General features: G+C 49.0%; 1 protein-coding gene across 1 annotated transcript; it reads right to left on the bottom strand.

Annotated features, from left to right (window-relative positions):
• Nucleotides 1-23,177: 23,177 nt before the first annotated feature.
• Nucleotides 23,178-58,638, bottom strand: YWHAH (tyrosine 3-monooxygenase/tryptophan 5-monooxygenase activation protein eta). Its single transcript, XM_086942806.1, has 2 exons — nucleotides 58,010-58,638; nucleotides 23,178-24,642 (listed from the first exon to the last, which is right to left on the bottom strand). The coding sequence occupies exons 1-2, from the start codon at nucleotides 58,094-58,096 to the stop codon at nucleotides 23,986-23,988; spliced, it is 744 nt and encodes a 247-aa protein (XP_086798932.1). The 5' UTR covers nucleotides 58,097-58,638; the 3' UTR covers nucleotides 23,178-23,985.
• Between the last annotated feature and the right edge of the window lie 13,451 nt (nucleotides 58,639-72,089).

Raw genomic sequence — 72,089 nt, forward strand, 5'->3', positions numbered from 1 at the left:
ATCCACCGAGAAATTCCAGATGGAGAAATTGGAAGAGTACAGCCATCGTGAGTTGAAGCAATTCTGCATTGAACTAGGTATCGCTACCACCGGTCTGAGTACTAAGGACGATTTCAAGCACGCCATTGAGTCATGGGCAGAAACCGGGGCCGACAGAACCCCGGACCAAAATATCACATCAGCCGAGAAAAACGCCACGGCTCCCGAGGAGCGAAGAACGGGTCTTTCGCAAAACGAAATCCAAGAGCGAGAGAAAAGCAGACTACATGAACTAGAAATGGCCCGGCTCAAAATGGAGGGCGAACTCAAATTAGCCGAACAAAAACTGAACCTAGAACATCTACGGCTCCGAGAAAAAAGGGAAGAAAAACAGAGACAAAGAGAGCTCGAAGAGAAGAGACTGGCGTATGAACACGAACGCAACCTAGCAGAGATCGAATTACGTAAGCAGAACAAAGAATTAGGAGAGCCCGAGCAACCGCGCACCCCGGGAGCAACAGAAAAGAAAGTACACATCCCCAAGGATGTCGTGCGAGAATATTTCCGAGATGACGACATACAGCAGTGGTTCAAGGCCTACGAGATCGCTATGACCTCCCACCGGATCGACCGAAGCGACTGGGGAGCCGGCCTATGGGGGAGGTCCGTCAATGAGGGCCGCGATGCCCTGTTACAGCTCCCCGACCATCTAATGACCTCCTATGACCACATGAAAGCTACCCTCCTCACCCGCTATGGGCTCACACCCGAAATGTACCGCCAGAGGTTCCGAGACTGCACCGGATCCCGGGTACAACTTGGGTGGAGTACGTGAACTATTTCAGCCGAGCCTTTGAGGGTTGGATCAAGGGGAGCAATGTAACGACCTATGAGCAACTCTTCAATCTCATGGTATGGGAGCATCTATCTAACAACTGCTTCGTCGAGCTCAGGCAGCACCTCCTCGACAGTAAATTAACCGATCCACGACAGCTCGCCGCCGAGGCTGACCGGTGGGAAATCACCCGAGTGGGCCGAAATGGGTCACATGAACAGCACCGGAACCACCCAGGTCAGCACCGTCCCCGAGGGGGAGGAGGAGGCCAGGGACGAGGAAGAGACAACGCCCCGGCCGCTCCCGCTGCCAACACTCCACCCCCGGCCAACCGGGGCAACACCCCGGCGCGCCCAGGGGTACAGAGCCAATGTCACGTGTCACCGATGCCAGCGAGTCGGCCACTACGCCAATGACCCGAACTGTCCACAGAACCAGAGCCCGAGACCCCGCCAGATGGCTGCCGCCGCCCTGGGGGAAGAACAAATCTCCGAAGAACACGAGGAACATGAGCAAGAACACCCAGAATGGGAACCGGCCGCCATGGTTCTAGCATGCCTAGGGGGAAAAGACATGGTCCCGCGGGCCCCCCTACCCGCCAACACCCGGAAGTACAGTCAGTGGGTGAGCATTAATGGGCGCCGGGCCGAAGCCCTACGTGACACCGGGGCCAGTGTGACAGCCGTCCGCTGTCACCTGGTGACCCCAGAACAGATCCTGCCGAACGTTCTCTGCCCTGTCCGCCCAGCCGACAACTCGGAGAGTCTCTGTCGGATGGCCTGCGTCCCCTTCGAGTGGGGAGGAGTCTCCGGCATGTTGAAGGTGACGGTCCGAGATGATGCCCCCGTAGACTGCCTCCTGGGAAATGATCTGGAGAGTTCCCCGTGGGCCGCCGTAGAGAGAAGAGAGCACCTGGGGATGTTGGGTCTCCCGGACTGGGCGTGCGTAACCACCCGGTCCATGGCCGCCCGTGCCATCCCCAGACCCGAAGAACCCGAATGGCCGGCACCTCCCCCCCGGTCGCTCCAGTCGAAGACACCGTCCGTGCCGACCTTCCAGGGCAAACCCCCGAAGGGCTCGCCCAGCTCCAGGACCTTCCCGACCTGGCTCAGTGGCGTCAGGAAGGGGGGCCCACCCAAGAACAGTTTCGTCAAGAGCAGAAGACCTGTCCCTCCCTCGAGGGACTCCGCCAACAAGCCCTCGCCCAAAGCGCCGGGGATACCGCTGGAACCCATTGGGTCTATTGGGACAATGACCTGCTGTACAGTGAACAGAGAATCGCGGAGTTAGGGGCCAGTCGAGTGCTAGTGGTGCCCCTCCGCTTTAGAGACTTTTTGCTAAACCTGGCCCACGATGTCCCCCTGGCTGGTCACCTGGGTCAGGACAAAACCTACAGTCGCCTGGTGACCCACTTTTTTTGGCCAAAGATGAGGAACGACGTACTCCAGCACTGCCGGTCTTGCCCCACGTGCCAGGCAAGCGGGAAGAGCGGCCGCAAGCTGAAAGCCCCTCTGCAACCTTTTCCAGTGGTCACCACCCCGTTCGAGAGGGTGGGAATAGACATTGTGGGGCCCCTGGACCCCCGTACAGCACAAGGACATCGGTTCATCATGGTACTGGTGGACCACGCCACCCGCTACCCCGAGGCTGTTCCCCTGCGAACTGTGACAGCCCCGGTGGTTGGCCGGGCCTTGATGGGAATCTTCTCCCGGGTGGGCTTCCCCCGAGAAGTCGTCAGCGACAGAGGCACGAACTTTATCTCAAAATACATGAAATCCCTCTGGCAACAGTGTGGGGTCACCTACCGATTCACGACCCCCTATCACCCTCAAGGAAACGGCCTAGTTAAGCTTCAACCGCACGCTCAAAGGGATGATTGGGGGGTTGGAAGAGCCCCTCCGTCGCCAGTGGGATGTGCTACTGCCGTGCCTCCTCTTTGCCTATCGAGAAGTTCCCCAGAAGTCCCTCGGCTTCAGCCCGTTCGAACTCTTATATGGACACCCGGTGCGAGGGCCGCTCAGCCTAGTCAAAGAAGGTTGGGAAATGCCCCCTCTGAAGAACCCTCCAGATGTTTTCAAGTACCTCCTGACCCTACGCAACCAGACCAGAAGGTTCAGAGAAATGGCTAAAGCAAACTTGGAGGCCAGCCAGGAAGACATGAAAAGGTGGTACGATCAAAATGCCTCCTCCATCGAATTTGAACCCGGCCAACAGGTATGGGTGATGTCTCCCACCGAACCATGCGCCCTGCAAGACAAATGGACAGGGCCCTTCAAAGTGGTCGAGCGCAAGAGCCCTGTCACCTATCTCATCGATATGGAATCTTCACGGAACCCCCTCCGGGTCCTCCACGCCAATAGACTAAAACCCCACTTTGTGCGCTCGGAGCTCAGCCTCCTGATGGCAACAGACAGCGGAACCGAAGAGGATTCCGAGCCACTCCCTGATCTCCTACGGACTCGAGAGAAGGACGGCTCCGTGGATGGGGTCCGACTCTCGGAGGCCCTCACCCAGGAGCAACGTCAAGGCTGCCGAGACCTCCTACTGCAGTTTGCCGGTCTGTTCTCCCTCACCCCAGGGGTCACCCCCTGGTGCTCCCACGATGTAGACACAGGAGACAGTCCCCCTGTCCGACACCGGGCCTACCGCGTACCAGATCGGGTACGGGCCTGCATCCAAGAGGAGGTGTCCAAGATGCTCACGCTCAGGGTCATCGAGCCCTCAGACAGCCCTTGGGCCAGCCCAGTGGTACTGGTCCCCAAAGCCGCCGCCCCCGGCACCACTCCGGAGCTCCGGTTCTGCGTTGACTACCGGGGCCTCAATGCGGTCACCAGAACCGACGCACATCCCATTCCCCGAGCAGATGAACTCATCACCGTATGGGAGCTGCCCGCTACCTCAGCATTTTCGACCTGACAGCGGGCTACTGGCAGATCGGTCTCACACCCCGAGCCCAAGAACGATCTGCCTTCTCCACCCCTGATGGCCACTACCACTTCAAGGTCATGCCATTCGGCATGAAGAATGCTCCAGCAACATTCCAGCGGCTAGTAAATCAGGTCCTGGCGGGACTCGAAGAATTCAGAGCCGCCTATCTGGACGATATCGCTGTGTACAGCCGCCACTGGTCCGACCACCTCAACCACCTCCGAGAGGTCCTGCAGGCCCTCCAACGCGCCGGCCTCACGATTAAGGCCAGCAAGTGTCAGATTGGCCAAGGGTCCGTGACCTACCTCGGGCACCAGGTGGGAAGCGGTCTGGTGGCCCCGCTGCAACTCAAAATCGCTGCCATCCAGTCTTGGCAGCCATCACCCAGACCGAGGTCCGCGCCTTCTTGGGGCTCACAGGCTACTACAGGCGGTTCGTGAGGGACTATGGCAGCATTGTGGGGCCCCTCACGGAGCTCACCTCCAAAAACCACCCAAAGAAGGTCAACTGGACCCCAGACTGTCAAGCGGCCTTCGAGAAACTGAAGGCCGCCATGTGCACTGCCCCTGTGCTCCAGGCCCCCGACTACAGTCGGGAATTCATCGTCCAAACGGAAGCCTCCGACCATGGCATTGGGGCAGTCCTCTCCCAGTTGAACCCCGAAGGACTTGACCAACCAGTGGCCTTCATCAGCAGACGGCTCCTGCCCCGAGAACAACGCTGGAGCACCATCGAGAGGGAGGCCTTCGCAGTGGTGTGGGCTCTCAAAAAGCTCCGACCCTATCTCTTCGGCACCCACTTCCGGGTGCAAACAGATCATCGGCCCCTGCAGTGGCTAATGCAGATGCGGGGGGAAAACCCAAAACTGTTGCGTTGGTCCATCTCCCTGCAGGGGATGGACTTCACCGTGGAACATCGACCCGGCCAAGACCACGCCAACGCAGATGGCCGGTCAAGATTTTTCCGCCTCGACGAGGAGAGTCCCCAAGAGGATGGGTGACTCTCCCCGCCTTCAGCTGGGGGGGGACGCATGTTGGACAGGCCACGTGAGGGGCTTGCCTCCTCCCCACATGACAGGACCCGGGCCCCGGTCCTCCAGATGTTACCCACAAAGGCAACCCGCACCCCGTCCCATGCGGGACTCCTGCCGCGGACATCTCTGTATCATGGGGCCGAATTCCTTCCCGCTCCCTCGGCCGGCCCGGCCGCAATCTTGGACACTGCACCACGAGGCCGCGTGGCCTCAGATCGACCCTAACCCTGGGCCTGGCCAGGCCCCGACATCCCGGCACCACCATCCACCCAGGAGGTGAACGGCCCACTTGGCAGGTTGATGGGAGAAAGAAGTATCGATGGCTCTCCCCCGCCAGGTGCCGATCGCACCCAGCTCCCCCGGGCGCTGGCTCCACCCCCCTGCTGGGTGTCTGGACTCCCTCATCCCGGACCTCCCGACCTCCAAGTGCGAGGGTCCGGACATCAAAGGGCACCAGACCTATAACTGGGGCAGCTCCAGAGCAGGAAGGCAGTTGTATCCTGGAGTCGAGAGACGCAGTGAAGAACTCATCCTTGACGGACTACTGGCACTGCCGTAGTCCTGCCTTGCGAACTATCGTCCTGCCTGCTGGCGCTGCCGCAACCTTCTGAAACCTTCATCGTCGTCGGGACCTGCTGGCGTGGCCGCGGACCGTTTGTAACCACCACCTTCATCGGGACCTGCTGGCTCCGCCGCGGACCGTCGCTACCTTCAACCATCCCGGGACCTGCTGGCTCCGCCGCGGCCCGATCATCTAGAACGCAGAGCTCGAGGATTGTGAGCTATTCCATCTACCAGATTGGTAACAAGACTGTCCCGCTACCCTTTTCCCAAACGAGAGACTAGAACCGAGGGGACCCCCGAGTCCAGACCTCCTTGTACCATTTCACCGTACTTAAAGAAGTGCTTATAAAGAACGTTAAACCTTATCCTTGTGTGGTGTACATCTGTGGGGGGGGAAGTTACTCGTCTGTACGATCGCTGGAGACGGCTCTCCCCGGAGACCTCTCCCCTTATTCTCGGCCGACCCTCCTGGTCCGTTTAACAGTGATGTACCTCAATTTAAGCCATTGCCATGATTTGAACCTCAACACAATAACAAGTATACCTAGAATTATGACATTTTACTGTATTAACCAAAGTTTACAAAATAGATCAATATTTTTATATTTTAAATGGGCAGATTTGGAGCTTTTTGAAATGCGGTTTTATTTCCAATAGAGAAAATGTTAGTGCATATCAGTGCTTCTATTAAGACCACCTATTGTCCATATTAGATTCCAATTGTTGAACTTTGCCTGGTCCTGAAAATCAAGCTATGGACACAAACTTCATTTTTTAACCCCTGCAATGTGCTGGTATGCATGGAATTCTACTTGCAAGAAGTGAACATCTTGGTAAAATGAACCTTTGGGTAAGCTGTAGAGGGTGTATCCGGCATTAAAAAAAAAAATACTTCGATTTTGACTGACATTTATGTAAAAAGAAATAACATTTCTTCTATTCAGAAAGGCTTGTACTGGTGGTACTTCATTCTCAATGCAGACCGCAAAGCTCTGGAACCCATCCAAATAAGCTACAAAACAACCTCAAGTTCTGAATATCTGAAAGGACTTTGCCATTTCCAAACACCCAATGCACGATTCAGCCAGGTCAGTAAAGATGAAAATGGCACACATGCACAACCTTCACTATGTGTCTCGCATCTTTCTATCTCACTTCATGTCCAAGAGTATTACGTTAATATTCATATAGGCCAGGCAGTTTCCAACAGAGATGAGCACAAGTTTTTCAAACAAGGGGGTGCTACGGTTATGCACGATAACGGCTAGCAACTTCAGAAGCAATTAAAAAAAGTTTTAAACAGCCTGAACTAGACCCGAAGGTTTGAGAGAGCACTTTACATGAGTGCCAGTTACGTTACAGACTGACACATTCATTTTTATTAGGCACAGGGAGATTAAGCGATTTGCCCAGAATCACAGAATGTTGAGCGTCCCTGCAGACGCAATCCCGGCTCCCCAGCTCAGAGGTCGACCGCCCTAGCCGTTAGGCCACATTCTCTCCCAATGTGCATGGCTTAAAAATAGAACAATGCTTCCTAATACAAATGAAGTATGAAAAGGCAATAACTTTTATTTGTAAACCTAATTTATCATGCTGAGCTTTGAAGATAAAACACATCCAATTATGCCAGCTCATGTTCATGATCGTGGAGCACTTTACCTGACCTAAATTTACCACCCTATTTGAAGGCTATAATTTGCTCATTTCATTTTCAAACTATTAACAATTAATTGTATACATTTAACTTCTTTGGTTCTATGGACATCGCCTCTACAATAGCACTCAACTAGGCACTATGGGCATGGAGGTCACACTTAAGAGTCTGGCAGGGAAGCATCAGCTATTATGTGCTGATCCTGCAGATTACAGAACCTCCCCTTCTCAGAAATGTGAGGAAAATGTGTGGTTTTAGCCAAAGTTTGAGTTCTGAAACAGCGTATGGGTTAATAAAGAAAAAAATCTTGTGTGACAATTCACACCACCACCAGAGTGTCTAGTTTTCAGAACTAGCTGGGTTTGGTAGGTTGTCCTGGGTGGGAGCAGCAGAGTTATGGCTTGCATGTTAAGATGTTTTGTGTTGCAGGAGCCAGGCACAGCCATAAAAGTAGTGCACTGGATGTTTGTCAAGAGTCATTATTATTAAAAAAAAAAAAATACAAGTATGGCTAAGTCAGTGTGAAAAAAAGGCATTTTGCAAAATGCCCTCAGAATCACCAGATCGTATGGGTAACCACAATTTAGAGGTATACACAAATAACCACTGGTTTTAAATCCGCATCTTGTATACATTTTAGAAATCTATAAGTTAACTTTATACTAGGGGTGGGCGGAATTTGCATAGAAGCGCTACTCAAAGCTCAGCGAAACGGTAAAAAGTCTCCACAAGCGTGCAAAAGTTCCGCAAACATGCAAAATTGCTTGTTCCGTTTGCGATGCTTTTTTCCTGTTTGCGTTGCCGTGGAGAAATATCTCACGAACACGCACGGTAAGCTGCGGAATTTTTGGCTATTCCGCATTCTCCGCAGAACGTCAAATTAGCCAAATTCCACGAGCAGAACGGAAGTTACCACCCAGGCCTACTTTATACACATTTTTCATTCACTATATTTTTACTTATAAAACTGCTATGTAGTCTGCACACAATGAAAAATAAGTAAAGCTCAGTTGTTGACTCTGGGAATGGTGTATTTTTTGAGACTGCAAGCCAAAAGTATTCCTGTGAACAGATGGTTCTATCAAAAGCTGGTAAATTGCTCATGTCAGTCTGCCATCTTGACAAAAAAAATACAGCTTAAAAATCACAAATGGCTATTATTTCCTATCCTTTTTCATTTCTTTATCTCAACAATTAGTTTGGGAAAACCTTGAGGAATCTACACAGACACCTTACTAAATTCAGAATTTTGTCCACTTTTCAGAGATTTGTGATTTCCTACGATCACTCATTGTTTTCGCATTATCACCAAAACCGCACGTAGGCTGAAACCACAAAATTTAAGAACAAGCCAAAGTCGCAGCTTACTTATCTTATGCAACTAACAACTATTGAAAGAGCCAATAGTCCTGACTTCTTGTAGGTAGGATGTTACTTGTTGTATCATATCTGGAAGCAATGACAAAAACAGCAAAATTCAAATTGAGCGGCACACTATGCTTAGCACAGATTTTTAGTTAAAGTGTTTTAAGCCACGCCCTTAATTACACTAGCCACGCCCCTTTAAAAGACCCCCTCCCCCCCCCCAGTTTGTTCATCCCACTTATATCACGAACACATGATAGTGTATATGGTAAAACTGAATAACAAATATTTTAAAATAGCACATGCGGAAGTCACATTCGGTGCTTAAAATAAAGAACTGTCAATGAATGCGCAGATGCTCAGAGTCCCTGCTTCCACTCAGAAGTGTTGATACTACCTTATTAAAAGTTCCGAATTCCACTTCGAAGTACTGGCACGCTCCCTTTCAAATTGTATACGTGCAGGTATTCAGTATCTGCCCATGTAAAACATTAGTTCCAGCATTTCAAGAACCGTTAAATGAAAAGTCAGAATTACATCACGTGGGGGCATAGTAGTAGTGGGGATTATCATATGTCCTTTTATGTGCAAAAAAACTGATGTAGCTAGGACAGGAATCTTCTTTACATTCTGGCATTTGTAGTCCTAGTTTTATAATTGGATAAGCTGTACTATGAATCCCATAATGCAATGAAAACAATGTAGAGCAATGCCGAGCTACGCAAGTACGGAAATGTGAAGCTTGGAGGGCCTGCAGACTTGCACATATTTTTCGTCACCATACCAATAGTATACCCCACTCCTGAGTAAAAAAAGAAAAGAAAAAAGCTCTTCGGTTTATTTAGTGTTCTTGTGCACTTATGCCTTTAACAACTTCAAAAGCTCAAGGACTTTTCGGTGAAGTGTGTGTTGTATTACTTTTCAAGCAGCTGTGGTAGACTCCTCCAGTTGGCCTCCTGTTTACTTACTATCACCAAGCACCGACTTGCTACCGAGAAGTGCTGGCACTCTCCCTGTCGAATGAACGAAGTGTGGGTAGTCAGTACCTAACAGAACTTGCCGATGTAAAGCACTGACGGTAACTGTTCACAGAGCAAGAGATCTTTCCCCTGCACAGCATGGTCTAAAATAACAAGAAAACAATAACCAGGATACGGGGGTTACTGTATCCCAGGCACCCGGGTTAGAGCATTTTATCCCAGCAGCCATGCAACGTTTCTGTAGCAAACTACTTCCCTAGCAGGAAATGAGGAGCACCCTACTAAAGTGAAAACTACACCTATGCGATTTGATAGCACCTTTTCAGACCTCAGTCGCGAACACCCCTTGGGATCACGCCTGGTGTATGCCGAGCTCTCCGCCAAACCATCCCAGTCACCAGCGAGAGCGCCTCTGGAGACCACACGTGCGCCATTGCGCCTCATTACGTCCTGAGCACTACAGGTTTAAGGGAACTGCGCATGCAACCAAAGAACAAAGCACACAGTAAAATGCAAAACAAGGGACTAAACTCCCAACAGACGCTATTATGGAGGAAAATTACAAAGATTAGGAATACAGCCTCGAATGGAGCCGAAAAGCAACAAGGGAAAGTGAAAGAGCATGTGCGTGTTTTAGGCACGGCGTGAGCGTGCACATCGGCGCCGCCCGTGACCAGTGGCAGCGCCTGACTAAGTTCTGCACGACTGGTGCGGCCCAGGGAGGGGGCCACAAAAGCACCTAAAGCCAAAAAACCAGGACACGTACGAAGCAGGCACTGCTGGAGTTCAGCAGGTGAGAGCGGGCAGAGTCGGAGAGCGTGGGCTAAAACGCCGGAGGGAGGGAAAGCGAAAGCACACCATGCTCGCGTTGAGGGAGTTTAGTAGCATGCACGGGCTGGGGGCGTCTGGAGTGTGTATGTCTCTGTTGTATAGGGAGACAAGTACAGGTGCACTGGCTGGGGGCAGCTGGTGCGTGTGTGTGTGTGTGTTTCTTGCCGCACTTACTGCATGCAGCTGCCTTGCCTGGACAGAAGGGGGACAGGAGATGTGCACACCGCGTGGCTGTACGTGCGTGTGCACCAGATCCAATCGCCCTGCGCGCCCATCTCCTGTCCCACTTCCGAGGCAGGTGAGCAACAATAGATCTCGCTGGCGACAGCGCTTTCGCGATGTGTTCGCCAGGCTCGACCTAAAAAGGACTAACCCTCTCAAAAATAGTAAAAATTGAATTAAAAAAATAAAAAGTTCTAGCTGGAATATGCTGGGATGCCTGGATGAGATTAAGAGGGGGGCAATACTACGACAGGCAAAGAGGGCAGGCGCAGATCTGCTGCTGCTCCAAGAAACACACCTGCTGGGGACAAAGGCGCCCTGCTTACAGCAGTACGGTTACCATCAGGTGCGGCGGGACAGCTCCTTCTAGCGCAACAATCGTATGCATCCATGCTGATGGATGAAGCCAAGCAGATCTGATTAGCTACACGCAGCCGGATTTATCAATGGGGGGGACAAGTCGGGGACGATGCTCCACCGGCTCGGTCAGGGTACGTTTCAGGCCCAGACGCTGCCTCGGATATCGGACAGGAGGGTTCGCTGGTCACAGACCCCACGGCATTGGCGGAGGGGTTTGCCACCTATTACGCCGGATTATATGCCCCAAACAAATGTCTCCCCGCTGATGTGGTGGACAAATTCCTGGCAGATATGCCACCGCACGCTGTCTCAGACGAAGTACGGGACCGACTGGACCTCCCCTTAACTCCTTGGACGCTCACGACGAGCTGAGCTCGTCATGAGCCACAGCGCTCATGACGAGCTCCGCTCGTCATAGCCCGTGGAATGCTCAGGTGCGGGGAGAATTCCCCCTGTGGTGCTGAGCGTTCCACGGGAGACAATACACCTGTGACGAGCTGAGCTCATCATGAGCACAGGAGCGCATGACGAGCTCAGCTCGTCATGAGCATGGGGGCGCTGTGCGCGCGCCCCTCCCCCCAGCACAGCGGGGGATTAACCACCGCAGCAAAGGGGTTAACGGAGGAGGAACTAGGCACAGCTCTGAACAAGCTTAATACAGGTAAGGCGCCCGGGCCCAACGGGTTTCCCAGTGAATTCTTCAAGAAATACCACCTACAGTTGGGAGTACTTTATAGAAGAGTAGTGGAGGACACAAGGGAGCGAGGCTGCCTTCCACCAGACTGGAGACACGCGGAGGTGGTAGTCTTCCACAAACCTGGCCATCCCCCTGAGCAGCATGCCTCAAACCGCCCGATCTCCTTGTTGAATGTGAAGGTAAAGATTCTGGCTAAAGCACTGGCCAATCGCCTCCTACCTCATGTGGCCGATCTGGTCCAGCCAGACCAGGCCGGCATTATGCCCCAGAGGGCGACCAGACATAACATACGAAGGGCGCATGTGGTGGCGATGAGGAACACCGGAGTGCCTGTGGCGCTCCTGCTGGCTGACATGGACAGGGCATTCGATTCCCTGAGCTGGGTTTACCTATTCACCCTCTTGCCCCGTTTGAATCTGGGTCCCTGTTTTTTGTCGTATATATGGCTTCTGTACACCGACCCGACAGCCTCAGTCCGGATAGCAGGGGTCCCCATCTCTATTCAACATCGGGAGGGGCACCCGACAGGGATGTCCTCTTTCGCCCAATCTTTTTGCCATGGAGCCGCTGGCTGTGTGGGTCCGCATGGACGCGCAACTACGGGGATTTGAATGGAATCAGAAGTTATCTGACAGAATCGCGCTATATGCGGATGATGTCCTATTTTTTCCTAACATACATTTAACAGGTCAGGGTAGCGTATTATGGAAATCATGCAGATCTTTGGCGAGACCCGGGGCTCTATCTGAACCCTAGCAAATCCACCTTATGGGAGCGGGGTGGGGTGGGGGCGTGGGACACGTGCGCGAGCAGGTGCTTGGGCCTCTGCGTTACAAGTTGAGACTTAAATACTTGGGCATCATCTCTGAGGTTCCCACGATTGCATGGGAGCGGAATGTTGTGCCAGTGTGGGAGCGGGCAAGAGCCGATATTAAAATGTGGTCCTGCATACCGCTGACCATCTATGGCAGGTCTGCGATCTTTAAAATGGTGGCCCTCCCCAGATTACTATATCAAATGCAAAATCATCCGTATCCAATCCCCTCCTCATGGTTTCAGCAGATCAATGCAGTACTGGGGAAGTTCCTCTGGGCCGGGGGTTCTGTACGTGTCGCAGTGCGCACATGCTTTCTCTCCTCCTACTGTGGGGGCCTGGCGACGTCTGACATCCTCTCCTACTACCAGGCTTCTCATCTCCTCGTCCTCAATGACTGGTGGTACGGGGATAGGAGAGACCCAGCATATGCACTGGAACGCCTCTTAATGGGAGCTCACTCGCTTCAAACCATCCTCTACGCGGCGAGGATACGGAAGACACTACCGCCTGGCACGCAGTTAGTGTTTCAGATCTGGACATAGGCCCTGCGGCGTATGGGATGGAGGAATACTCAGACGGGCGAAACGCCCCTCTGGCATAATGGTAGACTCCCCGGTTTGGCTGCACTTCAGGGCTTTGGGGGGTGGGATAGCATTGGAATTTCCACACTTGGGATGTACTGGCGAGGGTGACCCTCAAGTCCTTTCAGGATGTAAGCCGGGAGTTTGATATGCCCCGAACCCAGTTCTTCAAATACCTTCAATTCCGGCATGCTCTCTCCCCAGGTCTGGTGGGATTGGAATCACTCCCAGAGTTTAATCCCCTAGAAGCTAAGGTCTTTATGGGAGATTTGGGGCCTAAACAGTTATCCCGTATATCGATCCCTGGACACGCACTGTTCCCCCTCGCTGCAGAAGTTACGGGAATCCTGGGAGGCAGATGTGGGTGCCTTGGAAGAAGAGGACTGGAGGGAGGCGTTGGCCGGGCCCCGGGGTGCCGCCATATCCATACGCCTTCGGCTTATACAATTGAAATACCTCCATAGGGTGTATTTAACTAGGCAACAATTGTGGCGGGCGGGTCTGATAGGATCCCCAGACTGTCTGCGATGTGGGCGGGAGGTTGGGATGTTTTTACATACGGTATGGAGCGGTCCTACACTGGCCAGATTTTGGAAAGGGGTATGGGACTGTCTTTCTGAAGTGCTTGGGTGGGAACTACAACTAGGCCTCCTTCATGTACTGGACGGGATGGGAGGGAACATCTACAAAAGACATCTGCTATTGTTGGGCCTCATCCTAGCTAAGCGGGATGTGGCTAAGCATGGAAGGATATTCGAGCCCCTACGGCCGTAGCATGGAAGAGGGGGCTTGACTTTTGCATGGGTCTGGAGGAGCAGATATTTGTTGCCCGGGGCTGCCCACGGAAACATTTCAAAATTTGGAAAAGGTGGGCTGATTTTAGGGGCCTATGGCTCGAGCCTCCAGTAGATCAAGATCCCCTGGTAGATGTGGGCTGAGACACTACAGATAGATGCACACCTTGGGGTTGGATTGTACTGTACAGAAGCGAACACAAAGAATGTTGACCATGCGACGGGTGGGGGGGGGGGGGGGGGGGGGGGGGGAGGGTGACGGTGGATGGGGGAGGGAGGAGTTGGTTAATGTGTGGGTTCGGGGGGGGCAAAGTCTATTTCCTGCTCCTGTAATTGTTGATTGACCATCTCGTTAAAAATTAGATTGTGTTTTACTGCTTGAAGCTCAAACGTCCTGCAGTTATCTCTGGGGTACAGAGACCTGCATGTTGTGTCCAATCTTCAATAATACAAGTTTAAAAACATAAAAAAGTTTGACACCTTTGCTTTCCTGAAAGCAGAAAAGATGGTAATCCTAGTCAGGGGTGGCTCCTCCCCCAAGGCAGAGGATCATCACCTCATTCCTCTGCTAGCAGTTGAAAAAGGAAAAATAAAACTGATTTTATTTTTCCGTTTGTCTCAGCTGGTTAGGGGCAGGGCGGGGCTGGAAGTCACTGTAACAGTGGTGGCACTCTTAAGTGCGGCCATCTCAGGCCGGCCAAACAGTCATGCACACTTAGGATGTTCTCCCCCTAGGCTCCATTACAGCCTAGTTAGAGAAAATGCCCAAGCCCCCCCCGTCAGTCAGTGCGCCGACCACAGCGCTCAAACCAATCACAAAGTTTCTTTCTGTAAGGCAGCATTGTGATTGGCTGGGAGAAACTGGGAGCTTCCTGGTGTCTGCTCCTGGAGTAACTAAGAGGACCGAGATGTGGCGGCCGGCGTTTAGGCAAGTGCTATATTTTTCATTTAACTCCCCCCCACACTACCTCCCCTCCCCCTCTGCCTCACCACCCCCATTAAGTAGTGGCCTAATCCAAACATGGCAGACCTTTGGTTGATACCATTAAAAAATTATATTCTTTCTTGCACTGAACTCTCAAACCCCCATCCCCCCAAACATATACTCCTTCACTAAACCCCCCTCGCCAAAAAATGTATCTATATTTCGCTGTTTTCTCTGTTCATTCCAGAGATATACAAATTGTGGATACCTTTTGCATACCCAGAATGTTGTGAAAATAAAGTTAATGGTTTTAGAGTGAACTACTCCAAGCATCCAAAAGAGGGCTTAGCAGCAATGAGGGAAAGGCTTAGCAGCCAAGGCAAAACGAAGAATTGATAGTACACAGGAGCACCTGACCTTGGCTTGGCCAAATCAACATTTTGGAAAGTCTTGAGAAACTGGCTTAAGATCACTAGTCAAGCTACCTTTCCCTTCCCAACTACTCAATGCAGTTCTGTGCTAACAAAGGCCCTTAGCAAAGATAAGTCTGCCACCCTTTAGTAGTCTAGCAAAACGGCTTTACACTGCATATTATGCACTTCTGCGAAGGCTAAAACACCAACTTAATAAAAGGCCAAGTGCACTACTCCTGGACACCAGACCAAGCTTAAAGTACACTGCCTCAGAAGGAGGCAACTGCATGAGATTGTTGTGGTATAGCAATCAAGTTCTCTCCTAATGGTGATATATAAATCATCAACTGTTTGCTTCAATTACAGAAAACACAACAGGGGTATCCACTTAGACCACCGAGAAGATATGGTGGCCTTATAAAAGCTAATCATTTGTCTAGCATCTTGATAGCCTTCACCGTTCCAGGTCATTGTTTGATCAACTAATAACCCCAAATAGTTATAGCTTTTGGCATGTTATGTAATTTAGTACCACTAATAACCCAATTACGCCTTTAGTTCATGGCACTAAAGCACAGCTTGCATATTGTCCGACTCCTTCCTTCTGGACAGCCACGCTACCATGGAACACACAGGTCAGTAATCACTAGCCCCCACTTTTCTGGCGAGTTCTGCTGGCTGGTAGGCGTCCAGCCATCCATTTAGTTATCAAAGGCCACCAGCATCTAGGCCTCCATATTCATCAAGAGGAGAGGAGTTGGCCTAACGGCTAGGGCGGTCGTCATCGAATCTGGGGAACTTGTTTAGTCTCGGCAAAGACGCTGAACCTTCTGTGATTCTTGGCAAATCAATTAATCTCCCCGTGCCTAACAAAAAAAAATGTATGTGTCCTCATGTAACTGCAACTGGTGCTATGTAAGGCACTCGGATATCCGATCTATATAAAGCTCTGTAAAATAAAAATAAAATCACATTTCTTTTATTCACATCAATGCTGGTGTTAAATCGGAGACAATAAGGACCTCAGAATAACTTTTGGTTCAAGAATGGAGTCTAGCCAACTATCAGCTTGCCATCACTGCTGCAAACCGCAGGTAGTTTGATCATAAGAACTACTCGTTAACTTTTCTACAGTTAACTCGAAAATACCGGGGTGGGCTACACAGGCCCAGCTTCAGGAATTTTTATTTGGGTGGGCCAAGAGTGCATCCGGGTGGGCCACTGAAGCGGTCACGACTCGCAGGAGGGAGGGAATCGTGGGTTGGGGGAGAGGAATCGTGGGTTGGGGGGAGGTCGTGCGCAGAGGTCTGGTGGGGAGGTGTTCAATTTTAAAATATCCAGGAAAAAAAAGAAAAACAAAAAAAAACACAGGAAGCAGGCAGCCAGGCTCCCTCCTCTAAGCCAATCACAATGTTGCAAGCAGCGCTGTGATTGATCAGTACACCACCCAGCCAGGGGCCTATGTGGCCCCTGGCCACATAGGCCCCTGGCTATGTGCTCGCATGTACAAACGCTATTGTGCAAGATGGTATTAGGAAGGGGAGTCTCTTCCTAATAGCGAGCCGCATTTGTATGCATCATTGTTTTGCAACCACAATTAAAGTCACTAAACACTTGCAGTTTACCACCTACTCCAAGTAGGTGGTAAGCCACTTGAAAGAGAAAGGGGTCGCCAGGGGAGCCCTTCCCCTTTGTGAAAGGATGAGAAAATATTTTTAAAGAGCAAGCAGTGGTCCCACCGACCGCTGCCTGCTCTTAAAAAATGAAAGACATTTCATTTTTCTTTTTAAAATGCATCCCTTTTAAGGTCCCTTTGATGAGAAAAGGAGGTGTCTGAGGTGGGAGTATCAGGCAAGTAACACTACTCGGCCTTCCTCGTTGCCAGCCTTCAGAGACAATCTCTTCATTACTAACGCCACCTGACCCCGGCCTCTGCAGCACCCTCCCTTCCAGACATGATTATCCATTTTCTACCATCCATCTCTTGTGCACCTTATCTCAGGGCGGACCTTGGGGCCCAGCCCCATATCAGCCACCATTATATCCTTTTTCATTATACCTGGTAAAAAAATATGTAAAATCACCCTCAAACTTAAAACATTAAATATACCAGTAAATATAATTAGCAAATCATTTTAAAATATGTTCCACAGTGTCTCTAATGACCCGACCGCCAATTAAATGAGCAAAAACAGAAAGCCAGGACAGGGCCGGCTTTAGCGCTTGTGTTAGAGGCTAGTGGTGGGGCACCAATAAAGACTTTTTCTCGATATCTTTACAACCGCCCTCCACCAGTGCCTGTCATCTCTCCATAGCCTCTCCCCCTCAGGACCTCCTCCTCAGACTCTCACACTACCACCCTCCACCAGTGCCCTTCCTCTCTGTAGCCCCCAGTCCACCGCAGGATGTCCTTCTCGGATTCTCTCATTGCCACCCTCCGCCGGTGTCCCATACCTCCATAGCCCCTCCCCCAAGACCACCTCCTCGGATTCCCTCACTACCACCCACCAGTGCCCTTCATCTCTCCTTAGCCTCTCTGCCTTATGAACCCCTCCTCAGACTCCGTCACTACCACCCTCCACCAGTGCCCCTCATTTCTGCATAGCCCCCCATGACCTCCTCCTCTGATTAGCTCACTGCTACCCTCCAACAGTGCCCTCATCTCTACATAGATTCTCCCCATATTCACTTCCTCCTCGGATGCCCTCATTGCCACCCTCCAACAGTGCCCATCATCTCTCCGTAGCAACTCTCATATGCTTTTCATTTTTTGTAGAGCGCTACTAGTAGTAGGGTTTCACAGTACTTTATATCACGCACACATTATGCAGAGACAATGAATCATACACATAAGTAAATCAGCCTATAGGGAATGTCACATAAGCCAATAAGGGTTACCATGTGAAGGAATCACGTCAACCATACTGGTGGGCAGCACGTTTTAAGAGGGATAGGTCTGGAGAAGCACAAACTCAGGATTTAAAGCATACCCCAGTGGTTAGGGTTGGTCTTTACTGATAAAATCATATATCTGGCCCAAAAAACTCTTTATAGCAACATTAGAATAATGAAAGTGGGGGAATTATAACTATTTCGCAACACACAAAAAAATTCTAATTATACCATTCAGGTTTGTATGCAGCTCTTTGAATACAGTTCATATGTCACTGTCCTATGTTAGATCAGAACTTCTGAACTGCAAGTAACAAAAGGATATCTGTGACACAGGCAGTAACCCACTGAGCTATCCACATAAACTACAGTTTATATGCATCCCAAAACTACAAACAGACAAAAGATTACTCTCCAGCAGGATTATTAATTAGTTATCTGGACATTTGTACTGTTGTCTTGCATTTGTGGCAGAGCCAGTCATGAAAATGATACACATAATTTTAGTGAAATATACATGGCATACACAAAGTATGTGTCTTGCTGGGCCCTCACAGATTTAAAAAATATGAACAAATAGCCACACATTCTCGGAGCATACATGTATGTTTCTTGCTGGGCCTTTACAGATTTAAAAAAAAAACATGGAATAGCCACACATTCTCTTACCTGCTGGGTTGGAAATCTGTCTCACAGCCCGATCTGATATGCAGCTGATGGGGTGAATCAGCATAAACAAACTCCTTTTATCCAGCGCTGAAAAGTAGGAAATATCCATGCAGCACGCAAAGGTCACCTGGTGCCAAAGAAGGTATTTGTCCCCTTCGCCATGCCCCTATTCTACCTACATGAGTGGGCGGGGACACAGCTCCCCTTGCCAGAGGAGATGCGTGATTGGGCCTGGGCTCTCTCGCAGGCACCCCCAATCACGCAACTCCTAGAAGGAGATAAGTTACGTTCAGAGGAACGTTTTAAATTATAATGCAAATTTTCTGCTGCCTTTTTGACGTTGCTGCAAAGGCCACAATTCGTGTTTGGGTGGGCCAGGCTCATGTTTGGGTGGGCCAGGCCCACCCTCTAGAACTGGGCCAGGGGTTACAACAGTTTCAGATTTAAAGTCCGAACATTTTACGATGGAACACGTGTGATTGCGCTATCTTTTTTAGAAAATATCCCATAGCACTCTTCTGAAGCGTTAAAGAACGTTATAAGTTTAGTTTCCTTTTTTTTAAAAAAGCAACCAATTCAATTTATAAGGAAAACCAGATGAAAAGGGTAAGGGAAATGGAGCCAGACTGGCAACAATGTATTAGAGCCAACCTTGGACACTTTTTTACCTCATGAGGATTCTCTTTGCTGTACGTTGTTTATGCTGGCAGACAATGTAGCAAGCAAATGAAGGGGTGAATCAGCATAAACAAACTCCTTTTATCCAGCGCTGAAAAGTATAAGTATATAAGTATCTCATATATATTAGTACCTGCATCAGTATCCATTCTAGGTTTACTTTCAAATAGGCATCAAAACCTGTGGGTATGCCTGCCTCCTTGTTTCAGCTCAAACATATGGACCCTTTTTAGGTTTCGCGCCTAGCGACACACTGTGCAGCAGTGTTCGCGCAGCAAGAGTCCTTTTGGCAGGGTTTTGCAAATGGACCTGAAAATTCCACACGTTTGTGCGTGTGATTTTCCATTTGCGGCCTGCTATTGGCCTTTCACTGCTTGCAATTTTGTAAAATAAAACACCAATAGGCCGGAGTGCCTGTGGTTTAAGTACTTATACTAATTGGATTAGTGCCTAGCTGTTGTCAGAGCAGCCCTTGATTGTCCTCGAAGTCACGCGCGAGCCCTGTATCGAAGCGGCATCCCAAGAAGCCCAGGCTCTGGGGCGGAGTCTGGAATACAAATATGGGCTGGACGTGCTGTAATGCGTGTGTGTGCTGTCCAGGACCGCCCTGGCAGACACTGAGGTGTGAAGGGCTCTAAAAACAGCCTGCTCCTGGGCGCATAGCCACATCCCCCCTCACTTTGCCCCATATATGATAGTTAAAGGCAGTGCAACGAGTCCTACAAACCCCTTGGCACCGGTACCATTGTACCTGCTGCACTGAACGGAGCTCCGACTCTGCCGTCCTGCAAGGGTTCTCCTGGAAACACGCCTATCTGCCGTGTGGCTGAGCACCGGGACGCGAAAGCTGCTACCGTGAAAGGTCACTCCCCCTTTAGATATCTGGCATAATGAATGCCCTTCTGTCAAATGTCTTGAGGTCTAAGAAAAAGGGGTGCGGTTGTGCTGTGTGGAGTTTTAGGCTTTATTATTGGAGCTGCTAGAAAAGTGCCCATGTCATGGTTCGGTGCAGGGAGTGGTTGTGCTCTATGCACATTCACATCTTGGCCCCTCCTTTTGGTGACAGCTTGTCGCTTGTTCTCTCTTTCTTTGGCTTTTTCCTCCTAGGATTACCCTTGGACGTGAAGGCAGCAGAGATCTGCCCACCTGTCCATTTAATTGCCTGCCCCTAGTGTTAAAGTTGTGCATGTGTCCGTAAGTTGTGTGTGTCAGCGTGCGTGTAAGCACAAGTCAGTATGTGCGCAAGTTATGGGGTGTGTGTCAGCATGTGGAAGTAGGAGTGTGTGCATGAGTGTCAGTGTGTGCGCAAGTTATGGTGTGTGTGTGGGAGAATGTCAGCGTGTGTGCAAGTTACAGGTCAGTGTGTGTGTACGCATGGGTCAGCGTGTGTGCAAGGTGTGGTGTGTGTGTGCCAGCCTGCTGTGTTGTGTGTCTCTCAGCCGGACCCCGGCTCTTCCCCGGTCCAAACGAGGAATGCGTTGTCCTCTCACATCCTCAGCCACTCAGCCTCCTCCGTCACTCCCTCCTCCTGCAGCCTCTCCTTCCCCAGGGACAGCAGCCGTCCCCTGGCCAACCCACAGCCCGCCCCACAACCTCACCCAGCCTAACCCGCCACTGCTCCCCACCCCAGCCTCTCCCTCCTCAGGGACAGCGACCGCCCCCGCATCCTCACCCAGCCTCCCCAATCACTGCTCCTCACCCCAGCCTCTCCCTCCCCAGGGACACCGGCTCTCTCCCAGCACGCCCCAATCCGTCCATCACTGCTCTGCGGCGCCTACCCTGGCACCTAAGGACGTGGGGTGTTGCACATACCCTGGCACCCAAGTGCTGCAGGTGCTCCACCTACCCTGGTTTAATGTATGTGCCTGTTGTTGAAACCCGCGAAACACATCTTTAAACTAAGTAAATACATGTATGTATTTTTCTACTTCAGTCGAGTCTTCTAATATCGCTAGGACACAAATAAACATGTCTTACTTTTTCTGTTTAGCATTTTCTTTCCATCTGTACCTTTCTATTTTATAAATCTGCTTTCCATTTCATGAATTCGTGGTTTGGCCAATCTTTTGATTCTGTCGTTTGCTCACTCCAGCCGTTTAGTTTTCCTTTAAGAAACTGCATGGTTTTATTTTGTTTCCTTTATATCTGTATCTCTTTTCTTTCTCCCAGTATTTATTATTTTTACTGCAGTCTTTCATTCTTTTCTTGCAACATTTATGGTCATTTCTAGATTATTCGTGTTTGCCCTGTTTTTCTTTCTATGTTCTTTCATCTATATCATTCATATTATTTTATTCTATTTATGTCAGATCTATGTTTTTTCTCCCTATCTTTCTCATTAGGCCCTGAAGCAAACTGTTTATAGACAAGGAACAGTATAACACAATAATAAACATTGAGCAATCAATATGTTGTAGAAAAACAAACAAGTCAACAATTGCAGCAAAAAAGACAAAATATCATGATAAAAGAGGAAGGAGTAAAATAAAAAAAACACGTTTGAGCAACGTGGTTTCCTATGCACATATTGTTCGTTCCTTTCAGACCTTTCTGACACGGCCTCTGTTGAAGGCTATCTGCTCTTTTTATGGCCAAAACATCCATGCAATTTCTCTTCTTGAGCTATATTCAGCAAGTTGCAGCTCACTCACAAAATGTAACAAGCATTTACAATGCAATAGGTCTCGCATTATTAAAGTTTGAGCTATTGGCCTTATAAATGACAATGCCTTTTATTCCTTTGCATCAATGCGTAAACAAGCCCTTTGTACTTCTAGTCCATGCTTATGAGAAGCAAGTCTGGCAGTCTTTTACTGCCAGCCTTGCTCATCGTAAGCAAGGACTATACGTTCAAAGTGCGTGTTGATGCACCGATTGCAGGTTTTAAAAACAAATTAATAAAAGGCATTGTCATTTACAATGCCAATAGCTCAAAGTTTAATAATGCGAGACCTATTGCATTGTAAATGCTTATTAAGTCTGGAGGAGCACTCTTTTTGCAGAAAGAGAGACCGGTATTAGTTTGGCAATCCCCAAGCTTCCGGTAGTAGTGGTTGTGCACTAGCACCAGGGGTGTGTACTATCTCAACAGATCTTTCCGTTATTCTTGAAATAAGCTGGCTTACATCTAGAGAACCGACTATCCAAATCTTTGCAGTAGAACACATGTACTACTGTTGGCGCATGATATAGTTCTGCTTACACTGACTGAGCTCCCAATGCATAAACTTAAACGTTGTCGTAGAATACTATACAGAAAAGCAGTTAATTTTCAACATAGAAAACAAGTCATGACAATGAAACCAAAGGCAGACCTAAGCTCATTTTACGTTAACAATGAATCATTAGATAGAGTGAGAAAATCTGATTATCCGAGCACACGCTTTGATAAGGTGGTGTAGAATCAATATAGAGAAAATGTTGCGGATACTCTAAGGCAAGCTGCAGTCATTAGATGCAAACAAAAAAGACGGCGTCAATCTGAGCTTCTTATTGCATGCATATAGATCAAAGGCAGTAGGCATGAACGACCATTTATGGAGCTTCTGTTGAGTATATAGATGCCTCCGATTTACTTATAATAGAGTACAGATATTTAAGAATGTTGCTCTCACTGAGAGCTAAAGCCCCCGATAGCTCTATTTGTAATTAGGTACTCAACCAATTGCAGATACAATTGCTCTTGGTCCAGTTTTTAACGGAATTTGACAACATAAAGAACGAGCATGCTGACATATCTGCACTCATTGAGGGAGGTAATCACACATAACAATTACACAGTATTGGTAAAAACCTGTGCGAAAAGTTTTAAGTTGCTTGAACTTGAAACCAAAAAGATACGATACTCTGTTCCTGTGCAGACGTTGAAGCAAAAAGCACACCACAAGAATAACTAAGTACACGAACAGCAAGGATATAGCCAATGAAAGAAAAAAACCAGTCAGACTGGTGCAGAGATAATATCCCCAAAGCAGCATTTATTGTATCCACTGAATTCTTCCGATCTGGCATATTACCATTATCCATCTTACCAATGGTTAATGCACACATTTATGGCATGTTCAGAAAGGTACACAGACAACTAAGAAACAAGCTGATAGCAGTTAAATAAAATTTAAAAAAATCTTGATTCTCTAAACCAATTTTGATCTGATAGGACAGCAAAATTACATCATCAGAATAGTAAGGAGGTGTATCCCATTCAAAACATGTGCACATCATAAGTTAAAAAATGCAAAACCAACCTATGCAATCCTCAAGCATAACAGTCAATTGAAGCAGATAAAGCAGGACGGAGGAGTAATTTAACACTAGCTTCCTCCAGCACCGTGTACATGGTCTGTTTCAATGATGCTTTTTTGAAAGGGAGGGGAGGATCAATACCTGCATGCACAAATTACTTATGAAACAAAACACTATCGGTTTTTAAAACATGAAATTCAAAAAGGTTTCCTGGAAAGGTTACTTTCCATCATTCGGGCACATATTTTAAAATCAATAGGCAAACATAAAATGCCTCATATGTGAATATCTTTCTTTTTTTAACAATCTTCACGTGTGACTAAAGCAAGGTGGCCTGATGCACCAACACAAACGATGCCCACAAGTGCACCATGATCTGCCTTCTTAGGCAGCAGATCTGAGCATACGTGCCTAGAAGAATAAATTTAGCACTATAATATTGTGTTTTGGCAAGGAGGTATTGGTGGTGATGGGAAGGGAGATAATGAGCAGGACAATGGAAAGCAGCGCAAGGCAAATATCCTCAGTTGTTGCCCTCTCCTGCTTCTTCATCCTGCTGGTCGCTTGTCCAGAGCGTGAGGTTGTCCCGCAGCAGCTGCATGATGAGGGTAGAGTCCTTGTAAGAATCCTCGTTTAACGTGTCCAGCTCTGCTATAGCATCATCAAAGGCTTGTTTGGCAAGAAGGCAAGCCTGCTCAGGAGTGCTCTGGATTTCATAGTAGAACACAGAAAAGTTGAGTGCCAACCCAAGTCGAATTGGATGAGTTGGTTGCATATGCTCCTTGCTAATCTCAAATGCTTCTTTGTACGATGCTTCAGAAGATTCCACTACACTGTTCTTCTTTTCACCTGATGCAACTTCAGCTAAGTAGCGGTAGTAATCACCTTTCATTTTTAAGTAGAAGACCTTACTCTCGTACTGGAAGTCGTTGCAATTCTTGATTAAGAACTTATCTAGAAGGGACAGAACATCATTACACACAGTCTCCAGTTCCTTTTCTATTTTCTCACGATATGCTTTAACCTTCTCCAGCTTCTTTTCATTTCCATCAGCCATAGTTTTTTGTTCGATACTACTGATCACACGCCATGAAGATCGTCTGGCCCCCACAACATTCTTGTAAGCCACAGACAGTAGGTTTCTGTCTTCGTTTGAGAGGGGCTCGTTCAGCTCAGTCACCTGGGAAAAAATGAACAAGTCAGCTAGGTTCTTCAGAACTATGGCGAAGCAGCTATTCCTTTTAAATAACCCAACAGATTCGTAACAAACATACATATTGGGTACTAAACCTTGAGAAGCATGTGCTCGTTACTATGGCTACATTAAGAAAATCATTTTACCCAGTTTTCACTTCAAGGAGCGTCACACAGACTTAAAGCTGCACAGTGTTCATGATTATCTTACATACTGGTCAAGTAAAAGCTTGAGCAAGCAACCAGAGGGAGCATTTGGTTCAAAGTTGCTTTTTAGCATTGTACGAGATCTAGGAGGAGTATCGTATAAATTTGTCAGAAAGCATCTAACCTTTACATATGCAAACTAACCAATGCAAAGTTACAATTATGAAATCACATTTCCATATTATTCAATGTTCTTTCACATGTATACTGAAAGTCGGACGCAACTTCCCAAAATTACCCATAATTTGCAGTTTCAGTTTCAACTTCTAGAAAGCAACCCACATGACAAAAAACTCCACAGAGCTTGCTGTACTGGTCTGATCGGAAACAAATGGTACACTGCAGACCGTAAAATACTGTCTTGCACGGTACAGAAAACGAAGTCAAAAATATTACCACACTCCGAATATACAGAAACCCAGGCATCTAGGGTCGCCATTACAGATTATGTTGGTTAAGCCAACTTTGCATCTCTTCAGTTAATCATGTGCCCCTAACCCCTCCCTCACAGCGACCATATCTCCCTAGACTTTTGATTTCAGGACACACCACTAAAGTATTCTATTTGATTTAACTACCCACAAACTCTTTTCCAACACATGCTCTCAGAAGCACCACAGGTCATTCTTCAGAGTAGTTTGAGAAAACTGATCAAAACAACGAGCTCTACTGCAGGTCTCTGAAATATGACCTATCAATAAAAGTACAACTGGTTTACAAATAAGTTATTTAAGTGCAGGAGATAGGTACAAAAATGAAATTAGTTACCAGGAGACCTGGTTGACTGGTGAAAACCTGAAGCTAAACTGATATATACAATTTAGAAAGGATGCAAAGAAAATCGGGTTAAGATTTATCAGGATTGCCTTCTAATGCTTATTTCGATTTAGTGTGCCAAAGATGCCAGGACTATTGAGACTTGTGAGTGGGAGCTCGGGTCTCTGGTAAATTTCTGTAAAGGTACCTTCGTCATCAATACTATGATTGTGGCGAATGTGCATGTGACCCTCGGTTTGGATAGTTATAACACTAGGCAAATGCAGTTGCTTAGCAGATATTTGTCCAATTTAGGTCAATTTCAAACCTCTTGTATAGTAATTTTGGGTGATTTTAATTTGCAATTTCCCCTAGCTTCAACTGATAATCGACTGGAAAACCTTGAAGCATAGAAGATCCCACAGGCAATATTTCCAATTTGCACCTTACAGATAAAAAGTAGTCATTGTTAGCAAGTATTTAGCTGAAGCTAGTGTTGCATTTTTTTTAAACTGTCTTTTTATTGGCGATACTCCAGCAGTAGAAACTTTTATACATTGGTAACTAGAAAAACCCAATAGATTACACATTTATTCAAGCATGGTTCTTTGAACTGTGCAGCAATTTTTTAGTGATTGACAATAGCAGGAGTGATCACTGGGCGTTGTGGTACTGTGTATTGACCTCCAAAGAAACTGATTCCTATAAAAACTACTTTTTACAAACAACGTAAATTAACGATAAGTACATCAGAGTGTTGACACATTATTAAGCCACCAATTGGTAGTGTGGAAGATTGAGGCTGTTCGGAAGTGGTAAAATCAGATCATATCAGAGGTGTTAAATTGTTTGACAACGATAGTTAAGTGTCATTAAACTGTTACCCCATGGGAGCCTGCATATGTAACAAGCACTAGCAATGCAATCAGTCTTGCATTTTTGAAAGTTGGAGCTATTGATGTTGTACATTAGATTGTTTTTTACTTGAGGAGGGTAAAGGAATTACCACTGGGAAGAGACACACAGCTGCAGCACTGCCTAGAGGAGTTAGAATGAGGAATTACACCCGGGACCAGAGTAGCAGCAAGAAGAACTGTCTAGAAGATTTAGAATGAGAAGTTCCAGACGGGACTAGAGGAGCAGGTAGCAGCACTGTCTAGAGGACTCAGAACGAGGAATTATAACGAGGAAAGCTGCAGCACTGCCTCGAAGACTTCGTATGAGGGAATTTAAACTCCAGACCAGAGAAGCAGGTAGCTGCACTGTCTAGAGGACTAAGGACTGGGAACTACTAAGGTGTTCGCTGAAATCGATAGATTATTCAGATTGCCAACTGTGGATTTTATAAGGATTAGTATTTCAGGACTGATGCTAATCTTCCCCCGATTCACAGAGGACACCCCCCACGCCGCACGGCTCTCCAACCACCCTCGCTGCCGCTCGCCTCGCTGCTGCCCTCATGATTCCTGTTGCTCTTGTTGTTGCCCTCTCTCGTGTCTCCTGCCGTGCTCGCCTTCTATTTGTCTAATTTGTTTTATTAGCTTGTGCCCGTTCGTTCTGCTGTTGCCCTCTTTTGTATTTCCTGCCGTACTCCTGCTGTCTATTGTTTACCTAGCTTGTGCCCGTTAGCTCTGTAACCCGGCCGTGCCCCCCCGCTTCCCGCCACTGCTCCCTCGCAGCCCCTTCTCCCCGGCATACCCCATTGGCTGCCCGCCTCCCAGCTGCTCCTCCCTCCCACTTCGCCTCATATGGAACCTGCGCGTACGCGCAGCGGATGCGCCAAAGGCAAGCCCGTCCGCACCTGGCCCGCGTTCCAGTGCCAGGAACCCTGGATCTCAACGATGCCAACGCACCCGACGAACCTACGACACCGCCACCCTCCGCGCACTCCACACCGGCCGGAACCCAGCCTGCTACCTGGCCACCCCGAAACGCACCCACAGACCCTTCACCTGCCAGGAGTGCAAATTCACCTGCATCAACACAGGACCAGCACCCGCTCCATCCACAGGCACGCAGTCGAATTCTGGAACCTCCTGGACACAACAGCACCGGTCGCCGCCTTCCTCACGGAAACCTGGATGAACGCCTCCTCAGCCCCCGACATCGCCATAGCCATACCGGAGGGCTACAAAATCACCCGGAGGGACCACATCTACCAAGCCGGAGGAGGCCTCGCCATCGTCCACAGAAACACCATCCGCATCACAACCAACTCAGACGACACCCTCACCGCCGCCGAACACCTACACTTCCAGATTCACACAGACCCCAGGACCATCCTCAGAGGCACCCTAATCTACAGACCCCCGGGACCACGCACCCAATTCGGCGAAACCATAGCAGACTTCCAAAGCCCGCACACCCTCGCCTCCCCAGACTAAATCCTCCTAGGATACCTCAACTTCCACCTGGAGAACAATAAGGACCGCAACACCACCACCCTGCTGGACAACCTCGTACTCAAGCAACTGGTGAACACCTCCAACCACCACGCCAACCACACGCTTGACCCAGTCTTCTCCAGCAAGTACATCTCCTTCAGCCACTCCTCCAGACTCCACTGGACAGACCACAGCTGCGTCCACTTCACCTTCAAGAAAACCACTACCCACCTCCACCCGCAACAGGCCTCCCCCGCAGAAGCTAGAACAAGATCACCGCCGACCAGCTCACCACCTCCCTCAACCAGAACCCTCCCACCATCACGACGGACCCCAACGAAGCAGCCCGCAACCTCGCACAATGGATCACCGACTGCGCCGACAAACTCGCACCACTGAGGAAACCACCCAGCGGGCCCCAAATCAAGAAAGCCTCGTGGTTCACAGACTACCTCAAACTCCAAGAAAATCTGCCGCTCCCTGGAGAAAACCTGGCACCAGAACCAGACAACAGAGAACATGACAGCCCTCAAAACCGCCACCCGCAAGCACCACCTGATCCGTACCGCCAAGAGAACCACCTACAATCAGCGCATGGACAACAACACCCACAACAGCAAGGAACTCTTCAGAATCGTTAAAGAGCTCTCCAACCCCAGCGCCTGCAACACCGACATCACACCCTCGCAAGACCTCTGCGACTCCCTCGCATCGTTCTTCCACCGCAAGATCGCCAACATGCACGACAGCTTTGGCGAACAGACCAACGACCCAACCACCGAACCAGCGCACCCAACCACCACCCTCTGCACCGGTCAGCACAAAGACACCGCCCGCACTATGAGCACCATCCACTCCGGATCCCCCACCGACCCATGCCCAGACCACATCTTCAACAAAACAGACGCCATCATCGCACCCAAACTCCACGTCGTCATCAACAGCTCCTTCGCATCAGCCACCTTCCCAGAGAGCTGGAAGGATGCCGAACTCAGCACCCTCCTGAAAAAACCCAACGCGGACCCCACGTACCTCAAGAACTTCCGACCCATCTCGCTCCTCCAGTTTCCTGCCAAAGTCATCGAGAAGACGGTCAACAACTCTCCGCCTTCCTCGAGACGAACGGATCTCTCGAACCGTCAGTCCGGTTTGAGCTAACCACAGCACTGAGACCGCCCTCATCGCCGCCACCGACAACATCAGGTCTATGCTCGACAACGGGGAAACCACCGCACTCATCCTCCTGGACCTGTCAGCAGCCTTCGACACGGTATGCCACAGCACCCTGATACAACGCCTCCGGAATCCAAGGCGCGGCCCTGGAATGGATCATCTTGTTCCTCGCTGGAAGAACCCAGAGAGTCCGCCTCCCCCCGTTCCGGTCAGCAGCTACCGATGTCATCTGCGGCGTCCCACAAGGATACTCGCTCAGCCCCACCCTTTTCAACGTCTACATGAGCCCCCTCGCAGCCATCGCACGCAAACACAACCTCAACATCATCTCCTACGCCGACGAAACACAGCTCACACTCTCCCTCACCAATGACCCCGCCACCGCCGGAGCCAGCCTCCAGGAAGGAATGAAGGAAGTCGCGGAATGGATGAAGCTCAGCCGTCTGAAGCTGAACTCAGGCAAGGAGGGAGTCTTCATCCTCGGACCTTCACCCTTGGCCTTGGACGACTCCTGGTGGCCACCTGCCCTGGGCACCGCACCCAAGCCAATGGTCCATGCACGCAACCTGGGCTTCATCCTGGACTCCTCCCTCACGATGACCAAGCAAGTCAACGCGTCTCATCGTCCTGCTTCAACACCCTGCGCATGCTCCGAAAAATCTTCCGATGGATCCCCACCGCAACCAGGAAGACGGTCACCCAGGCCCTCGTCACCAGCCGACTGGACTACAGAAACACCCTCTATGCCGGAACCACAGACAAGCTCCCGAAGAGACTACAGTGCATCCAGAACGCCTCGGCAAGACTCATCTCGGACATCCCCCGCCACATCCACATCTCTGCCCATCTGAAGAATCTGCACTGGCTCCCCATCAGCAAGAGAATAACATTCAGACTCCTCACCCACGCACACAAGGCTCTCCACGACGCGGGCCCCATGTACCTCAACAACTGCCTCGCATTCTACACGCCAACCCGCCAGCTCTGCTCCACCAGCCTCTGCCTCGCCACCGTCCCTCGTATTCGCAAAGTCAACGCCGGAGGAAGATCATTCTCCTACCTGGCAGCCAAGACATGGAACTCCCTCCCCACCCACCTCCGGCTGACAGGACCATCTCGGCTTCAGGAAGTAACTCAAGACTTGGCTGTTCGAGCAGTAGCGACCCCCCTCAGCGCCTTGAGACCCTTACGGGTGAGTAGCGCGCTCTACAAATCCCTTGATTTATTGATAGAGTTCCACGCACCATTACATTGCTATTTACAAGCAAAATCACTGGTTTTGTGTTTGTATCAGACAAATTGGCAAAATCTTCATATATAAAACAAATTGTTGGGACGCATTCCAGGGAAGGATGGAAATTAAAAAAGACAGTTCAGTGACAACTTCTTCTTAAAAAGTCTTGAGGCAATTAACACTGTTTCCGCTGGCAGCTAAACAAAGAACATGTTTAGGTGACGTTGCGACAATGTAACCTGAAACTGTTCTGGAAATGAGCAAGTGGCCCGCATAAAAAAAATTTAGGCCGCCCTCTTGTCTACCGATACCTTTGTCATCAAAGCACTTTGAAAGGTTTACACTTCTCTAAAGACGCTGAGGTAAAAGTAAATACTTACCTTTTGTGTTTGCGCGTATTTCATTTCTACAGCACAAAAAAAATGTGCTTACAAATCCATCACTATTTTCTAAAAAAGTAATCATTAACTAAAATAAAAAATGTATAATACAACATAAACCAACTACATCACAAACAGCAGCATTAATCAATAAATAAAACACCCGAGCCTCTTGAACAACTATGGTTTAGACTTGTGCTACTTCCTATGCCCAATATCGGGGGGCCCAAGCCCAGAGCACATGCACTTTAAAACTGCTCCTATCTGTATGACACCACTGCTGGTCCCATGGGCACTTGTGTGGCATTTGGTGATGCATTCCTATAGCACAAGTTGCTTACCTTCGGTAACAATATATCTGTAAGAAACATTAGTTAGTTACAGATTCCTTACCTTTGACTTACCCCCAGGCGTCAGACTGGATCTGGAAAGTTTGTCAGCAGTACTTGTACATGTCGGAAGGTGGCGTCGGTCAGCTACGCGTCCGTTGTTGGCGGCCCGTCCCCAGGATGACATCGCGGCAGCTACTTAAACACTGCCCTGACGCACGAACATCAGTTCTGTACACTACTTTCCGTGCCAGAAATGCATAGCCATGCAAGACACTGACCACTGGTGCACTAAACTAGGGCCCTGAAAGGATAACCTTAACCCTAGAAATCCGTTCGCAGAATGTGGAAGATGGGCAGGGCGGTAAGAAATCTATAACTAACTGATGTTTTTTACAGATATATTGTTACCAAAGATAAGTAACTTGTTCATTTGAAAGAAACACGTTATAGATACCTTAGAATAGATACCCCAGCAATACCAACCTCGGTGGTGGGTCTGCGAACCAATCACACACCAGAAAGTCCTGGAGAACAGAACAGCCAAAGAAGCCGTCTGTCCAGACCCGACCATCAAGACAGTAGTGTTTTGTAAACTTGTGCAGCGAGGCCCACAAAGCTGCATTACAGATGTCATTTAGAAGAACGCTTCGTCCCAGAGCAGTGGTTGCTGCAGTCGCCCTGGTAGAGTGGGCGCACAGTAGCACCGGAGGCTCCTTCGCCAGAGAATAGCATGTTTTGATACACAAAACGAGCCATTGGGAGATGGTTTGTTTGTGTACGGCCAGATCTTTCTTTGCACCAACGTACCCAACAAAGAGATTGTCATCCACCGGAACTGTTTGGTGCGATACAGATAAAAGGAAAGCACAACTTTCGGGTCCAGACAGTGGAGCTTCTCCTCCTCTTTCGAAGGATGCGGAAGCGGAAAGAAGGTGGGCAAAGTGATGGTCTGCCAGATATGAAAGGCAGTGACAACCTTGGGCAAGAAGAATGGACGGGTTCTAAGGACCACTTTGTCCGGATGGACAAACATGAAAGTAGGCTTAGCTGAAAGAGTCTGGAGCTCTCCTGGCAGAGGTGATGGCAACCAGGAAAGCAGTCTTCAGCGTGAGAAGCCTTAAAGGATTGATGTGGAGCGGCTCAAAAGGAGCGCACATTAATAAGGTCAAAACTAGATTCAAGTCCCACTGAGGCATAACTAAAGGAATAGGAGGAAAAAGGTGAGTTATGCCTTCTGGAAAAAGATTTACAACTAGGAACTTGAAAACAGAGAGGCTGATCTGGAAGCCAATGGAAGGCAGAGATGGCCAATAGATAGCCCTTGACAGTGCCCGGGGCAGAGCCCTGCTGGGCCACAGAAAGGAGGAACATGAGAACCCCAGAAAGAGGGGCAGAGAGGGGATCCAAAGCCTTTGCTGTGCACCATGCCATAAATCTGTTCCACCAACAGGCGTATACCTTCTAAGTGATGAGACGCCTGTCTGCCTAGATTACTTCACAGACTTCAGGAGGCAGGTCAAAGTACGTCATCTGCCGCAGCTCAATCTCCACGCAAGGAGGTAGAGGCTGGACGGGTTTGGGTGGAGGACCGTCCCCTGCTTCTGCGACAGAAGATCCTCCCAAAGAGGCAGTCTGATCGGAGGATCGATGGCCATGTTGAGCAGCTTGGGATACCACACACTTTGTGCCCAATCCGGAGCCACAAGAATGACTTGGGCCCGGTTGCACCTGATCTTCAGCACTCTAGACAGAAGTTGTATAGGCGGAAAGGCGAACAACAGACCACTCGCGATGAAAAGCGTCGCCTAGCGAGTGCCGCCTTGAAAATTCCAACACTAAGAACTGCTGACATTGCACTTTCTCTTTAGTGGCGAATAGATCTAACTAAGGCTCTCCCGCTGCTGAAAGAGACCTTGCACCACCTCCGAGTGAAGACGCCATTCGTGATCCATCATGCACCTGAGTTCGGCCGCCCTGGCGCTAAGGAAATCTTCCAGGTGTTGAACCACCAGGGATATGGCCTGATGTTTTAACAAACTCCTTCATCCCTCCCAATCTGGCTTTAGGGCAAGGTATTCGACGGAAACTGCCCTTCTTTTTTCCACAGAACTGCTTCGCCAGAAAGTGGACGAAGGACAGACGGCTGCCTTGATATTGCTGTACTTAAGTGCGGCATTTGATACCGTGTCACACCCTAAATTGCTAGCCCGGCTGAGTGAAATCGGAGTTGCCGGCCCGGCTCTGGAATGGATGACCTCCTTCCTGGCGGACAGACAATTCCAAATACACTGTCCCCCCCTTCAAATCCACACCCCGAATTCTAAATCATGGGGTCCCGCAGGGTTCCATTTTAAGTCCTGTATTGTTTAATCTTTACATGGAACCCCTGGCCAGGATGGTGAATCGTATGGGGTGGATATCGTATCATACGCGGATGATACGCAACTGGTGGTTACTTTGTCTCATAACCCAGTTGAGACGGCTAGTAATTTTACAGAGTGCCTGGCGACACTGGCGAACTGGATGAAGTGCAATTGTCTTCGCCTTAACGGCAACAAGACTGAATTACTTGTGATCGGCTCCTCACCCTCAATTTGGTCATCTGCTTGGTGGCCAATCGACCTGGGTCTTACACCCATCCCCTCTGACACCGTGAAGAACTTAGGTGTTCTCTTGGACTCCAAGCTCACATATTCCCAACACATCGGCAAGATTGCGGGGAGATGCTACGGCATTCTGAAGGTCCTGCGGAAGATCCTGGATCTTCTACCTATGAAAGATAGGAAAACTCTGGTCCACGCACTGGTCACGTCCCATCTTGATTATGGGAACGTCCTGCTCTGTGGCCTCAGTAAAAAAAGGGACTGACCCAGTTACAGTGTGTCCAAAATGCGGCGGCCAGGCTTGTGTTGAAGTTGCAGAGGAGGTCGTCTGGCAAATGTGCACTTTAGCGCCTGCACTGGCTCCCCATGAGGGAACGCATTAGATTCAAGACCATGTGCTTTAGTCACCGTATTGCACATGGCAAGGGTCCGACCTATCTTCACAAGTTGTTAACTATTCATCGTCCTAGACGACTCCTAAGATCCACGGGCAGTATACAATTTGAGATACCTTGTATTCACAAAGCACGGATGGGAGGGCGCTCTTTTAGATTCCTGGCCAGCCAACAATGGAATGATCTTCCTGTTGAATTGCGGATGGAGCCTTCGGAAACCAGGTTCCGGCAGAAACTGAAGACCCATCTATTTCCGAAAGATTAGTTCTTCTTGGATGGTCTCCTTCTCCTGCTTCTCATCTCCATGGTCTGTTTTTGATTTTTTAGTGTTGGAACGCATCCTAGCGCGGAGACGCACTGTCCCAGTGTATTCAGGCGCTTAATAAATGTTTTTATTATTATTATTATTATTATTATTTTAGCCATGTCCAGAGGCAGAGAGCATCCTGACATATGGTCCAAGACCGCACCCCGCCCTGTTTATTGCAGTACCATATGGCGGTGGTGTTGTCCGTGAACATCTGCACTACTCTTCCCCGGACAGAAGTAAGGAATGCCTTAAAGTGCAAGACAAATCGGCCGAAGCTTCAGAAGGTTAATTTGGAGCCCAGACTCCGCCGGAGACCAGAGGCATATGATCAACCAAAACACTTTGTGGGCCAGTTGGTCTCCGCGATCTAGTCCTGTCCAGCCATCTCTACTTACTGATACTCCACCCACACATTATTACCGGAGGTCACGGAATTTACAGACGTCAACACATGAGAGGCCTGCGCTCTAGGCATAATAAAGAGTAGGACGCTACACACCGCAACGGCATGCTTTGCTGACATGGCCCTCCTCCTCGGTAAGAGGGTAAAATATTTGTGTGTGTAATAAGCTGTAAATTATGCAACAGGTTGTGACACTACACCCAGATTACAAAGCCTGTGTGATACAACATCTACCATACTAACAAGTTGACAAACAAATGCATTTTTATTCTAAAAGCACCCCATGCCGTAGTTTCACTTTAATTGCGGCCACACCCCTTTCCCTAGACGAGACCAGTCTAAAAGACAGGGGTGCGGCGGCCATTACCGTCAAAGCGCAATATGGGGCGCATGTAAACAAAACATGCAGATTTCTTCAAGACAGCTACTAAAAACGGCGGAGCTGTAAAGAGTTTGGCAAGCTGCGCATACCCAAGCGGCCACGCTGCAACTCTGGGCAATAGCTTGCTTCGTCTCCACAACGGCCCCCGATACACAAGGGATGCCTGGTTTCACCATGGGATGCCCAGGAGTGGACAACTCACAAGGAAAAGCCAGGAGGGGTTCCCTTGTGGTAGGAGTACAAGCGCCGGGATGCTTACGGGTTACTGTTCGCGCTATACAAAGACAACACATTTACACTGTAAATAAAGTAAAAGTAAATAAATAGAAGAACATTTAAGTAACGCAGTGAGCCGCAATTAAAACAAGAAATGCAAATAAAAAATCTGTTAGGAAGCAGACGCCATTACTGAAGCTGGCATCCAGTGAGTGCTGTGAACATTATTTAAGTAAATAGTTCCTGGAACTGCTAGTGAAAGCTCCCGAGTTATGACACATAAAAGGGCCAGTCCTCCCAGGAGGTAACAGCAGAAGATAGGGAGGTACTAAGGAGGGACTTATGAACCCAGGAGTCCAGGAGGCAGAGCCAGCACAAGACGCGGAACACGCTTCTACAGCGGCCTGAAACCTCCTGCTGAAACGCGGTAAAGTTCTACCTAAGGTAAAAATTGAAAACCTTCAAGGGTAAGACTATCAAATAATAGAGACCCTTTCATGTCATAAATTGTGACATTAGTTTTTATTCACCGTGTGTTTTTTTATTCACCGTGTGTTTTCCTGTTTATATGTCCTGACGAAAGCTCTTAGACCCTCGGGCCGATAGAGCAGAAACATGTTGACGTTATTATTTTCTGTACAAATGACTTATGCTAAGGATTCCTAATTATCCCCAGAGCATACCAATTAATTTTTAATGAGTGGTCAAGTGAACTGAATAAAATTTACAATCACCTGCACACTTTTTTACCTATCATTCAGCTTCAGTGGGGTAACCCCTGTTTCTCTGGATACTGCCACAAAAAAACCAGAGTTTGCCTCGGGTGAGGCTGGCAAGACACTGACTGAATAAGACCAATGACTGTTGCCATAACGCTTGCGTGGGGCGGAGAATAAGATATACCGCTTCTCGAGATACGCAGCGTTTATGAGGGCTTTTCAAATCATCTCTTGGAATAAGTGGTTACAAGTGTCCTATCTCCTTTTTTGATAAACCGGGACTTATAAACCCATCAACAAAATCAGAAGGCAACATTTACAAAGTACAATGACATAAGCCAATGAAAAATAAGGTTCAGAGTGGTTTGAGCTTCAAGTCCATACCCGAATACAGCATGCCTCGCAGCACATACGCTGCCCAGGCTTGATCTAAAAGTGATCTATATATAGAGAAAGAGACACTTATTTAAAAAATATATATATCAGTTTTCTTTATACATGTGTGGTTCCCCTGTGGGCTGCGATTGGCCCCCTGGGAAAACCACACATGTAAAAAAAAGTTATATATTGATAGACCTATATATATACACACACACACCCCGAAAAAAACAAAGGTTACAGGGACGTTATAGTTAGGCTCATGTTTAATTCGTACAAAAATCAGAGAAATGTCACTGACTAAGTCATGAGTGATGTATAACTAACTACTGAATTTGTTTGGATTCGTAATAGTGAAACATGAGCCTAACTATAACGTTCCTGTAACCTTTGTTTTTTTCCCAGTGAATTTCTATGTTTTTAAACCAGTAATCTCGTTTCCAGAGTGATTGAGAAAGGGGCCTGGGCCTCCGACCAGCTCTCAGGAAGCCAGTGGTGTAGGACTTACAGGAGGGCTTATGGCCTCGAAAGACCCTCACCTCAGCATTCAAGGGGATTTCATTCCCCCAACCACCACTCGACAGGAGTGGTGAAAGGGGCGGAGCCTCTGGAGACAAATGTTTTTTAAAATGTTTTATTAAATAGTTTTTAGGGAAGGTGACTGCGTAGCCCCCTTTCCACTGCCAGTCTTTTTTTTGTTGTAATGTGGAGAGGGGGGGCCACCTTTTCCTTTTTAGGTCGAGGACCTAAAGGCTAAAAGGAGGCCAGCCATTGGAGGAGAGATGAGTCACTCCGATTTAGCCCCGTCTTTTTCGAATCTGGGGGCGTTAGTTTTGCTGTTCTTTAGACAGTGACGTTGTCTGTCACTCAAAACAGCGAAACCACGCCCCGAATCCGAAAAATTCGGGCGCCATTTTTTCTCGTCTGCGGTGAGGTGAGGATCGATCGTCTTATGCCGCAGGACCCTGCCGCCGCCTCTTCTACCCAGTCCCCCAACCTCCTGTCCCCTGTGCGCCCATAGATCACTGCTGCCGCCGGCTCCGTTTGAAGGTAAAGCACATGATTTTGATCTCACTGGTCTGTCTCTTATATTCTGCCCCGGTCTGTTACTACACTGCATGCACGGCAGCATGAACATCCCCCGGCAGAGCCCTGTCGGATCAGCACGACCCGCAGGGAGCTACTTCCAGGACTGCCACCAGTGTGACCTTCCTCCAGCAGAGCTCGGTACATAGTGTGCTTCTGTGCCTCAATGTGTACACCTTACTCAACCCCTCGCAGAGAGCCGGGACGAGATTCACAAAGCACGGACTCCATGACTGACCCCCTCCCACTCCAAACCTCAGCCCCCAACCTTAACCCCCCCCCCCCCAAAAGACACAGAAAAGCATTTCACTTACCCGTCTCCCACGACCACACACTTGATGGAGAGGGTCTGCATTGTTGCCGAAAATTGAGTGGAGGCCTGCCCCCCACGGAGGCACCGGCACTGGAGGAGAGGTTCGCCTGCCCAGGTGCGGGTGGCAGTGAGAGGGGCACCCTGAGACTGCTTGAGTGTGGGGATAGATCAGCAGTTGGGGGGCTGCTCAGGTGCGGGCCTGAAAGAGAACAGTAAGCTCGAACAGATACAGTATCTGATGGGAGGGGTCCCGCTCATGTGTAAGGCTGGGAGAGAGGCCTCAAGGCGGATGGGACGTGCAGAAGGGACGCGGAAAGAGGTGCGTGGCTGTCACATGCACAGGTGAGGGATCGAGGCGGGCACGAGGTGAAGGGCCGAGGGTGTCCACCTGCCTCCTGGCCTCTACTCCTAGGAACAGCCATCGGCATGCACTGAATACGAGGTTTTTATTTGAAATAAGGTTGACCATTTTTTAACATAATAAATATATTGATTCTGAAAGGAAACGAAGAGGCACGCCTTAATTTTCCATTGAGTTTTACGGGAAAATAACACGCTAGTTATAATTTCACATGAAAAACAAGGATGGGCAGATTAACATCTATACAGGCAGCAATAGCGGTGTAAGAGTGCTGGTATCACTAGATGCTAGAGAGCTTAAACGAGTAACTCGGGCCCTCAGGTGTAAAATATACTAATGTTTCTTTGCTGCTCTATTTACACACCACCTCCTCCTTCGGACCGTGTGGCCAGGTTTCCATAGAGATGGTTCACGGGCTCCTCCTTTACTGATGTGGGAAGCCATCTGTGTGTTACGTCACTTCCGGTGTGGGTGGCACAAGTACAGAAATTGTTGTATAGAACTCAGGAAGTCTCGAAGGCAGAAGTGCAGGGGCTCCGGATCGACATGAGCTGGTGAGGAGGGAGAACTGCCCCCCCCCCCCCCCTCTCCGGGGAAGACTCGCTATCACTGGGAGGGTTTGGTGTTGTTTAATGACAGCCTCCAGTTATCAGCCATTGAAATGCATCCTAATGAACACTCCATTTTCTGTTTCACGGCCGCCTCTGGCGATAGACACCCACTGACTTCATATCAGTCATCAGCCACAGTTATCCTCCGTACTACCCGACCCTCGAGTCACCAACCCCACGACCCAGAACCTAACAGGTATTTAGTCCAGGTTACTTGTGCCCCTAACACCCCCACCTGAGATTAACAACCCTGATTACCCATTGATAACTAATACCCTGCCCACTTCCTGGTAAGCAGTACCTGACCCTCGATTCACCACCCCATGGCACAGTACCTAACAGCCTTTCGTTTTTGTGAGCCCGATTGTATCTGCAACTTGTTGATATGTCAATTCCACCAGGAGTACCTATAAGAATCATTCCTTATTTAACTTTCTTCGTTCTAATGTAAAGCGCTCTGACACCTCTGGATAAAATAAATAACAGCCATTTACTCCCGATAACTAGTGCCCGCCCCCCTCCTCCACCAGTCTGCATCCAACACCCTACGAGCAGGGACATCTCTTGTCAATAAGACTGGGGGTGCAAACTTCAGATTTCTCAATAATCAAGCTGAGGGAGACTTAAATGAGACTGAAAAAAAAAAAAAAAAAAAAAGAGGGCAGATTGTTAATGGCATTTTTAAAAAAATCCAACCAATCCGCATTTTGTAAGGCTTTCAAAACAGACAGTGAAAGTGTGTTAGTGTGCCCATGTAAAAATCCCAGGTGACTTCCGATAGACACTTCTCCATACCCGTCTGGAAGCACCTGTAGCTCCGAGGCTTCCACCCATGCAGATGTTGTGTGAATGCAATGTGCCACTTAGAACGGTATCTGCTAGTGTTATTTATCGAAGAAGAAACAGTTTTAGAGAGCATATTTAATATCTTGTTAAAAAAAATTACAGAGCTTTTCGCCGTTAGGTCGATTTGGCAACTAATATGGTACGGTCACTGATATCTATAGGGGGCACAAGTGGACGAAATATTGAATCAAGCAAATAAGGCTTTTTATCAACACCACATGAGGCAGGTTTACAATAAACACTGGAATGAATTACTCTCCAGGCTTGGGTTGAAAAAGTGTCATATGCAATTAAGCATTTTTTCAGTTTCTGAAAGACTATCATAGTCCATACTCCCTCTCTCCCCCCCACGCTCCATCTTCCTTCCTTCCTTTTTTTCTCTTTTCTACCTGCGTTTCTTTCTTAAATATATAACTATGTGCGTGTGTCATTTCATAATTTATATTATCTTTATGAATCAAGCTATGTATTTTTTCATATATGCACATATATAGGGTTACCAAATATGTGTGCGTGCATGCGATTGCATCATGTCATTATGCATCCCAGGAAAAGAGAGCATATATTCCCTGCCCGTGGCTGTTTGCTTCCCTGCCCCCCCCTGGCTGTGCTTGCTTCCCTGCCCTTCCTGGCTGTACTTGCTCCCCTCGCTGTGCTTGCTCCCCTGCCCCCTGACTGTGCTTGCTCCCCTGCCCCCTGACTGTGCTTGCTCCCCTGCCCCCTGACTGTGCTTGCTCCCCTGCCCCCCCTCGCTGTGCTTGCTCCCCTGCCCCCCCCTCGCTGTGCTTGCTCCCCTGCCCCCTCGCTGTGCTTGCTCCCCTGCCCCCCCTGGCTGTGCTTGCTCCGATGCGCCCCCCCTCGCTGTGCTTGCTCCCCTGCGCCCCCCCTCGCTGTGCTTGCTCCCCTGCCCCCCCTGGCTGTGCTTGCTCCCCTGCCCCCCCTGGCTGTGCTTGCTCCCCTGCCCCCCCTGGCTGTGCTTGCTCCCCTGCCCCCCTGGCTGTGCTTGCTCCCCTGCCCCCCCTGGCTGTGCTCGGAGTGTGTGTGTGGGGGGGGCTCGGAGTGTGTGTGTGGGGGGGGCTCGGAGTGTGTGTGTGGGGGGGCTCGGAGTGTGTGTGTGGGGGGGGCTCGGAGTGTGTGTGTGGGGGGGCTCGGAGTGTGTGTGTGGGGGGGGCTCGGAGTGTGTGTGTGGGGGGGGCTCGGAGTGTGTGTGTGGGGGGGGGCTCGGAGTGTGTGTGGGGGGGGGCTCGGAGTGTGTGTGTGGGGGGGGCTCGGAGTGTGTGTGTGTGGGGGGCTCGGAGTGTGTGTGGGGGGGGCTCGGAGTGTGTGTGGGGGGGGCTCGGAGTGTGTGTGGGGGGGCTCGGAGTGTGTGTGGGGGGCGGGCTCTGAGTGTGTGTGTGGGGCGGGCTCTGAGTGCGTGGAAGCGAGCCAGAAAGAGAGAGAGAGAGAGAGAGAGAGCGAGCCAGAAAGAGAGAGCAAGCGAGCCAGAAAGAGAGAGAGAGCGAGCGAGCCAGAAAGAGAGAGAGAGAGAGAGAGAGCGAGCCAGAAAGAGAGAGAGAGAGAGAGCGAGCCAGAAAGAGAGAGAGAGAGAGAGCGAGCCAGAAAGAGAGAGAGAGAGAGAGCGAGCCAGAAAGAGAGAGCAAGCAAGCCAGAAAGAGAGAGAGCAAGCGAGCCAGAAAGAGAGAGAGCAAGCGAGCCAGAAAGAGAGAGAGCAAGCGAGCCAGAAAGAGAGAGAGCAAGCGAGCCAGAAAGAGAGAGAGCAAGCGAGCCAGAAAGAGAGAGAGCAAGCGAGCCAGAAAGAGAGAGAGCAAGCGAGCCAGAAAGAGAGAGAGCAAGCGAGCCAGAAAGAGAGAGCAAGCGAGCCAGAAAGAGAGAGAGCGAGCGAGCCAGAAAGAGAGAGAGCGAGCGAGCGAGAAAGAGAGAGAGCGAGCCAGAAAGAGAGAGAGTGCGCGAGCGAGAGAGAGAGAGAGAGAGAGAGAGAGAGAGAGAGAGAGAGAGAGAGAGAGAGAGAGAGCCAGCGAGCCAGAAAGAGAGCAAGCGAGCCAGAAAGAGAGAGCAAGCGAGCCAGAAAGAGAGAGAGAGAGAGAGAGAGAGAGAGAGAGAGAGAGAGAGAGCCAGAAAGGGAGAGAGAGAGCCAGAAAGGGAGAGAGAGAGAGAGCCAGAAAGAGAGAGAGAGAGCAAGCCAGAAAGAGAGCGAGAGAGCAAGCGAGCCAGAAAGAGAGCGAGCCAGAAGGAGAGCAAGCGAGCGAGCCAGAAAGAGAGCAAGCGAGCGAGCCAGAAAGAGAGCAAGCGAGCGAGCCAGAAAGAGAGCGAGCGAGCGAGCCAGAAAGAGAGAGAGCGAGCGAGCCAGAAAGAGAGAGAGCGAGCAAACCAGAAAGAGAGAGAGCGAGCAAACCAGAAAGAGAGAGAGCGAGCAAACCAGAAAGAGAGAGAGAGAGCAAACCAGAAAGAGAGAGAGCGAGCAAACCAGAAAGAGAGAGAGCGAGCAAACCAGAAAGAGAGCGAGCAAACCAGAAAGAGAGCGAGCAAACCAGAAAGAGAGCGAGCAAACCAGAAAGAGAGGGAGAGCGAGCAAACCAGAAAGAGAGAGAGAGCGAGCAAACCAGAAAGAGAGAGAGAGCGAGCAAACCAGAAAGAGAGAGAGAGCGAGCAAACCAGAAAGAGAGAGAGCGAGCAAACCAGAAAGAGAGAGAGCGAGCAAACCAGAAAGAGAGCGAGAGAGCAAACCAGAAAGAGAGCGAGCAAACCAGAAAGAGAGCGAGCAAACCAGAAAGAGAGCGAGCAAACCAGAAAGAGAGCGAGCAAACCAGAAAGAGAGGGAGAGCGAGCAAACCAGAAAGAGAGAGAGAGCGAGCAAACCAGAAAGAGAGAGAGAGCGAGCAAACCAGAAAGAGAGAGAGCGAGCAAACCAGAAAGAGAGAGAGCGAGCAAACCAGAAAGAGAGCGAGCGAGCAAACCAGAAAGAGAGCGAGCAAACCAGAAAGAGAGCGAGCAAACCAGAAAGAGAGCGAGCAAACCAGAAAGAGAGCGAGCAAACCAGAAAGAGAGGGAGAGCGAGCAAACCAGAAAGAGAGAGAGAGCGAGCAAACCAGAAAGAGAGAGAGAGCGAGCAAACCAGAAAGAGAGAGAGAGCGAGCAAACCAGAAAGAGAGAGAGCGAGCAAACCAGAAAGAGAGTGCGAGCGAGCCAGGAAGCGAGCCAGAAAGAGAGAGTCCTATATCAAGGGCGGCTCTGGAACGATCAGGAGTTGTATCCTGGATTACGAGAGTCCTGCTGACCTGGTCGCGGCTCCCCCTTTTGCAACCAACGAGACCCCGAGCCCTGCTGATTAGTTTGCGGCTCCTTTGCAACCGAGAAGATCACCGAGCCCTGCTGTCGCGGCTCCCCTGCTACCTTGAGCTCTGCTGATTCTATCGCGGCTCGAGAGACTACTCTGGTCCGGCTGGACCCAAGAGCAGTCCGTATCCCCCAGCTCGAGAGCTGTGCGCCGGATACCCTCAACTTTTGAGACTGTCCCGCTACCCTATCCCGACCAAGACTCTTCGAGCTCCGGCTCACCTGTACTGAGAATCTGCGGATCATAAAGATCCATTTTTATTTGAAGAGATAAAGAATACGTTCTCTTAAAATCTTCAGTGTGGTGTCGCTCTGTTGAAGTAGTGCTAGCGCAGCGCGTACGATTCTAGATTAGAGATCCTCAACCTCAGGGTCTTCCGCCAGTGCTCGGCTGTATTCCTAAGAGGTGGGTCCCAGGGTGGTCAGGTGCGAAATCTGTCCCCTCCTGAGATCGGGCCTCTAACAATGGTGGCAAGCGACAGGATCCGAGTCCGTAAATCTAGATATCGTACAGTAAGCGGCTGACGCACTACCGAACAGAGATGGCAGAGAAAAATACCAAGGGTGCCACTGAGAGTGATGCAAGCACCACGTTCCTTCCGGAACGATTAGAAGATTACACGCACAGAGAATTGAAGGAATTTTGCAAGGAGCGAGGAATCGCTACCACAGGCCTGAATACGAAAGAAGATATGCAGAAAGCTCTACAAACTTGGGTTGAGTCCGAAGAAAACCTTCCCCCGTCAGGAGGAGAACAGAACAGCCGATCGACCCCGAACCCAACCCAAGAGGAGGCAGCAGCACTCCCGGACGGGGGCCTTTCCCCCGAGAACTAGCGGACCGAGAAAGGACCCGCAATCATGAACTTGAATTGGCCAAACTCAAAACTGAGTGTGAACTGAAGCTAGCAGAAAAGAGACTAGTGGTGGAACAACTACGAGTCCAAGGAGAGTTGGAGGAAAAGAAGCTCCAACGAGAACATGAAGACAAGAGACTCCAGCTGGAGCACGAGCGCGGCCTGAAGGAGATCGAGCTCAAGGCCCGGAGCGAAGAGAATCACACCTTGAGGAGCCGGGAAGCGGTCCCCCCGATAGAACCAAAAGGTCCAGATCCCCAAGGATGTGGTGAGAGAATATTATAAGAACGATGATATCCAGCAATGGTTTAAAGCCTACGAAGTCGCCATGACCTCCCACCGAGTTCCGCAGAAAGATTGGGGAGCTGGGCTGTGGGGCCGATTCCTGAGCGAGGGGAGAGACACCCTACTCGACCTACCATCATCTATGCAGACTTCCTACAGCCACATGAAGGAGGCCCTGCTGACGAGATATGGCCTCACTTCAGAAATGCACCGCCAGCGGTTCCGGGACTGCAAGAAGATTCCTGGTACTACCTGGGTGGAGTACGTCAACTTTTTCAGCAGAGCATTCGACAGGTGGGTCAAGGGCAGCAAAGTGACCACCATGGAAGAGCTAACTGACCTCATGCTCTGGGAACATCTGTCCGTGAACTGTTTTGTGGAACTCCGCCAGCATCTGCACGACAGCAAGCTTGCCGACCCAAGGAAGCTGGCCGTGGAGGCTGATCGCTGGGTGAATACCCGGGTCCCCCGGGGTCCCGTAGTAGACTCCCCCAGAAACAGTCAGGGATATCTCCCCGCCAGAGGGGTGGGGGGAACCAAGGTAGACAGAGGGATTCCCAGTCAGGACCCCAGCGTAGTCCCCCCAGAGGCCAAACCCAGACCATGCCAGCCACCGCACCAGCCACTCACGCTCCCCCGGGCACCGGGTCACTATTTCCTGTTACCGATGCCAACAAACCGGGCATTACGCCAGTGACCCCCTGTGTCCCATGGCCAGGCGACCCTCTGCAACAGCTCCCCCAGCCAGACAGGTAGCAAATGTAGCTCTAGGGGAGGAGATGGAGGACACCGAAGAGTGGGAACCCGCCGCCATGGCCCTAGTCTCCCGAGGAGATCGAGAGATGATCCCTGGGGGCCCCTTACCCGATAATACCAAGAAGTACCGACAACTAGTGGCGGTGAACGGCCACCGGGTGGAGGCTCTTCGTGACACCGGGGCAAGTATCACAGGTATCCTCAGTCACCTAGTCAGGGAGGACCAGATCATTCCGAATTCCCTATGCCCCGTATTGTCCGCTGACAACACAGAGTCTTTGCAAGATGGCCCTAGTACGGTTCGAATGGGTGGGAGTGACAGGAGAGTTACGAGTCGCTGTCAGGGCCTCCCAACCAGTAGACTGTCTCCTGGGCAACAACCAGGAAAGTTCCCCATGGAGACAAGTAGAACGTAAGACACACCTGGGCATGATGGGCCTACCCGAGTGGGTGTGCGCCACCACCCGCTCCATGTCCGCCCTACTCCCCCCATCGGGGCGGTCGACGCAGAGCCTCCCAACCACCTCCCTGAAAAAGATAGGGAAGATCGAGCTGAGCCCACCGGCCTCTCCCCAGGAGAGCCGTCCCAGACAACGAGGCCTTGCATCCCGAGGCCGCACAGCTCCCTGAGATAGATGATCTGCCCGAGTTGGCGCAGTGGAGTCACGAGGGGGGCCCCTCCCGAGAGGAGTTCTGCCGGGAGCAAGCCACTTGCCCGTCCCTGGTCGGACTCAGACGACAAGCCGCGGCCCAAGCTGTGGGCGACCAGACTGGGCCTCATTCCTTGTACTGGGAGAATGGCCTACTGTATTGTGAACAGAAGTCTGCGGAGTTAGGATCAGGTCGGGTACTCGTGGTCCCCCTACGCTTCCGAGACTTCCTCCTGGGTCTGGCCCCCGATGTACCCCTGGCGGGACACTTGGGTCAAGATAAGACCTACGATCGCCTAGTCACTCACTTTTATTGGCCCAAAATGCGAACATATGTAGAAACCCACTGTAAGTCCTGCCCCACGTGCCAGGCTAGTGGAAAGAGGGGAGGCTCACGCAAGGCTCCCCTCCAACCCTTTCCGGTCGTCAGCACCCCCTTTGAGCGGGTCGGGATAGACATAGTAGGACCCCTGGACCCCAGAACCTCCCAAGGTCACCGATTTATCCTGATGGACCACGCCACCAGGTACCCCGAAGCCATTCCCCTCCTCACCGCGACGGCCCCCGTGGTGAGCCGGGCGCTGATGGGGATTTTCTCCCGAGTAGGCTTCCCCCGCGAGGTCGTGAGTGATCGCAGCACCAACTTCATCTCGAAGTACATGATGTCCTTGTGGCAACAATGTGGAGTGTCCTACAAATTCACCACCCCGTATCATCCCCAGGGCAATGGCCTAGTGGAACGGTTTAACCGAACATTGAAGGGGATGATCATGGGCCTAGAAGAACCCCTCCGGCGCAAGTGGGATGTCCTCCTACCTTGTCTCCTGTTCGCGTACTGAGAGGTCCCCCAGAAGTCCCTGGGGTTTAGCCCATTTGAGCTGTTGTACGGGCATCCCGTTCGGGGGCCCCTTAGCCTGGTCAAGGATGGATGGGAAGCAGCCCCCCAGGAACCTCCCCCCGATGTGTTCCGCTACATTCTCACCCTCTGAAACCAGACACGGAAATTCCGAGTGCTGGCTGAAGCCAACCTCGAAGCAAGTCAGGTGGAAATGAAGCGCTGGTACGACCAGAATGCCACTCTGGTCGAGTTTCAGCCGGGCCAGCAGGTCTGGGTGATGTCCCCGGTGAAACCCTGCGCCCTCCAAGACAAATGGACAGGCCCCTTTAAGGTCGTGGAGAGGAAGAGCCAAGTGACCTACTTGGTGGACGTCCAGTCCCCTCGGAACCCCCTTCGGGTCCTCCACGTGAATCGCCTCAAGCCTCACTTCGTGCGGACGGAGTTGAGCTTGCTCTTGGCCACCGACGACAGAGCGGAAGAGGAAACTGAGCCTCTCCCTGACCTCCTGTGTGCCAAAGAAAAAGATGGCTCCGTAGACTGAGTGAACCTCTCTTCCTCCCTCACCCCTCAGCAGCGTGAGGACTACCGCCAGCTCTTGGGGCAGTTCTCAGATTTGTTCTCCCTAGTCCCCAGAATCACCGACTGGTGTGTCCACGACGTGCCAGTGCGACACCTGCATCCAGGCCGAAGTCTCAAAAATGCTCGCCCTAGGAGTGGTCGAGCCCTCCGCCAGCCCCTGGGCCAGCCCCGTGGTGCTGGTCCCGAAAGCCGCGGCCCCTGGAGCTGTCCCCGAACTTCGGTTCTGCGTGGACTACCGGGGGCTCAACGCAGTCACCCGAGCAGACGCCCATCCCATTCCCCGTGCGGATGAGCTCATTGACCGCCTGGGGTCTGCTCGCCACCCGAGTACCTTTGATCTGACCTGCGGCTACTGGCAAATTGCGCTCACAGAGGGAGCCAAGGAGCGGTCCGCCTTCTCCACCCCGGACGGGCACTATCGCTTCCGAGTGATGCCGTTCGGAATGAAAAAAGCCCCGGCCACCTTTCAGAGACTGGTGAACCGAGTCCTGGCCGGGCTGGAAGAGTTCAGCGCCGCATATCTGGACGATATTGCGGTGTTCAGTTCCCAATGGAGTGACCACCTCCGGCACCTCCGGAGGGTGTTGCTAGCCCTACGCCAGGCGGGCTTGACAGTGAAAGCCAGCAAGTGCCAGATTGGGCAGGGGTCAGTGACCTACCTAGGCCAACTGGTGGGAAGCGGGCAGGTCGCCCCGCTCCAACAGAAGATCGATGCCATCTTGGCCTGGGAACCCCAAACCGAGGTCCGAGCCTTCCTGGGCCTCACCGGCTACTACCGGAGGTTCATAAAGAACTACGGCAGCATAGTGGGTCCTCTCACAGAATTGACATCTAAAAGGCAGCTCAAGCGCGTGCACTGGACCCCTCCTGCCAAAAGGCGTTCGACGCCTTGAAGACCGCAATGTGTACTGCCCCCATACTCCGAGCCCCGGACCACTCCAAAGAGTTTGTGGTTCAGACCGACGTCTCCGAACATGGCATCGGGGCCGTACTATCCCAGCTCAATGAGGAAGGCATAGATCAGCCCATAGCATTCATCAGCAGAGACTACTGCCCCGAGAACAGAGATGGAGCACCATCGAACGAGAAGCGTTTGCAGTAGTCTGGGCTCTCAAGAAACTCCGACCCTACCTATTCGGAACCCACTTCCGAGTGCAGACAGATCATCGACCCTTACTGCGGCTCATGCAGATGAGGGGAGAACCCCAAACTGCTGCAATGGTCTATCTCCCTCCAGGGGATGGACTTCACAGTAGAACACCGCCCTGGTACCGACCACGCCAACGCTGACTGCCTCTCCAGGTTCTTCCGCCTCAGCGAGGAGAATCCCCAAGAGGATGGGTAGTTCTCCCCGACCTTCAGCTTGGGGGGGGGGGGGGGGAGCGCGTGTTGGCCCCGGCCTCGTGGCTTGGTCACCCCTGAACCAGACAGCTTCCCCAGACCGTGAACCACCCGACCCTGCCCGCCATGATACACATCCCCGACCCTGGCTTCCTGTCCTCGTCCCATATTTTCCTGACATCCGAGGCCCATGTCCCTGCACCTAAAATGGCCGCCCCGGCCCCAGCCCGACCTCGGCCGACGGCGCCATCCCCAGCCAGGTGGTAGAGTGCTCCCTGTGAGCGAGAGACGGAGGAGTAGCTTGGTCACACCTTCCACCTCCCCTCCAGAGATGAGTTTCGATCACCCATCCGGCCTCCCAGAGGGCTGGCTCCAGGCCTGCTGAGTGTCTGGGATCCCTCCAGACCCAACTTGCAAGGATGAAAGAAGCCGCCGAGGCGGAACCCCCAACAACCAGCCCCCAGGTGCTAAGACATCTGCCTGCGAGGACTCCGGACATCAAAGGAAGGGAGTCCTATATCAAGGGCGGCTCGGGAACGATCAGGAGTTGTATCCTGGATTATGAGAGTCCTGCTGACCTGGTCGCAGCTCCGCCTTTTGCAACCAACGAGACCCCGAGCCCTGCTGATTAGTTTGCGGCTCCTTTGCAACTGAGAAGATCACCGAGCCCTGCTGACGCTGTCGTGGCTCCCCTGCTACCTTGAGCCCTGCTGATTCGATCGCGGCTCGAGAGACTACTCTGGTCCGGCTGGACCCAAGAGCACTACGTATCCCCCAGCTCGAAGATTGAGAGCTGTGCGCCGGATACCCTGAACTTTTGAGACTGTCCCGCTACCCTATCCCAACCAAGACTCTTCGAGCTCCGGCTCGCCTGTACTGAGAATCTGCGGATCATAAAGATCCATTTTTATTTGAAGAGATAAAGACTAGGTTCTCTTAAAATCTTCAGTGTGGTGTCTCTGTTGAAGTAGTGCTAGCGCAGCACGTACGATTCTAGATCCTCAACCTGAGGGTCTTCCGCCAGTGCTCGGCTGTATTCCTAAGAGAGGTGGGTCCCATGGTGGTCAGGTGCGAAATCTGTCCCCTCCTGAGATCGGGCCTCTAACAGCGAGCGAGAGCGAGCGAGAGCGAGCAAGCGAGAGAGCGAGCGAGAGCGAGCGAGAACGAGCGAGAGAGCGCGAGCGAGCCAGAAAGAGAGAGCGCGAGCGAGCCAGAAAGAGAAAGCGCGAGCGAGCCAGAAAGAGAGCGCGAGCGAGCCAGAAAGAGAGAGCGCGAGCGAGCCAGAAAGAGAGAGCGCGAGCGAGCCAGAAAGAGAGAGCGCGAGCGAGCCAGAAAGAGAGAGCGCGAGCGAGCCAGAAAGAGAGAGCGCGAGCGAGCCAGAAAGAGAGAGCGCGAGCGAGCCAGAAAGAGAGAGCGCGAGCGAGCCAGAAAGAGAGAGCGCGAGCGAGCCAGAAAGAGAGAGCGCGAGCGAGCCAGAAAGAGAGCGCGAGCGAGCCAGAAAGAGAGCGCGAGCGAGCCAGAAAGAGAGAGCGCGAGCGAGCCAGAAAGAGAGACAGAGCCAGACTCCCCGGCCTCATTGTAATACACATAAAAATGGACTCCCACTTCATTAGGAGGTGTTCAAATGTTTTGGGCCTTTACGTTCATAGTGCGGGTAGTACATAAACCAACCATGCTGTCCTATTGGTCTATTCGCATGGTTTGGGTAACTCACCTCCCCCACCCCCATCTTCGCACCATAGATGAGCAGAGATCGATTTTTTGCTATTGCAGAGCATGCTGCATTTCAATTACAATTCTGCTGCATTGCTCCGGGACCATCCAGACTGACAGGTTGTTCAAAATTTAGCCTGTCGTGATACATTTGTCTGCCAGGTTACCAGAGTTTTATACTCCTGGGAAGACTATCCTAGATCAAGGACTCCTCAATGGATATAAAAGGGCAGCTACCGTTCAGGTAGTGTACTGCGAACAAACAACCTTGCTATGGTATCAAGCTGTACATGCTGTATGAGAGCTTTACTGGCTATGTGTACAGCATGAGAGTGTATACAGGGAAGAACTAAACTCCAAACCCTGTAGGATGCCCTCCCACACTAGGGGGCCACAGGAAATATTGTATAGAGCGTGTTCAGTCACTCCTTCAGAAAGGCTATAACCTTTATATGGACAATATCTATACAGGAGTAGAACTGTTCAGTGAGCTCTACAAAGCTGGCAAAGTGGCCTGCAGTACAATTAGTTGTCGCCACAGGATTCCAGCAGTAGCTTGTTTGCAAGAAGCATGTACACATCACGCGTATCTGGGAACTTGACTGGGCGCAGTCAAGTTCTCAGATAGGCGTAATGTGTACATGCTCATTACAATTCATGATGAGATCACTTCCCCATCCGTTTTGGGGGCATATGGCCCAAGTACACAAGCCCACCTGTATATTGGATTACAACAAGTACATGGGCAGAGTGGACAAGAACAACCAGGTTCTTCAGCCATATAATGCAAGTCGTAAAACTCGCACTTGGTATAGGAAACTGTTTACCCACCAGATCCAGATGGCAACATATAATACATATGTAGTTTATTATCAGACAGCCACAGGAAGAATGTGGTCTTTCCTTGACTTTTAATTGTATGTGATTGAAAGTCTCATTGCCACTGAAGACACAGCAGCCTCCACTTCATGTGTTCTGGACGATGTGGCAATGCTGTAGGAGCAACAGTTTTCTGATAAAATTCCTCTAACACCAAAATAGGAGCAACCATGCTGTTGTAAAGTGTGCTCGAAGCAGGGAAAGAGGTAGGAGAGTCGTGTTTACTGTCTCAAGTGCCCATCTGAGCCAGCCATGTGTTTGCCTACTTGATTTACAATGTATCCGATATTGACTGTGGTGGAGCTGCCATTAGGTAAACCTTTCAAGTGCATTAACGGATACCTACTGTCTGTGGACCACTACTTCACTAGACAAGCAGCCTCAGAATTTCAGTTCCTTACCTCAGGAAATCATGGTCTTTGACACCATTATCGGCCCTCAGAACGTGGTAGGTGTTCTGTACACCGATTGACAAGTGCATTATAGTCCCCACATTGCACATACTGGTGGACAGACCATGCACCACATTGTCAAGGAGTACCCTATTTGGCAAACTTTTAGAAGCATAACTAGATTTTGAAGTGCCTGTTAGTAAACGCATGTATACTTCACAAGGACCACCCTGATTGCCACCGAGATCCTGAGTATGCGTATTAAGTCAAAACAAATATCCAATGGAACTTATTCACCAACATTTCTACTTGCTTTGAAAGTGGGCAAACTCAATAACTTGCATCATAACCATGTTATTGAAAAGGAGTACAGGACGCAATATCTTGCATGATAATTGTTTGCAAACATTTAGTTAGTATAAGATGTGAAAACAATCATACAAGATAAGGTGCCCTGTACCCTTTTTCAATAACACTGGGTACAATGCAAGTTAGTAATTGAGTTGTCACTCTGTCAAAGTAAAAGTGTTGGTGAATGAGTGGCACAGTGACTTTGTTTGGCTTATTACTTTAGGGATCTTAGGCAATATTCCCCCAGCATGTTTGCCTTATTTTCAATGGGAGATATGCTCGCTCAGTTCGAGGAATGACTTTCTATCTTATTCAGACACTTTCTCCCCCCCCCCGCCCGCCCAACTTGTATCCACAAACTGGAACAGGTTGGATTTAGCATAGCGAGTGCATTGATAATTTTTTCAAGGTCATCATCAGGACAAAGCAATTGTTAAAAAAGCATCCGATCAAACATATTTAGTGTATTTCAAAATAACCATTCTCAGGAGGAATGTAAAAGGGTACTTCATAGAAACTGCATCATTAGTCCAAAAGAAAGATTAAATCACATACCAGCAGCACAAGTCTCAAATTAAATGCCAGTGGGGTTATATACAATGTTTCAGAGCACAAAGCACCTGAAAGCAGTTGAACAAATCAACCCTGTCTGCATCTCGCTCCCTGTCAATACAGTTTTTTTTATCTCATTGATTTTTATGAATTCGCACATGTACATGTTACACTTCTTTATGTATTAATTCGAGATGTAGTACATATAGCATTGGCAGAGCGTTAATAAAGTACAGTTACAGTATAGTGGGTGTTTTAGTTTTAAACCATATTACATGCATTCGATGTGCCTTGACTTCGAGCCTTAGGGCATCATCATCATTTAGTTAACATTCGTCATTGCTTACTATGCACTGCAGGCAGTTGGTTTTTGCTTACATGTACGACGGGGAAGGTACAGGTTAGTGCAAGTGTCCGATCAATCTTTGCAGATGTATCAACCAAAGACAGAACAAGTAAAAACATTTAGAACAATTAAAACATTAGTTCAGCCAGTGTTACCCCTCCCGCTTCCCTACCGAAATCTACATAGTGTCTCTTCGCCAATTCACTACTCGCTCCCTCCCCATCTTTGCGTGCGTGCTTGCGCATTAACTCTGCCAGTATACAACTAGTGACTGAGTGTTGTGGCGTCTACCCGGACATAGCATTAGTTTATGGTACCCACCCACAGGTCATTCAGCAGTGGGATCCCCTTCATCCGTGTTCGCGCTCTGCTGTAATTCAGTTAAAAGTGCATCCCAATATGTTGCGATGGGAACCTGGCGGAGCCCCATGGTTTCCTCACGCCTGACGGTGAGGCATTCTGCTTTGGACCACACCAGCATTGAGTTGTGCCACGCCCATTCATGTGGTGGTGGTGGTCTGGTGCTTTCCACCTTTAAGTTATCATCCTCTTGGCGACTACCTGTCTATACAGTATTGACGGGGAGCAAGATGCAGACTGGATTGATTTGTTCGGGTGCACTGTGCCCCGAAAAAAATTGTACCTTACCCTACACCGGCACTGATTTTTTCATAACTGCTATCTCTGTATATAAACAATATGTATTTGTATTCATTTCTAAGATGGGTACCTCTAACACTTTTTTGGTTTAGATCTTCTGTGTTTTCGTACATTAAAGGTTTTTTTTTTTTTATTACAGACACTTAATATTTTTCTCTAACCTTTGTAGCTATAATATTGCTTATTTACTCCAGGTTTGGGAAATAAGATTGCCCGTGTTTGTTGCAATCTCTACCATAAAAGCAAAAGCAAAAAGAATAGATGGACAGAATGTTGAACAATGTCCAACATTCACCCCGGTACAGAGATCTGGGTTTAAACTATTGTGCTCACCACGCCACCCCAGTTTGGACCGAGCCATATGCAATCGGTTTTGACCCTGCTCCTCAAGGGAAAAGTCCAGCCTGAACTGCCAGGCCAGGTTCTCCCCGGACCAGAAAACAAGCATCCTAAGACCGGTTTCAGGGTTTCATCCCTCATCAGCCAGGCTAGCTTAACCCCTTCGAGGCTGATGACTAGCTCAGCTCGTCATCAGCCACGGGGGGCGTGTGCGGATGACGAGCTGAGCTCGTCATCTTACGCGGCTTTTAGAAAAAAGCCACGTAGGGGAAAAATAACCGCTCCAGCGATGCGGTTAACTCCAGGGGCATTGAGTGCGCGGGGCCCACTCCGGTGACAAATGGAAAAAACACTTGATGTACAGAATATTGAACAATGTCAAATAACCATAGCAGTACGTAGATCTGGGCCTAAATCCATCCTTTTTTGCTCCCCATGCCATTCCAGTTTAAACCCAGCCATATGCAAAATCAGTCTTGTCCAGATTCCCCCTGGGAAAAACTGCCAGGGCAGGTTCTCCACGGACAGGAAAAGTAGAAAATCACTATTCTGACCCAGTTTTTTTACACTGCACAATCAATGGTGGTGAAAACATCTAGCCAGGTCTCAGCCCACTGTTGGAAAGTGTCTATTCCACCTCAGTACCTGAAGCTGAACTTCTGTCACAGACCAGATTTTGCTGATCTCCAGCTGTCCTCCCCAGCCTAGCAGGGACACACCCGTCAGCTCTGGTTAAGGAAGGGAGATGGTTCAGCCACTGAACGAGTTACAGTTGAGCAGCTAAAACTGAAGATCTTGTGCAGTCTCCTCAGAAACTTGAAGATGCAACAAATTCCAATGGTGCTACGCTCAGACTTCAGATCCCTTTGCAGAGCCTGTATAGGCCACCTGGCATAACAGCCTGAATGTCCTTGCCTCGTCGTGACATGGGAAGGAACCTTAACAGCATGGTGTCCAGAATAGCTCCTATAAAATGGAAGCATCTGCAAAGGAGTCAGCCGTGACTGATCATCGACTGAGAACCACAATGAGATCACAATTCAACAGTTTCATGGTCTACAACTTATTGCTGCAAGACATCCAACAGCCAGTCAGTATCCCTAACGTCCTAAGATGGGCAGCAACCACTGCCACCACTTTCACAAACACCCGAGGGGCACTAGTAAGGCCAAAAGACAGCACTGCAAAATGAAAATACCCCTGGCTTACCTTGAACCACAGGTTATGTCTGCAGGACTAGAGGACTGGCACATGAAATCACATTTCCTGCAGTTCAAAGTAAATCATCCAGCCATTTGGAACCAGGGAAAACAGAACTTGGACAAGTATGAGCATTTTTAATGTGTCTTTTGAGAAGGAAGGTGTTCAAAGGGCGAAGATATAAAACTAGTCCTTTGGCACAAGGAAATAGCGATACTAACCATGTGCCTCTATTTTTTATGTAAACACCCTCCCAATGGTCCCTTTTGCAATCAGAACCTACACCTCTTGTAGCAACACAAGTGCTCCTTGGAAAACCACTCTGGGATGGGAGGAAACTAGGGTGGGTCAAAGGGGTTCATTAACCACGAATCGGTGGGGGGAGCATGACAAGGCCATATAAATACTAATCATCGCAATTAGGGGTGGTGGGGCTAAATCATCCCCCATCATCATAGTCATATGATGACAAACTTATAAGATTCAGAGAGAAAAAGATGGGGAGGGAGATTCTGAGGAAAGTTTGGTGGTAGACTAGTGTTGGGAACCCAGTGGGCTGGAGTGGAGTCAAGGCATGACCTTGGTTCGGATCGAGGCAGATTTGATTCAAACACTGGGTTTGGTTAGAGCCTGACCTCCGGACTGGCTTTAAAAAACGTATTAGACCATGTATTAGAATTAAAGTCAGCACTTAAGTTTGTGTAAACCCAGAAGAAATTTCTAGGGGCTGATACAGAACTGAGGAAAGATCCTCCGGAAGCAGCCTGACAAGCGGTCCTTAAGAGACACTAAACTGAGCAACAAAAGTGCCAAAAAAATTCAGTACATCCTTCTACGGGGCGTATACAACATGATGTGCTGAAGAAAACTCTGTTTTGGTGCCTAACACGGCACACACTGGCTCGCGCTCAGCTTTGGAGCAAGGTGCTTCTTGCAACTTATCGTTTGGTCGCTGACCTATTATACTTGTAGTGGACAACAATCTGTTAGCACTATATGTTCTTGACCTGAACCCTGGAATAAGACAAATCCTCTTTCCCTGTGCCCATTGGCCCACACTATTTTGAGGATCTGATGTACGAGCCTATTGTGGTTGCATTCTCGTCTCTACATTGGCTTATACTTTGAGGATCAGGGTGACTTTCAGCAGATCTAAAATTCTATGCCCGGATGAAGCCTTTGTAGGTGAAACGCATTGGCTGCGTTGTTTGTTCGATACACTCAGTAACAAAGAAAAGAATCTACCAGTGTTCAAAATTCCTTGAGCCAGTGCTTCTTTGTGGAATAATTTGTCTTGAATGCCTCTCTTTCGTAAAAATGTTATGGGGCTCCGACCTGCTGCAAAACCGGTCCTAGGATGCTTGTTTCCAGTCCAGGGATGGCCTGGCAGTTCGGGCTGCACTGTTCCCATTGGGCGCAGGGTCAAGTCTGATTTGCATATGGCTGGTTCCATACTGGAATGACACAGTGAGCAAAAAAAAAACCGATAGAGTTAGGCCCAGATCTCTGCACTGAGGTGAATGTATGACATTGTTCTGCATTCTGTCCATCAATTGTTCTTTTTGCACTTGCAGTTACCTGTGGCCAGAGAAACTCATGGCACAACTGGACCAGTTGTGGGAATCTGCTTCCCAACTAGAAACCAGGAGAGAAGTTGATTGGCACCTTGATGTTCTTTCAACTTCTCTTTGGCCAGAGGAGTGGAGCAGGGTTGAGCCCAGCTTCAATGACTAACGCTGCTTCTTCGACCAGATTCAATGTCTTACGCTGCTTCTTCAACTTGGAGTTGGACTTACTGGGCGACTTCAACCACAAAGAAGACCTGTCGCGGAAACAGGTCCGCAACCCTGACTTTAAGTGGGATGTATATTAAGGTCCATGACTTATTTTGGTGTTTTGAGACAGCTTTACGTAATGATCCCAGATCACCTTGAAGTGAAAAAGAGCACATTCTTTGCACGACATGGGGGTTGGGCCAGAGTCCAAACACCAGACGGGGTTCTTGGCTGTTATGGTGCGTTTGAACCCGGTAGTCTTCTGTGGGTACATTGTTCCCTTGCACATTGAAAAAAAAATGTAAAGTGTTTGTCAGCCGCCAGAAAGGGGAGTGGCACTTTCGAACCACACGTCCACTCTTACTACCGGGTGGAAGAAGGCCAACATACATCTGCACTCCACCACCTGGTGACGCACTGCTGTCAAATAGTCCAGGTCCAGCCTGTTGGATAGATTTTTCTTAAGGTTGACGAATCTGAAATCAGAAGTATCCATCAGTGATGTACCGGATCCAGAATGTTCTCTACGTTTAACATAGTAACCTTATTTCTAGGCAGAAAGCAATGCATTAAGATGAGCTCTACTTTCAAGCTAAGGGTCGAGCAGTCCACACGCAGGAACAGTTATAGTACTGATGCGCTATCTTTAAGCATAGCAGTTCCACCTGCAAAGATCGTATCAGCAAGGAAAACAGCATGAGACTACATAAGAACTCAATTCCTGGGTGGGGGTATCTTTCCTGGAGTCACACGGAAGGGCAGGGCCTGCACGGAGTACAAATTTGGAACAGGGATGTGGTGTACCTTGCATGTGATCCACAATAGACGCCGGTGAACTTTGGGAAAGACGATACAGAACACCTACATGTGGATTCAAGGGCAGGCGTGCAATTATTTTTGTACAAAGAATGCTAAAAATCGAATAATTCCTTCCTTCTACAATTTTAACAGCAAACCCACACAGACGAATGCAACTCAACTCACATTCGTGCGTTGATCAGCCTACCAATCCTATGGTATCTTTTAACCGAACTCTTACTGAAGTCTGCCCCACCTCCCCTGACAGCTCACACCCTCCTGACCCCCACTCTCCCCGGACGTGACCTCCAACAACCTGGTTGCCCACACGCCCCTTACTGGCCCCGGCACGCCCTCTCCCAGTTGTCACTTCCCTCTCAGGTCCCACGCTCCGGTTAACCTCGCGGTCTCTTCAACCCACACCCTATAACTTTCATTCTACCGCTACAGCTCCCACCCCCGCGCACTCTTTTCCCATCGTGCCCCCCAGCCGCCCCTGTCACCCTGGTAACTGGACATTCCACAGCTGTCTACCAACTGACACCTCCCAACATCCACACAGCGACCCACACAGCTCAGATCTGTATTCCACTCATCACTCACGGTTGCCCCAGGACTTACCGCTTTCATGGCCGCCGCCATGTCATCGTATCTCTCTGCCTGCTCGGCCAGCCGGGCTCGCTGCAGGAGCTGCTCTCTGTCGCCCATGGTGCGTGGCGGGTGGTCTCGGGGAGTCTGAGAAGCGCCTTTCCAGTCACCGACAGGGATGGGCGCGCCCTTGGCAGGAGCGGCCCCAAGCCTTGACCGTTAGTTACTCTGCGTAACTCGCAGGCGCGCGCCCCGCCCGGCTTGCTGGCTGGGTTTGTCCGCGCGACACCCGCCCTTGTCTGTCTGGCTCGCGCGCTCCGTCCAACTGCCGCCTAGCGCTGCACTTGTACCTGCCCTCGAGGTGGCCCGCGCGCTCCCCCTTGGCGGAAGCTTGCGACTGCGGCACACGCCCTCTCACGCCCTAGACCCTGCCTCTCTGGCTGCGGCTCGCGCCCTGTTCCCGCGCTTCCACTGCGGCTCGGCTCGCTGTCTATGTCAGCGGCTGCCTGTGGCACGCGCTGTTCGTGGATGTCCCTCTGTTTGGTGGCCGCTCGTGCCTAGCTAATACATCTATCCTTATGCCTTAGCCGTACGCTGCCGCAGCTCGCACCAGTGCTGCTGCTCCTGCTGCTGCCTATCTGGCGCATGCGCTGTGTGTGTGTAAGAAAGGCGGGGGCAACGTGGGGAGAGGGCGGCCCCTGCGTTCTATTTCAAGGTGACGTCATGTACTATAAATAGCCACCCAGCGAGCGTGCGCGCTGAGGCTGCTGCATTGCACTGCTGCAAAGGAGGGAGAGGTGGGGGTGGAAAAGGGCAGCTAAGGACCTGGGGAGGTTTTCGGGAAGGGGTGCATGGGGAGTCAAGGGGATGGGTATAGTGTGGGGGCAAAAGGACGGGTGCCAGGTGGATACTTGGGGTTTGAGTCAGGGTCGGATTGGGATTGTAATTAGGCCCGGGCAGTCACAAAAAACGTGTCCATATTTGAGGGTCGTGCCCTTTCAGAAAACATAAGTTGATTAGTCACATTATCAGCAATGTGTGTAAGGGAGCTAACCACTCGATGAGGACCCTGAGAAACATCAAACCATTAGTGCCACAAAAGGATTTCAAGCAGGTGGTCCAAGCACTGGTCTTGCCTAGGCTGTCAGCGCTACGCTCTGTGGCCTTCCCAAATACCCCCTGGCTCCCCTAAGGGCAGGGCCGGCGCTAGGCATGGGTAGTATGGGCAGCTGCCCAGGGCCTTGCACTCTGCCTACCAAGATGGTAACACCCCTCCTGTTCTCGTGTACCACTGCCGATCAAAGTGAAGGAAATGCGTTTCTTTACAATTTGGCTGATGGGAGACGTCCCCCCTTCTGTGGTCTCTAAGTGATGGTGTAGGAAGGCCTAGGGGAAGGGGACACCTCTAGGGCTGCACATTCAGAGACTCCGTAGCACGCCCATTGTCAGCACTTTAGCCCACACAGGTGTAACTCAGCTCCCAAGCAATTCTCACACATTCAGTTGGAAATGGGCTGTACAAGAGGTGCTTGGGTGGCTGAGAGGAGGAGCCGCAGCCCAGTTGGAGGCTGCGCAAAGCAGCTTCCCTGAGATCAGAAGGTGTCACTTATGTAAATTTCAGGGGCATCGCACATTCCCTTTTACCCAGGGCCCCGAAAATCCTACGACCGGCCCTGCCTAAGGGCATCACTGAATGCTGCTGCCAGACTGGTCACAGGTACCAATCGAAATGAGCACATATCCCCAGTCCTAAAATCTCTCAAATGGTTACCCTACGAAGCTCGAATTCAGTTAAAGATTACAATTCTGGCGCACAAAGCCCTGCATTTCAAAACTCCCAGGTACCTAGCGCAAAAGCTTGAATTATCCTGTGGTGGGAGAGCCTAAAGAAGCGCTAACACTTTCCTCCTGAAACCACTCATCCTTAACAAAAGATATGGAACTCTCTTCCACCAGAAGTACGCAGAATCTCCTCAATGACTGCTTTCAAACTGGAAGCGAAAAGATTCCTAATGGACAAATTCCTACCTTAATCTCGGCTAGGTTCACTGGCTCAAAATCATTGATCCTACAACCATTGTTCCATCATGGGATGCTGCTCTTCTTTACCTCTTTGTGTGGCCCCCCTCGTAGCCCGCTATATTCCTGTTTATTGTATTACTCTCCTTTGTGTCATTTGTCTGTGAATCATGCGATTATTCATGGTGTGTATTCTTACTTGATGTCGATTTTGGGTTTATTACCTTCCTTCCAACCTCTTGTAAAGCACTCTGATTTCCTTCGGGGACTTGTCCGCCCAATATAAAACTTTATAAATAGATACAAATAAAAAGCATTGGACTCGTTTTAGTGAAATGTTTGGTAGCATTTTAAAGCCCATAGAATTTGTAAGATTGGTGAAAACTAGAAGCTCTGCATTTTGGCCAGGTGGGCGAGTTGAAATAAAATGGCCAAATGGCCACAATACCTGATCTTGCTAGGGTTGCCATCTGGCTGCTTTTTTTACAGACAGACCTGTATTTTAATGTCCTGGATGGTGCAAAAATGAAGAAAAATGCGAAAGTCTCTATTGTTTCCCTCTGATCAATATGTAAACAGTCAACGTAAGTTGAAAGCACTTTAAAATATGTTCTAAAGCTGCTTTACTCAACTGTGACTAATTGTTAAACTTAAAAAAGATAGAAAAGCCATGTTCATGTTAAAAATGAATATGGATATTTTTATGTAAAGAGTTCTGTCTAATTATCATGTTGTGGACCTTGCAGAATCTTATGACATAAATTGCCTTTTTATTTTCAAACTGCTTTTTTATAGTTTTACATAAGGTGAACTTGGTGCTAGGGCATTAGAGCGCTTTGCAGTACACAAGATCACATTTATTTTTACTTTAGACGTTGGGAGATTAAGTGATTTGCCCAGAATCACATGATGTTGAGCTGATGCTGGGACTGGAACCTGGTCTACGACTGCCAATGTGGGCAGCTTTGGCCACAACACTAGATCCTCTTTAGTCTAATAAAGGTTACCTCAAAGCGAGGCCTATGCAAGTACACACGCTCACACCCCAGGAAGGCTTCTCTTAGTTCACTCCCTCCCCAGCCCTCCATAGGCTCAGGGTGATGGCCTTGCAGGGGAGGGGTCAAGAAAAAGGACACAGCTACTGCCGCTACAGTGGGGCCGGAGATGTAGATGGCCCATATTCAAGAATCCTGCTCCCCCAGTGACTTCCCTGCATGCTCCCACCTGCCCCCACCCACCATTGCCTAACAGGGAAGGGGTCAGGGGCAAGACACTGCTTTGCGGCCCCACTGGGGGGCCCAGGTAAGAATGACCCAACATATAGAGCAACACCTGGCCACAATTAAGACAGATTGTCACACTTAACACCTTCGCCCGCACACCATAGCTTGAAGAGCGAAGGCATAGAAGGGCAGGAATGAAGCAGAGGCCCTTTAAAAACTGGCCCACATGACACACTTATGCACCAGCCCATCGGCCAATACTAGAATCCCCGCCTTCCCAGTCCGACCCTGGTATGAGTGGGAACTAGTAAAGCTGGGGCGTGAGGAGGGTGCACTTTATGGTGCTTATAAGAGGAGAGTGCGCCTTAGGAATGAAGCAAAGGTAAAAAAAAAAGCATTGGCAAAGCCAGTGATTGTGGTGTCCCCTGCCAGCCTTTTGGTGGGTAAACAATTGTCTCGGTTTTCATAGGACTGTTCCCATGTCCTAAAACATTTCTTAGGTTTAAATACATATCCCTGTTTTTGGGACAAAGGTCTAGTCATTCTGCAAAGCAGAATTGAAAGGGTTGCTCTCCTTTTACAGGGGCCTCTGAAGACTGAAATAATTAAAGTAATTTATCAGTTTCTGTCAGGCAGCACACAAGGTGGTCCACTGCATGCTCCCAGCACCGAAGAGACTGAGTGGGGAGGAGGGCAGCAGGGTGGAGGACCTGGCATAACTAATGTAAGATATCTATCTATCTATATATATATATATATATATAACTTTTTAAAATTTCACCAACAACGATGCAAGTTACAGTACTGCTAAACACTTTGATGCACAGCATGGTAGTGACTGGAAGAAGGCCAGTTTCTTTGGCCTTAATATGGTCCGAAACCTCCAAGAGGGGAGATGGAATATTGTAATTGAGCAGGATGGGATTTAAAATGATTCTTGAAGCTGGATCTATATTCTCGGAGGAGATGAAAATTGACGAGGAATTACATGTACATTTATAGGTTCAGAATCGTTAGGACATATGGTTTGGAGAGTCTTATTCACTTTCATTATGATTTGACTTGTGCACACAATACATTTTTAATGGTTTTATTGTATATTGTTTTCTTAAAATAGTGTTTTATAAGGTTATGATCACAATGGGGAAATTATGAATATGTTAATGCGATTGTGTTTTTCCTACAGATTCCCTCTCAGACAGAATATACAATACAGTCACATTAGCAATATAACGAGATGATTATAAATTAAATTATAATTTAAATATATAATTGAGTATGGCTACTTTAGCCTTGATGTATAAACCATTTGGAGAGTAAGCAATAAAAGCATGAATTTGCAGATATTGAGATAAGGAATTTCAGTAGACTGTGAACAAAATGTAAGAGACATATTTACTGAGAGCGCACTATACACTATAGAATTACGGTCCAGCTTGAACAGGCTACTTGAGCCTTGGAACACATATTCATTAATTTTGATAACATACAAATATCAAATTGAGCTACAATGTGTAGGTTAACCTTATTTTCATTGATGAGGATAGCTATGATTATTGAAGTAAATGGTGGACGTTCACACAGGTGACAAAAATGTTACAACATAGTAAGAACTTTTAGTGTTATGTAAAGATAAAGGTAACAATGGGGTAAATGAAGTTGAAACATAAATTTACCTTTGTGAACAATCTAGTTGAGAATACACCATAAGGAGTCTGTTTTCTTTTTAACTCAGGATGTGCAATCACAAGTCACGTGATCAAGACCCATGGTGGTTGAAAAGCATTGTTTGGATTATCCACAATTAACTGACTTTCGCTACAAATTGGTTGAAGTGGCACATTTTTCCTTGCTGAAGAATTAGAGGTCATATATATATATATATATATATATATATATATATATATATATATATATATATATCCTGCTCCTCCGTTCGCCATCAGCGGGGCACTGTGTGGTCGGGTGCAGGTACGCAGTGGCGTTCCGCGATAAATATCTGGCTCGAGTTTCCCTTCTTAATGAGGAAAAGAATAGCACTCATGAGGTTTCTTTGGCTCAGCAGAAGTTTATTTCAGACAAACGCGTTTCGGATTACATCCTTCGTCAGTGTCGTAGTTTCCAAAACTATTTTCTGGCGGCCATTTTTTAGAGGGTTCGGGGGTCTCTACCCTGCCCCCTTTTCGTGTTTTCCACTCTTGTTTTGGGCTCTCTTGAGCCTCAGTTCTCATGAAAAACAAGATGGTGGCCAACACTTCCTGGTTTGGACAGTTTGGAATGTTGACAGTCGACTGCCAGCCAATCAGAAACTCGCTCGCGTACGTAAGGGTACGCACACGTACTGTACACGTACCGTACGCATACGGTGCGCGTACGGTGAGCGCATATAGATATATAATTTGCTCAAATTCAATTTTCTCAACAACTACTGGAGGGATTTTCACCAAATACAGAAAAGGCACTACTGCATACCTGTCCCTACCATTTTGCCAAGTTTGGTGTAATTCCGTTCAGGCTGTAGCCGTGTCTAAAGATCCATAGAAAATGGCATTTGAAAAATTTCAAATTCAATTTTCTCAAGAACTACTGGAGGGATTTTCACCAAACATAGCAAAGGCACATCTGCATACCAGGCCCTACCATTTTGCCAAGTTTGGTGTAATTCCATTCAGCCGTTCGGGCTGTAGCTGTGTCTAAAGGTCCCTATGGAAATTAACATGGGGAAAACACGTTTTGGGACCCCCCTTTCGGCCCCCGCTTGACGAATCCCCCCGAAACTTTCAGGGAAGGAGCTGAGCAGAGCTGGCCAAAATTCTGGAAAATTACACACAGATTCCTCAATCGGCGCCACAGTTATTCCCAATAGAATGTTGAGCGCATATAGATATATAATTTGCTCAAATTCAAATTCTCAACAACTACTGGAGGGATTTTCACCAAATATAGAAAAGGCACTACTGCATACCTGTCCCTACCATTTTGCCAAGTTTGGTGTAATTCCGTTCAGCCTTTCGGCTGTAGCCGTCTCTAAAGGTCCCATAGAAAATGGCATTTGAAAAATTTCAAATTCAATTTCCTCAAGAACTACTGGAGGGATTTACACCAAACATACAAAAGGCACTGCTGCATTCCAGTCTCTACCATTTTGCCAAATATGGTGTAATTCCGTTCAGCCGTTTGAGCTGTAGCCTTGTCAGAATGTCCCTATGGAAATTAACATGGGGAAAACACGTTTTGGGATCCCCCTTTTTTCTCGGCCAGCGCTTGACGAATACCCCCAAAACTTTCAGGGAAGGAGCGGAGCGCAGAGAGGGAAATTTAAGGGAAATGACAGGCAGATCCCTCAATCGGCGCCAAAGTTATTCCCAATAGAATGTTGGGGATTTCCTATGGTAACTAGGTCCTAACTATATATACCTACTGGCGACCGCCAGTAGGTAATATACAAGAAAACACTCCCAAAAGCCACCTCCAATCACTCGGACCGGCGAAGCAAAACAGGAGACGGACCACAGGACCTGGCCACAAAGATAATTTACTGGCACAGGTAAACAACAACAGCAATGACGCGTTTCGGGCTCGTGAGCCCTTGATCACATGCGGAGTAGTTACATTTCTTAAAAGTTTTTATGCCGTGAACCAAGTACACCCCCCCCCTGATACATCACTCCTGCTAGGTCACATGACCATAGACATAGACAATTTACTGTCCGGTGTGGTTTGAAATTGTGCAAATGGAGCTGGTAAATCAATCTAAAGTGCACAGTTGCATTTCTAAAAATACAAAAATGTATAATATATTAGACGCTCTTTAAAAAAAAAAAAAATATATATATATATATATATATATATATATATATATATATATATATATATATTCAAACAAATACCGAGGGTAGAGGCTATAACAATCCGCACCTGACAATGTACTATCTGAGCAGTAGGTGACAGTGCACAGAACCAAGGAGCCCTTCCCTCTATACTCCTTAACAAGGAAATAAATCCTATATGAACATCACAGCAATTGGGTCAGCACGCAATACAGTATAATCAAAAAAATTTACAATCATAAGCACATAAAGAAGATTCCCGGAATCCAAGTATTTTCTTTCTGTTCCAATTGATTCTTTATTCAATATTCATTAAAATTCAAAGGACCATAGCCGACGCATTTCATCTCGGAAAGAGTCTTCATCAGGGATAAAAACATGATTTGGGATTAGGTGACTCATGCCAAAACAAATGCCACGTCTGTCATGGGATCGGAGGCCGGGCCTGCAGCTTCGGTGGCAAGCTCGAGTCGGCAGCAGAAGACTGGTCAAGGTTAGCCAGGGGCTAGCAGTAAAATTAATTATGGACATATATATATTTTTTTACAACATTCAGCAAAAAAGGGACCGGCCAGATATGGACTAAGGGGGTCATTATGATTGCGGTTTTTCCGCATCCTCGGGGCCGGCGGAAGCCACCGCCGGCCCCGAGGATGCGGAAAAACTGCAGCGGACTGACCAAAGACCCACCGCCAGATTAGGATGGCTGGTGGGTCCTGGTTTCTGTCCGCAGCTTTTCCGCCGCGCTCGGATTACAACTGAGGCGGAAAAGCTCTAATATGGTGACGGTGTCTTGCAGACACCGTCCACCATATTAGGATGCCCAGTAAATTATGCTTTTCTGCGGCGGGTTTTCCACCGTGGAAAAGTATACGGAACTTCACTGCGGGGGCCCGTTGCGGGCCCCCTAGGTGAAGGGGGTGTGGGGGTGCACATGGGGGGTACCTATGGTACCCCCCTGCATTTGCATGCAGAAAGCGGCAGGCACCGCACGGTGCCTGCCTCTTTCTGCATGCAAATGCAATGCGTGCATTTTTAACATTGCCGCGGGTGCAGCTTGAAGCTGCACCCGCCGCAATGTTAAAAATAGAGGATGTGACCGCCAGGGTGGCGGTCACATCCTAATTGCACAGGAGGGAACTCCGCATGCCATGCGGAGGTTCCCTCCTGCTCTGGGGTCGCAGACGGACGCAAGTCCGTCCGCGATCCTAATCGACCCCTTAATCCTGCTTTCCTGTCTGGCCTGATCCGGTTTTTACTTCTCAAAATCTGGTCACCCTAATCTTTTGGCTTTGTCAGTGCTTGTTTTGTCATAATATTTGCAACACTTTCTTGTTTGGAAAGCTACTCCACCCTCATCTATCTTAGAAAAAAATAACACACATTGTCGCATTAGTCCCTGGAACGTAATGGAACATCCTTATGTGTGAATGTGCTCCTCGGGAAAGGGCACAGTTGCATCACTCTCAGTGAAGGCAGCCAATGGCTGAAGTGGGCTGATCTATTTCTCCATACTATGATGGGCAGAAGAAAAATGTGAGTGGCATAATAACTGACCTATGCGTAACCCGAAAAGGGGTCTATGTAGGACACAACATTGGGAACGTGACAATGACATAGAGGAATGCTACAGTTGCCCCTTGTTCTAGGTTCACCTGAACAGCCCAGGTTCTTCCAGTCTGTCTGATACTTTGCAGACTCAGTCTGTACTGTTTGTTTCCTGGGTTAGCCCCAGTTGGGGACTCCTGGTTGTTTTAAGTAGGGTTACTTCTTCCCTTCTTCTAACTTATAGGAGTACATTCATTTGATACCCCATACATACGCCACCTCCTGTTTTAGAGAGGGACATTTTGGGTCAAAGTACGCCCTTACAACGAAGCACCATGAATGATCAGCTGCATCCAGGTAAAGAACGAAAGAAGGCGTGGACACACAAATAAAAGGTGAAAAGATGTAAAGTGAACTGTGTGATTCTGTTAATTAAATTTGTGTAGTTATAACTCTATTAATTCTACAGTTAGGGCCCCTAGTACTGTAACACTACGAAAACATACTATACTGTGTGTTATGTTTCTACTGATACCTAGGTTATACCTTTATGTTATGTGGGCTTGAGTGTAATGGGGGCGGGGGGGGCAGGAGAAGTTGTAGATACAAGTGTGGCTCAATGTTTAGAGCGGCAGACCTTGATGCAGAGGTCTAGTCCGGAACCAGGGTTCAATACCCTGCCTCGGCGGGTCTTGGGCTAAAAATTCCACGGACCTGATAATTCTCGCCTCGGTGCCTATTCCAATCATGGAGTCCCACTCTGCAACTCTGGGCCATAGCTTGCTTAATCTCCGCAACGGCCCCCACAACGCTAAGGATGCCTGGCCTCCACCTTGGGGGTGCCCAGGAGTGGACGCCTCACAGGGAAAGCCAGGATGGGTTGCACAGCGGTATTCGTACAAGCGCCTTGAGACCCTTGTGGGTGCGTAGTGCGCTATACAAGTATCAATTTACTATACAAGTAGTTTCTCCAAGCGACTTACTCCCCTGCCAATGGAAAGGTGCTAGATGAGGGGGAAAGTGAAGGTAAGTGAATTTGACCTGCAGCAGCTCCTAGTCCTATCCAGAAGTGATCGACCAAAAACATTTTGCTCTGGCTTTTGCCCGGCTTCTTATCCTCAACCATGAGTGATGCAATCCCTACCCAGTTGCTAGGCAACATAAGGGATGTTAACCTTCTTTCCCGCCCTGCAGTGATCAGATTCTATTACACGACCAGAGGCCTAATTACCGTTTTAGCTCTTTACTGAACTACTTTAGCAGCAAAGATAAACTATAACAAATATATTTCTTCAACACGGATATCAGATAACAAGGCAGCATCTGCAGTCCAGGCCTCCATTCTCGATGACATCACAGTGAAAACTATGACATCACAACCCTCTGCATGAATAGTCCAGAGGTTGCTGAGCACACTTCCTCTTCTTTGCCGCTCTACAGCTGGGTGCTCATACGTTACATTGTTAACATTTATAAGGCTGTTTATATATTTGGGCTTTGCTTACTTACTATTTATTTGTTACTGTTCTTTTTAATTCTCTGAAGGACATCAGTGTTGGCTTGCCCGCCCGCTATCAGCGCATTTATATCTTGGTTTAGACGGGAGAGCGAGGATTTGTTACATTCAGGCTGATACGAAGAAGACGTAATCAGAATTCCTATTTTTGGAGCCTTGAAAAAGCCCGATGCTCAACAGCCACAGGGGGAGAAACACGTGTCTGCTGTTGGCTCATTAGAACATGGACCATCTATCCAAGAATAAAGGAGCACATGTAAAACAACGAAAGGATGTCATTTTGATGTATTCTCAATGGGAGGACATCCCTAATCTTATCTTTTCCACACAAGCCTAAGTATTCATTACTTTGGGGTATTACTCTAGTTTTGGATTTCCTTCTACAGTGGCCTGACGCAGCTCTTTCCTTAAAACAACTTTGGGCAAAGCTAACCATGTTCTATTTTATTTCTTTCCCTATGGTCTCACATGTTAAGCGTCTCGATACTTCTTTTTTCCACAGGGAGGTACTTTTTATGTCACCAGATGCACCAAAACATAATTATCAACTTCAATATTCTCTCCATATTTTCCAGATTGTGCTGGATTCTGTGTGGATTACCGCTTATGTTCTATTTTTCATTCTGATAGCTCTTTGTGCTCCAGCTTCCGATGGATTTTCTTTTGGACCCAATGGCGTAGTCAGGTGGTACCCGCTGCGGAAAATTTCTTGTCACCACCCCCCACATTGAAATTAATAAAAGAAGGAAAAATAAGATACTTAAAGCTTTGCATTTCTGTTTTTTTCTTTGCTGCTCACCACTTGTTTAAAATAATATTATTTTTCCTCAAAGAAGTGTTGTGAGACCCCCAATTTTTTTTACTTTGAAAACATATTTTTGCCATTTTGTCACCCCCTCAGTGATGACACCTGGTGCGGCCCGGGCCCCCCCTTCCTACGCCGCTGGTTGGTCCTAACTGCTATATGAAGTGATGTTCTCGATCTGATGATCCTGAGTTTTGGCTGATGAGGTAAATGTTTCTCGCCAGGATTTTGTCTTTGGATTTCTTGTGTGGGTTTAAGGTTTGTCCTCTGGCAGTCAAGGAAGAGAAAGCGTGTTCAGCTCCTGTATATTTATGTAGAGGGCAGTGATGTCATGAGGCCTTGAGGACTCAACTGCAAACTCTGCCTTGTTGGGAGCAGTTCAACTGGCATCCACGTTGGAAACATTTATTTGTTATGTCTATCTCAGAGAATTTCAGCAAAGAAATGAAGTCTTAATTTTCTTCTCTGTGTCTTTAATAGAATGCAAAACAACTGTCCCATCAGTGATTAATTTTGACATTGATCCAACACTTTCCCTTGACCCTAAGGGTCCTGGACACATTCGCTTTCGCTAGCTAATGGTTTCTGTCGGTTTAGTGGCCTACTTTTTAGCATGAAGAGTTTCCTCCTGTTTGATTAGTATGACATTGACACAGGCTGAAGTCTAACTACCGCAGGGCATTTTTCGATGACTTTGAAGTTTCAAGTGCCAAACATGCAGTGGCTAATGTGAAGTGTAGGGTCTTAATGGACAGACATACTGCCAATAACTTGTGTTTTATACTGTTCACTATTTACTAATGTTTCGTCATTCTACATTTAGCAAATCAGTATATGTTTATCCTTGTTGACAGTCACGTGTAACACATTCCTTCTTCAGTTCTCTGTGCTTTTTTACGACTTCATATTTTTTGATGGTTCGTGCATGGTTTTCTGCAGATTTTGATGTGTGAGATCAGTTTGCCATTGATTTGCGAATCACTGCTGCTCAGCTCATCAGGCCTGTGGTTTGCAGTTTTCCATTCACCGAGGACTGTAAGTAGAGTGCTCTGGTCACCCACGGAGGGTCGGAACGGATGGACACTGATTGCTCTTTTACACTCACTAAGGCCTGAAAGGAAGGTTTCCTGCTCTCCTCCATGCACTTAGGCCTAAAATAAATGTTCTCCTTTCCGCAAGTACTCTGGGCCATAAAGGATGTGCTGTCTTCTCCACATACAGAGGGGTGGGAGGGGTGTGGTTTGCTCTTTTCTATGCACCAAGGACATAAGCAATGTCAAAGCATAGGGAATGCCTTAAACACCAATTTGTATACACTCAGTATCGAATTTTGTTTGCAATAACCCCCTAGTGGCACATTGTTTTGCTTTGCAGTTCGCCCTATTGCTAACAAACTTAGTGGTGTCACATATGGATGTATGACGTTACAACGCATGCTTTTATCACGCATGTCTTTAGAACGCGGTTTTTACAACGCATGCCTTTACAATGCATAGTGCTTTGGGGCACTGGATAGTGAATAGTTTAATTTACTATTCCAACTCCAGACCCCGTGGATAGTAGGGAAGGTGTTGGATAGCAAATTAAACCTATTCCCTATCCTAGAGCGCCCCCCAGCGCAATGCGTTGTAATGGTTTGCGTTGTAAAAGTTGCGTCGTAAAGGCACTGCGTGGTAAAAGTTGCGTTGTAAAGGATGTTTCCCGTCACATATTGTTGTAGGGTTCATGGTTGCTCTGGAGATTTCCTATGCACTGGCGTATTTTCCTTTGAATAAAGCCCCACAGTTTAACTGGCGGTACTTGTCCACCCAGGGGGACGGATTACACTGCTCCTTCATGCAGTCTACTAGCCACCTAGAGCAGATGTTCTGCATGTAAAGCGCTCTCCATCGTCCAAGGGAAAGGGCCACTGTCCCAGCAAGATACATTTTTATTTGAATCTATTCATATATTTAGTACTAGAGCGCATGATTACCCTGGGGTATCTTGGCGCTAGGAGCACTGAAAGACCGTTCAGAAAACTAACAGAATTAAAATGTGAACCTTCTTCAGCTTCTTGATGCTCGTGGCAGGAAAGTCAAGGCCGACCAAATTGCAGTATTGTATATGAGATATCGCTAATGCGAGGTAAGATGTTGTTTCAGGAAGGCTGATCCCTGACCATGTAGTGCCTTATATGCTAGGCAGAGAGCATTACGATCTATTCTCTTTTTCATAGGGAGCCAAAGGAGTTTGTTGTGCCTCACATTAGCAACATTAAGCACTGTACAAATGCACTCACAGTTCCCGTGCACCGAGAGCTGGGAGTCTGATTTGCTCTTGCCAATGCACTGAGGGCTGAAATCTGTGTCCCGTACTTTTCATGTGGTCTGAGGGGCAGGATGTCTGTGCTTTGCTCTTGGCCATGGACTGAGGGCTTGAAGGAACACATACCCTTTTCCCGTGCACTGGTGTGGTTTTAAGTTTTAACATGCCCTGTTGGCTGGAAGGCACTGCTCTGTTTGTGTCAATTAACTACAGTTAGAAGGAACATACTTTACTTGAAGTAATGCACTATGGCTAGAAGGAACATACTCTGCATGTGTTAATGCACTACAGCTAGACGGAACATACTTTACTTGTATTAATGCACTATGGCTAGAAGTGACATGCCCTGCTTGTGTTAATGCACTACAGTTAGAAGGAACATACTCTGCTCGTGTTAATGCACTATGGCTAGAAGGAACATGTAAATGTAAATGTAAATGTAAATGTATTGGCATTTATATAGCGCACTACTTACCCGTAGGGTCCCAAGGCGCTTCGACCGCTGCGAAACCCTTCCTGGCTTCCCTGAGAGATGGTCCCTTAATGGGTATCTCCAGGGTGAGACCAGGCATCCCCGGCGGTCTGGTGGGGCCGTTAGTGAAGATGAGGCAAGCTAATGCCCAGAGTTGCCGAGTGTGATCGCTGATCAGAGTGGGCACCGAGGCGAGAGAATTATCGAGTCCGCTGACCCTGGTCCAGAAACCTGCCGCGCCGGGAATCGAACCCTGGTCCCGGGCCGTCCTCTGCTCTCGGGTCTGCCGCCTCTAACCAGTGAGCCACACTACTTCACTACTCTGCTTGTGTTAATGCACTACAGCTAGAGGAACATACTTTAATTGTATTAATGCACTATGGCTAGAAGTGA

The sequence above is a fragment of the Lissotriton vulgaris genome, chromosome 11 (genome assembly GCF_964263255.1).
Source record: "Lissotriton vulgaris chromosome 11, aLisVul1.2, whole genome shotgun sequence".
Classification (NCBI taxonomy): Eukaryota; Metazoa; Chordata; class Amphibia; order Caudata; family Salamandridae; genus Lissotriton; species Lissotriton vulgaris.

Bases quoted from the DNA above. Each gene is read 5' to 3' on its own strand.
- YWHAH (XM_086942806.1), bottom strand. From the start codon at position 58,096: ATGGGCGACAGAGAGCAGCTCCTGCAGCGAGCCCGGCTGGCCGAGCAG. The intron at 24,643-58,009 runs GTAAGTCCTGGG...ATTTTTTCCCAG, and splicing joins TGGCGGCGGCCATGAAAGCG to GTGACTGAGCTGAACGAGCC.